This window comes from Cyanistes caeruleus, chromosome 3, assembly GCF_971803275.1.
Source record: "Cyanistes caeruleus chromosome 3, bCyaCae1.hap1.1, whole genome shotgun sequence".
NCBI lineage: Eukaryota > Metazoa > Chordata > Aves > Passeriformes > Paridae > Cyanistes > Cyanistes caeruleus.
The window spans coordinates 42,695,424-42,766,445 of record NC_141703.1 but is presented as its reverse complement, the minus strand read 5'-3'; the positions used below and the strand labels follow the sequence as shown (position 1 = coordinate 42,766,445).

Sequence of the window (71,022 nt, the reverse complement as noted above, 5' to 3'; positions counted from 1 at the left end):
CAGAGGTCACCCTAGTTTGCAGACAGGAGTTCACAGAATTTTGACCAGTTTATCAGGCACCAGCTGCCCAGAGGTGATGGCTTGGCAGGCAGCTTTAGCATCCTGTTGGGAATTAGTCTGAGCAGCAGTTCTGTGACAGGTATGCAGGCAGATGGATTTCAAGGTAAAAAGCTGTCCTGAAGTAAGCATTGCTAAGATTGGGAGTGACTCAGGTGGGTGAGTCGTTTTGCCATCACCATCTCATGAGTCAAGGAAATAAACCAATAATGACTCATTTTTGAAAACCCAGGCACTGGGCAGTGACTGCATAGCTTATGATTTCATCCCTGTCAATTATAGAGAAAATACAAAGCTTGAATTCAAAATTTCTTTTTAAATAGCGGTAGGTCAGTGAAGGTGAGTCAGTTAAATGATCAGTAATTCTGATACGTGAAAAGCAAAATCTGTTGGTTTGATGCCCAGATCCTTTACTCAAAATCTTATGATCCCCCATGCTTTCCCACTAATCTCCACTGCTTTTTCTGGCATTCCCTGTGACCTCTCTAACCTTTACTCATCATTTTGAAACGTGTGCATCCTTTATCCCTTCCACCCGTATCAGCTCTATATCAAGGCTTTTTCTACTTCCCCTCTTTATTCTCATGGGCTTTTAATTAATCTCCGTTCGAAAGCACAATTTGCCCTTTCCCGTACCACTCACACAAAGAGGACGTTCTGAAGTCATAAGCCCTGGAAGTTGCATGCGTTTATCAATAAATATTTCATGTGAATTCTTGTTCAGAACGGGAAAATAAAAGCGAGTGTTTCAGACGCCTCTCCGGGGCTGTCTCACCCGCAGCAGAACGCCCTGCAGTGGAGCGGTGCCTGGATTGATGCTGCCATCTAGCGCCGTCGGGAAAACTAAAATCCCTGACCTACTTTACAGCCTTTTAGCTCTTTCCTTGGCTCAATTACCTCAGAGCAGACACCCAGCGAAGTGTGTAAGGAGATAGCTCCGAAAACTGACATTTAACGTTATCTTCTAACCTTAAATTCATGTGTGAATTTAGGTTTTGTGCCAGATAGTGCACTTATTGGAAGTATTTGGGGGGTTTCTCCATAAATAGATATATAGTAACAAACCAAAAAATAACATAAAAATTAATCAACAGTTTGTTATTTAACAAGAATAAGAGCGTTTATTCAAATGCTTTGTAGATATTTCATTTCTCAAATACCTTTCCCAGCATCAGTTTATATGAAAAAGGATTTTTTCTTATATTCTAAAAAGAAATGGAATTATGGAGAAGTGCCATTGACTTCAGGGGATGAAGACCAGACATATCTCAAAAGCTATAAAATAATTTCAAAGATATAGTTTTATTTTAGAATAAATCTAAAGCATGAGTGTTCAAGCATTTTCAGGGTAAGAAATCTGTCCTAACAATTCATGAATCATATTCCTTTTCTCCCAGTATAACTTCATTTGTGTCTAGACTCAAAGCCAGAATACTGAGCAAATCTCTCTCAGGAGTTTTTCAATGGCGTCTGCTTTTCTCCATTAATTTTACAGATAGTTAAATGTTAGCTTTAAGAGGACTTGATCCTAAAACTTGAAATGCCTTCCTCCAAGAGAATCCCTGCTAGATTTTTTTCCATCAGTGAGAGACTGTGGCATAGATTAAGAGCATTTGTTCTACCAGCCAGTCTTGCACTGCCTGGAAGTGTTTTGTGTCAGTGCATGGATGGCAGGCAAATAGTTTGGGGGAAATAAGAGGGATTAGAAGTGCTAAACTTCTTGGGTGTGAACTGGGTCAAAGATAATAAAAAAAATTACAACTCTGAACAAATATGAAAGCCTGAGCAGAATCTATTCATTATCATTCTATATAAGTTATAATTTGTTCATTCCAAACCTACTCATCACTAAGAATAGTATTGTTCTTCCTCCTCTATTTCTGTGACAAATTCCCTAGAAATTCAGTCTTGACTTCAACAGTGGTATTAGTAAACAACATAGATAGTTCCAGTGCAGATACTTATAAAGTCATTTTCCTGAGTTCACAAACCTGGAATGGGAAGGGGATCTGTTTTATAAAAGCCTTGTTTTCATCCACTTCTGTAAAATAAATGGAATTGGTCTACAGAATTACACCATGCTTTAACTTAGCTATAAGCCTAACTATTCTAGATATTTTTATACCTAGTCACAATACTGTGAATCATTATCACTGTGCTAGGCACCTCCTACAAAATAACAAGGGTAAAATAGTTCAGTGCATTTAATAACTAAGCTTTCATTCAGATATAATGTTTTATTCCTTTCTTCTTGACAACCATCAAAATAAAACTCGCATTAGGAGAAGTTCACAGAAAAGGGGATGGTGAAACAGCTGTATCTATGCTTAACTCTACCATTTTCTTCACAGTGATGAGAGGCAGCTGCCAAATGAGAAAATTGTTGCAGATTCAAACAGAGAACTGGATGAAAGTGGTGAAAACTCAACTCTGTAAAATCTAGTAATTGATGCTATCCCCTACTGAAAAGCTTATATTTACACAAGAACACTGAGATTGGTAGATGAATTAGTAAATTAGTTGAGTTTAATAAATTACTTACTAAATGTGAAGAGGGCAACAGGTTATGCAGAAGGGGAAGTTTCAACATCCAGATTGAAAACAGGGCAAAAATACGTTATTCCAGATCATCAGTTTTATAATAAAATTTTAAAATAAAATGTAATATATCAATATTATATATTATATATTATATATTATATATTATATATTATATATTATATATTATATATTATATATTATATATTATATATTATATATTATATATTATATATTATATATTATATATTATATATAAAATGTTATATATTATATATAAAATGTTATATATTATATATTATATATTATATATAAAATGTTATATATTATATGTTATAATATATTATATGTATTATATATTATATATTATATATTATATAAAATATAATAGAAAATTTTGGTTGTAGGAGCATCACACTAAAAGCTGGGAGCTGTAGATGGATTTTGAATATGGAGTAATGGGGATGTTCAATACTGGAACCAGTATTAAAGACTGGATTAGTGAAATGGGAAGTACAGAAGTGAAAAAAAGGTAGATTGCATTCAAAGACCCATACAAGAAAGTTATACTCTGAACTGAAAATTTAGCAGCCTTAAAATGAAAGGGGACAAAACCCAGGTTTTTTTCTCACACGCTATGAGTTGCCACCATAGTAGAGCCAAAGCAAATCTAATCCTTTCCAGCTAACAAACTGTTAGTTCTGTTGTCCTGCTGAGAATTTGAGGAACTGTGAATAACTCTCTGATGAGCCTGTTGAAGAAAGGGGTTGTTCATAAAAATAAATTTCAAATAGACACAGAGGAGATCATGTGGTCTTAAGAAGAAAAGGAAAGAAGCCCAAAAGACCAGACTTGCATAGTTTATTGAAACCAAAATAAAAGGATATAATTAATGGTCCCTTATTTCTCCTACTGGGAAAAAAGTGAACAACTTTTTCTAAGTGTGAACTTAAGTTAGTGTAATTTCTTGATTAAAATTAGATATATACTGTTTATTCTGCTTTGCTATCTTCCAGTGAGGAGAGAATTCAAGGGGAGAAGAAGAAGAAGTAAAAGACAGGTGGTTTTGGTCCAATGGAATGATCCCTAAGTCATCATTCCACCCAGCATGACTTTAAAACCTACTTGAGGTTTCTATAAAGCTATTTTTCATACTGTACTACTAGGATCTTGGGGCTTTCACTCTCCAGCTATGCCTACCATGAGTTGAATCACAGTGTAAATGTCTAATTATATCAACTAATGTCACGCGTTCAGACTGCAGATCTCTCACTAGTCACCTAAGGCTCCCTTCGGAGCCAACAGGAGAAAAGTGGGACTTAGGGGCACACTTTATCTGCCTTATCATAACTTTGTGCTGCAACATCAGTTAAATAGCATCCCAGAAGCTCATACCAAATTATTAGCTGAGAAATGGAGTTCTAAAACACAGCAAGCAAGATTAATCTCTCTCTATCTTTCTAAAATACACATATTAAAGCACAGGCTGTGCATGGTATCCACACTCCTCAGATACCATGGGATCAGGAGAAAATGAAAGCCACTCTGTGACAGAGATAAAGACAGTACTCAGAACAGCTGTGGTCTGGGTTATTTATTTAATATATATTTTAGTCAGAGCTGCACATGCTAGAAGCAATTCTCACAGATTTTTTTTTTTTTGAAAAATGGCTCCAGAATGAATGCAAGGACTGAAATTATTTAGGGAGTCCTTTTATTATCGTACACTATCATCATGAGAATACAACTGGAATCAATTTCTGTGAGTCAGCAAATCCAAAGCAACAAATGTAGCTCTGCATGCACTTTGGGATCACATTATGCCTTTTACAGTTTTTGTTTACCATTTGGCATCCTGAAGCATCATCAAAAATCAACGGCCTTCACTATTCACTGTGTAGGGCTCTGAAATGCTGCTGAGCACTATGATGAGCAAGAATGAATACTACCCAATTAACTTCTTTTATAGAAACATTCTGTCCCCAAAAGTCCATTACCTACAGACTACAGGTTTAATATTTTCCTTCTTTTGCACAAAGATTGCAAAGGGATGAACATTTTTCTGTTTACACCTGTGATTACAAATTAATTTAACTTCCTTTTGTTAGTTGAATGTAAACAATGCTAAAGTCTGTGGGGTGACAGACAAGAATATAACTGACAACTTTCCTCTATTATTAACTGTTGTTTCATTGATTCTAAGGTGAATAATAAAATTACACTGGATAATAAAGTCAGTTAATATTATAAGAACTATGTATAACTAATAATTGTCACTTTTATTGCATATAGTATGTGGGTCACAGGAATCTCATTTCTTGTTGGGTTTCATTTTCTGAATTCAATACAAAACAAAATAATCACAATTATCACTGTGAAATCAGTGTATACAACTGCATACTCTTGCAGATAAAAGAGATTAAGTGCTTATATCTCCATTATCTATTTCAGGGTATTTTGTGTGCCAGCAAAGCCAGATTTTCTGGTACCTTGTTTTTATTTTGAGTAGCATATGAATTTGCTTTAGGCAATTTATTTTCCTAAGTTAATTTCTTGTAATGTCCAATGAAGCTCAGAAAGAGAAGACATGGTGACTACCCAAGTCACCTGTGATATATATATAATTGAATAAAATCCTGCAACTTAATAAATAAGGCATCTAGCCTTAAAATGATACTCCTTGGATTTAAAAAATCTTATTGCCTTTTATTAAATTAACTGGATTAAGATACAATACTTTACATAGACACAAAAGATGACATACATCTGAGTAGATTATAACAACTGAAACAAAAAAAATCTTAAGCATCAAGGTTTTTATTATTTTTGGAAACACGATTTTTTGATACAGTGACAGTGCACCTAAGAGCTCAGCCATCAAAAAAAGCCATGTTCTTGTAAGATACCATAGTACTGTTGTAGAGCAGTATATCTCCATATGCTAAGTGATCCAGGCATGTAATTCCTCTGAGATCAGTAATAAAGTCCTTGTTTATGTCAGCTGAGGAGTTGATTTAATATATGAAAATAATAAATGAAAATATTTAATTATCATCTTTTAGTTGTCTAGTTAACAATGGCCTCATATTTATTTTTTTTTTAAACCCAGCAATTTTTTTTCCTTTCATTTCATGAGATGAATGCTGTGGGTTTTTTAAAAAGAACACTTGTGGAAGAGCAGAATGCGTCATACAGGACAATGCTCTTTTTAAATTTCCTAAAATCAGCAGCTCCTTTGTTCCAGCAAACCTAAAGACCAACTGTGCTTCTGATACCAACCCAAATGTATTTATATGAACATTTCTCCAGATTTCCTATTATTCTACTATGTTGCTTGTTTTTTTGAGATTTTTAAGAAAGATAACTTAGAAAAATTCTGAGTTTGGGCATTTTCTTCACCATAAAGTATTTGCTGATTAACCAGAAGAAATTCAGGGAAAACTCTCAACTTTTATCTTGAAATTAAATTATTAAAAAATAAATTATTTAAGATTTTTGTATACGTAAAATAAAAACCGTAGGAACTTAAATTTTTGTGCTCTGAACTGACTACTAAAGCTATTGATAATATCTTGGATCCTGTAAGTTTTCTCACATCTACTTTACATTTGGGTATTATGCTAATTAATAAAATTGTATTTGTTGTAAAATGTAATGTCTTATCTTACTTCCGTCATTATTCTGTTGCTTTTGCATGATTGTCCCAAATGGGAAAGGGAAAGGGAAAGGGAAAGGGAAAGGGAAAGGGAAAGGGAAAGGGAAAGGGAAAGGGAAAGGGAAAGGGGAAGGGGAAGGGGAAGGGGAAGGGGAAGGGGAAGGGGAAGGGGAAGGGGAAGGGGAAGGAGAAGGAGAAGGAAAAGGAAAAGGAAAAGGAAAAGGAAAAGGAAAAGGAAAAGGAAAAGGAAAAGGAAAAGGAAAAGGAAAAGGAAAAGGAAAAGGAAAGGAAAAGGAAAAGGAAAGGAAAAGGAAAAGGAAAAGGAAAAGGAAAAGGAAAAGGAAAAGGAAAAGGAAAAGGAAAAGGAAAAGGAAAAGGAAAGAACAAAATAAACTCTGGATCAAGCCAGTCAGTTACAGTCATATTTCATTAGAGATCTAAGCTAAATTCTAAGAATATTCTGTTTCAATCTCCTTTCTTGTCCATGTTACCCTGCCTAAAAACTTCATAGGTAGGAACAAATACAAGTTACGCCTGATCAAAAAATACAGGCCATGAGTTTACATGATTAGAAGCCACTTGGGTGGGCTTATTTGGCACTTGGTTGGGAAAAGAGTAAATACTTGCTTTTCTCAGCTTTTTTTCAATTATTTACAACTTGGAACAGATGGAAAGTATGTTTAACACAATCAACTACAACTCTCCAATTTAACACTTAAATTATAGTACCAGCTTCCACTTGTGAAAATGTGATTTTAAAGTCCTCTGAGATAAAACATGAAAATGAATCAGTAGATGGATACAATTAATATTTTAGGGCCCAATGCAAAAATACCTTTTTTTTATTTTAACTAGGATTTTTGTGAAATGAAGACTTAGGAACAAAATAAAATTCAGTTATCTCAGCACTGCTAATACAAAGTGTCAGCTTAGAGCAGACATGGCCAAATTCATAAAAACTTCACATTTTGTCTCATGTCATTTACTCCACAGAGGCCTGGACCATTGTTTCAGCAGCTCTTAATAGTGTAACTTCCCTGGTCTGCAGTTTAAAAAGGATAACTTAAAAAGAACATGTGTTTCTTTTAATTCTTCCAGCACTTTAAAACAACCGCAGGGACTTTGCTCTTGGTACAGAGACCAAGCACAGAACACTTCAGCTCCAAAGGGAGATGTGTCAGAAAGTTGTGAGAACACCAGGATATCATGGAAATTGTTCTGTGACCTTCACAACAGTGGAGACAAGTAACAGCTACTGCAATTAAGAAGTCCAGCGGAAGCAAAGTGACAGAAGTCAAACTGTGTATCCCTTTTGATCTCTGTAAAGTCCTGATGCAGAGATAGTAAGAATGTAGACCAAATTCTGTCACTGTGATGTTGAGTTTCAGGAGAAATTCACAATATACATACCTGCAAGGTAATAAAGACTTTGTGTCACAGTTCCAGCATCAGCTCTGACTTAAAGGTAACTATTTGTGTCTTCTTCTGTGTGATGCATTATGAAAATGATGTTTTCATGAAAAAGTATTTGAACATTGATAATTCTCTGCATCTCTGGGTTTTTTTTTAGTTGTACTCTAAATGAATATTAAGGGTATAATATTTCTTTTTAAAATAATATGCAAATTATGCTTTGTTAAAAATTGTGACTTAGAAAAACTCAGACAAGTCAGAAGAACATTAAAAAAAAAAATATGAAAGAGATGCAAATTCCAAGCAGCTATTTCAACATCTACCTAAGAAATGATTTTCACTTATTCTGATAATTAGGGGCTTCTTAATTGCTAAAAAGTTTAGCTGAAACTTTTCCTTCTTTTCCCAGTTCTATTTAAACTGAATCCTGGAATCACTTTCTCTCATGTATTTTTTTTTTCTTTAACCAAATTTTTGATGTTTTCTCTACTCCAAGTCTTGTAATTTTTTTTTATCACATGCAAATAATCAAATCTATCTAGAAGCATTAGTCCTATTTACTATCCACATGATGAATGGAAATTTAGGATCTCTCTAAACCACTCAGTTGTGACTATTACTCAGTTATGTATCAAATCTAATATCTCTACTACTATCTCAGCCTAAGCCTGAGATCCCACAGCTCAAGGTCTCTGCACATAGTGCCTGAATTGTAGTTGTAGACTGCCACGGATGATTTCAGATGTGCTGAATACATGTGCCTTCATGCACACACAACAACTCTAGAAAATGTGTTTGCACTGGAATTTGCAAATATTAAGAAAAAAAATTATTTGCAAAGAATTCTCAAATAACCTAGAGTCTTGTTCTGAAAAAACCAGATTTTTCACCAGTGCTGATCCAGAATTTAATGGCGGGGTGGGGTGGGGGGAGGGTGGTGCCGAGGGGTTTGGAAATCCACCGAAACTCTCTCTAAATGGCATAAATCCTGAAGTTGTGCCCTGGATTGCCCTGCTGGACCCTGTGTGTTTTCCCTCTGTCCCGGTAGGTGGCAGCCTCAAGAGGCTCTGGTTTGTAATGATCACCTTTCCAGGCTCAGTAGGGAGTTTCATTGTTACATAAAATATTGTTCAAATACCCAAACGTAAACGACTTTTGAAGACATCCACTTAAGCTGAACAAATTCATGAATACTCAGCTTCAGGTTACTGTTAATTATTTAACACAGTAACTTCCCAAGACAATTTTTTACATCTGGTGGATTTCTGGCATATGTCCACTTCACAAATCCTGTTCTAAAGACACAGTCTGTACTACATCTCACACAACATATTCAGTCTTACCCCTAAAATGACTAAATGTACTTTCAGCACTTCGTTAAGGGCTTTCAATCTCATGTGTAGACAGACAGGCCTTAAATGACACTGAAAGAATAAAACTACGGCTTCTCTCTTAGCTGGAAAAAAATGAATAGTAAAAAGAGGTTTTTTCCCTATTTCTAAATCAATTTTTCAAAGCTTATTCAGGATAAAAATTCCTGAAAAGAAGACACACTCTGAACTTAAAAAAAAGAATAAAAATGAAAAGGATTAATAAATTTGCTTCTTTCAAAGACTGTGTTCCTGAAAAAGTGATAATTCAGTGCTCCCATGCTCCCACTCCCAGCCTGCAAGGAGTATATGATAAAGAGTTTTTAAACTGAGGATTTTTTAAGTTGTGACTGTGCCCAAACTCCCATTACTGCTAATGGAAGCTACCTACACACTCTCTGGATATCTTTTGATGTTTTTTTTAATTTCCTTGAAAAGTACATTATCTAAAGCACTTAGCACTGTGGAAGCTAATAGCAAGCACAATTTAAACAGAGAAGCACTAGTAATGTGTAAAGCAGATCTCAGTTTGACACATGCTTGACATGATTCTATGTTTCCAACATCTTCTCTCATTTTTTTCTGTGATGTTAAACATTTTAATTTACACTGAATGTATAAATCCTGCAAAAAAGCAAAGTTACCACAAGAAATAGCTTATTTCTCAGTTTGGAGAAGTACTAAGATTTATGGCCATGGATGTTTCCTGATGCTGATTTTAAAATTGTTAAACTCCACCGACAGCAGAAATTTTTAACATTATCAGTAAAAGAAGAGCCTGACCCTGTTTGTTCAAGCAGAAAAGCCTCATCCTTCCAGCTTCAGCCAAGGAGCTCTATCCACATGGGGAATCTCCTCTTAGCTAAACAGGGCATTACATAAAAATCTTCACGCACCTTGTACTATACTTTCTTCAGCTAAGTTGCATGACTAGAAGTAGACCAAACCCCTGTGCTAGTAACAATCTGACAGGTTTTACTTGATCTTTTTATTTTATCCCATGGAGAACAGTTTTGCATGATCTCTATGTGCCTCTAGACATACAAGGAGAGGAGATGCACTACTACATCACCTACAAGCAGCTGTGCCTTCAAGACAACACGTTTTTACCAGATCTTTTAGGTTAATGCGCTTATTTAACATGTTTGTCCATGTCCCTTGTTCTAGTACACAATTGTACCTCTGATCTTCTCATTTTCTGCATGTAGGAGTCAGCAATGCCTCCTCCCAAGCCCTTGCATGGCTCAGCAAAGGTGGTAGTCTCTTATTACCCGTCTCTCTGGCCTCTTTCCATGTAATTCTTTAAAAAACCATCACACAAGCTGGGCGGACAGGGTTATTTTCCCCAAAAGAACAATGCATCTCTCTTTAAAGAAGCATGATGATGGATCTGTAAATGAGTGGAAAAAAAGAATCACAGGGAGAAAAGACTGTTAATTCAGAAGATTTGGACCCTTTTCCATAACATGCAATAACATGCTTTGGTTCAAAATGCAATAATTGAGCGTGTATTGTTTACTATAAATTATTTTCAAGTGATATTCTAGAAAAGTGTTCTTTTACATCTTAACCCAAATGTAAATAGATAATGTCAAGATATGCAAAGCTATTTACAAAGATAACTTCCCAGATGAGCTGTTGTTGCTGCTGGGAATGAACCAGTGTCAGATGGTTTTGTTTTGTTTTGTTGTTGTTGTTGTTTGGAACAAAGAAACTTATTTCAGGTATCTCTTAAATATTACTCTGCTTATTTTTAAAGGAAGCTTACAGATTCTCCTTTCCTCAAAGAGAATAAACAAGAGGAGGCTACCTCTTTATTCATAAATCCAAGTCCGGTTTTTGGTCAGCTTTGAGCCTCTCCTTATCTCTCTCTCGGCTTCCTCCTGAAGCAATGCTCCCACTGCTTCCCTCACTGTAGAGCTGTTTTCAGACCTGTGTAAATATGCTTGCTCATGTCTATGGATATGTGAGCACATGCATTGCTTTGTTCATTTTAACTCAAGTACAGTAGTGATCATCTCCATTTATGCAAAAAAAAATATCTTCAGTTACTTGGGCCAGCTAATGTTCAATGCTGACCTATGACTGGGCACAAGTCTCCTAACACCTCAGGCACAAATTAAAAAAGGTGCTTACCTGAACTTTGAAACAGCTTGAACAAGACAGAAATGAAAAAGTTATTATCTGCATGGTCCTGGCAGCAACACCATTTAAAATTATGATTTCAGGTCAGAAGGAGTTTGTTACATCATTTACCTCTCACTTAGTGTCTTCATCATCTAAGCAGAATTAGTCACTTTCTAAGGTGATGTGTTTGTTGTCTAAACCGGACACTATATGAGGGACACCTCACCTAGCCTGTTCTTGTTTTCCTCAGGTTTTTTTTTCATATCCTACTGGGATGGTTTTGTCTCCATCCTACTCTCAAGTCCATGTACCCACACAGCAGTCACTGGCCTTTAACTCTGGGAACATGAGCTGACGTCAGGACGCTTCTCTTAGAACAGCTGCGCTGGAGCCATCTTTACAATGCCTTTAAATGTTTATGTCTTCTGAGAAGGGATGATTCTCCACGGAATGGTGTCTTGAGCTGTAGATTGAAGTGGATTGAGACATGGATCATCAAGGTAGAAAAGGTCAATTACTGCTACTAGAGTTGAAACAACCAAATCAATATAATAATAATAATAATAATAATAATAATAATAATAATAATAATAATAATAATAACAATAACAATAACAATAACAATAACAATAATAATAAATAGTAGTAGTAGCAGTAGTAACTAGAGCATCGATTATTACTTTGATAGCTGACTATAGCATAAGGTCATTTACATTTCAGGGCCTATTATATTTTTCTATTGTTTTAGCAATGCTCAGTCTTGGTTTCAGAGTTAAACTATTTCCTTGACAATGTTCTAGGCCTAGCCCTCTAATTTGATATTGGTTTTGATTCAACATCAAAGGATCTGAAAATATTTCAGTCTTCAGGCAATCTTGTTGGTTGTTTAACTCAAATATAAGCTACCTACCTACCAAAAAAAATCTCCCTTCTAAATACTAAAGCTCCTGTAGTGGTGGGAGGTAGGGGAGATGACCAGAAAAATATTTACAACAAATAATTCTTTAGAAATCAATTGTTAAAATTAATATGAAAATTAGTCTGAGTTGTTCATTTAAGAATACGTAAGTTAGGAATGAGAGACCAGCAGATGTATTTATTTTTTTTATATTCAGATATCCTCTTTGGTATGTCCAGAAAAGCCGCTTTCAAGACCTTGTTTCAGACTTTAGCTCCTCTTGTTCTATTGCTCTACAGCTGAGAGCTGTGCGAAATGGATTAGAAGACATGGATGAGAATTTATTTGTGTTTAGAAGCAGCAGTTTGGCAGTGAAATAAAAAAGAAGCAGATTTTTAACAAGTAATGAAGACAGAGATGGTAATCATCAAGTTTTTTAGCCCTTGAGTTTTGCTGTGATGCATGTATCTTGCATGTGCTTCTGTATTGATTTTCCATTCTCACTTTTATAATCTACCCACAGGTAATACTGTATTTCCTGGGAGACCCTTGGCTTCAAAAGTTTTATAAAGAAAGTTCTCCATCCTGTCAGTGAAGGGACCATCCAAAATGTCTTTGCTATATCAAGTGACAAGAGCATTTCTTTACTGGAAGACAAATTCATAGCAATAGACACCTGTAGTTCTATGACCACAGCTGAAGTTTGTATATTATCTCTCACACTACTCTTTCAGGAAAATCTGAAGGAAGATGAGCACTTTTATCCTTCAAAGAAGCTTTGTCATTTAATTCTGAGAACTTAAAATAACTAATGGATTACAGTGAGGGTCAAGGAAACCCTTCACATAAAGGTATCAGCCTGTTTTTCAAATACCATTTTCCTGATGGGTTTCCTCTGAAATTCACATCTTTTTGACTGTTCTGATCTGCAAGTTCTCATAATTTTAATTTCTTTTTACTCCATATTGTTACTTACAATATATTTTCCCTCTCTTTCAGAACCTGGTACTATTATTGGAGGACAAGCAAGTTCACAGAAAATGGGACAAAGCCAGTCAGATTAAAAGATATAAATAGCTATTTAGCAGAATGTCTAGCAGTCAATACTGAATCTGTAATAAGCATAGTATTCAAGTCACTAAAGACTGTTGTATCAGTACAGAAAATTTTGGTGTGTAAACATACCATCATTTAATCCAACTGTCAATAATGAAATCCTTTCCTTATCTGGGAACTGGAATTGTCCTATGGATAAAATTGTGATTAAGACTATCCCAGTATGTCTCTTGCCATGTCAATTATTTTCCCTATTCTTGCATATACCATTATATGTATAGACAAAGAAAGGCTCATTTTTCATTCTGTAAAATGAGAGAATTTCTAATCCCATATGGTGATGCATGTATCACATAATCCCATATGGTACTTGGAATTAGGCCTACTTCTCTAACTTGAAAATCATGGATTCTAGTAGGAGTAAGGAAAATTACTTTTACATACAGTAAAAGTAGCCTATGTAAATGAAGACTTTAAGTTTGCTGACATCAGACTTCTACTGATGACATGTAGGTTTATATTTATGTATTTATGTATGTATTTATTTTTTTATGTGTATATATGTAATGTGTCTCTCCATAAGATATACAAAGATGCCACAAAGTAGTGAAAAAAAATCCAGCATCATATTGATTTCTCAGTCTTTTTACAACGTACTTGTTGAGTTTGTTTTTAATAAATTCAGCTACTTTTTGTGAGCTGAGACCTGTAATTTATAGTAGTTTCATGTGCTGTTGAAAAATACCATTAATTTAGTTACTGTAACTGTCAGATGCTATATTAATCTAGAATGCCCATTATCCAAGCTGTATTAGTTAATTTTATATAGATAAACTAAATATGCTGTTTCTTCCTTTCCTAATAGCTAAATATGCAGGATGTATGGGTTACTGACTATTTATAGAAATGAGCAGTGCTGGGCAGTTTTGTGCAGTCTTGCTTCATTTTACGAACACTTAATAAACCACACGTTTCTTAAAAGCTGCCAGCTAGTTAGTTGTGAAGAGTCCACTCTTGACACTCGTACAAGAAACTGTTCTCTTCATATATTGAGAATGCATTGCTCTATGTCCCATTGAGGACTTGTAAACAGAAGGGAAAAGAATTAAAAGAATTTCTAAATTTTACTTGTTAGACATTTTTTTTCTTTTGAAAAATAGTGAAATCCTTATTTTTTTAAGGTACTTTGAAAAGGAATTTTTTTTTTATATATAAATTGTGAGATTTACAGAAAAATATTTTAACTGAACAAAAAATCAAAGTTCTTGTTGAAAGAATGTCAATACACAACTTTTTTGTTTTCTTTAATAGGAGGAAGTTGTGATTTCTTTTTATCTAATATATATGTAGAAAATTCTTATTTATCCACCTTCGTCTGATTCTGAACATACAACACAGGATGCAACAGGAATGCAGAATTGGATACCATCCACAGTCCCTATGTCATCATTGTTAACTACCTTATTTATGAAAACAAACACCCCTCTTAAACTCCTTTCATCATTTTTTTAAAATAAATTAGATTTATGATATTCCCCCACCTTTCAAGACTTTGAAATATACTTTTGTTCATTTGTTTATAGGACATATATATTTAGATAACTGGTCTGTAACTGATATAATGTATTCATTTACTCCAGAGTAATTAAAGGTCTGCAAATATACACCAGCAGTGGTTTGGAGCATAACAATAGTAAACTAAAATCTTCATAAAACAGGAAAAGAGAATCATGATTCTTTAATATCCATGAAGCTTCTTTGAGAATGTCTCTGAAAAGTCCCTTCTGTGAGTTCAGGTAACTGCCCATGCCTCAATTCCTTCAGCATTAAAAATCAAACTATAGTTGCTGCCATGCTATGCTCAGCAGCAAGTTAAAAAGCCCAGATTCTCTTTTTCATCTTAACTACTGTATTGAATTTTTATTCAATGCCTAAATATCTATTCAGAGTTAGTAAGAGTTTTGCTTCTGATTCAAAGAGATGTTAGTTGTCTGTAATTTAGTTGAACTGAAACCCTCTGTTCTCCTGGAGACAACGGCCAGCAGTAATCAGATCCAGTGGTAAGTGATCTTCTGGCTGTGATTGACATGCCTCTCACCACATCCTTTAGTGTTTCCAGGTTATAAAATTGTTTGGTTTTGAGGGTTCAGTTATGAAATTAAAGCAACAGTCTTCATTTGTGTTACTTGGTTTAGTTGGAGGGGCTAGTTAAGCTAGTTAGATACACAGCTAACTAAGGCTGAGACTTGTTAATATCTTCAGAATTAAAATGGTCAAAAGGCTTATGAATATGTAAACATATGTAAATATATAAACATTTATGTTGATAGAGTTCAAAAGCAATCGAATGGTTATTGTAGTGCCAATGGAACCACACATGCTCCACAAGACCACTCAAGTGTACTTAATTTTTTAAGGAAAATAGAGAACCAATTATTGATTTTTTTCAACTAGTTCTACTTACAACAATTAGGCATGAGAACATGCAAGAGATAAAGGTCTTCAAGGACAGGGAGTACACCCTGATCTTACTGACAAGTAAACATGGTAGAAATTAAGAGTCAGCTGTAATAATAGAAAATCAGAAGCTCTAATTATTTAATGAATGGGAAATTTTCAGCTATTGAAAACTGATGAAAAAATACCAAATTGGAAATGAGCTGATTTATTCCATTGTAGTCCATAAACATAACAACTAAAGATTTCCATAGAGTCATTAACTCATAAATGTACAAGCTATTCAGCGAAGTACACACTACTCAGTGAACAGTTGCAAATGCTTCAGATACATAATACTGGCAAATTACTATTGCTATGGAAACCTTAATCTGCATTCTCCATTTATTTTTATTTTAGGTTTACAATGCAAATAGCCAACAATACCATTTTCTATTGCACTTTCTCTCCACCACCCCCCATTTAACTTAAAAGGAAAACAAAAACTGTACTTAAAGGTTTACCACAGCAAAGTATGCAAGTACTTTTTTTTGGTATCAGCTCACAGAATATTTGGGTTTTTCTTCTATGTTACTTCAAACCTGCCTCTTAAAATGCATGTATTTCTCCCACTTAAAACTAAAAATATTTAGAATAAATATTCTGAAAAATTGCAGATAATGGGCAGTAGCTCCACCAATACATGGCAAACTCAAATGTTCAAACTCTATATGTGCATTCACTGTAAATTGCAGTTAGACCCTGATGATCCCAAGAATTTCTTTTCTTTTTTTTTTTTTTTTTTTTTTTTTTGTGTAGTGCACAGGTTGCCTTGCCATGCACTGGAAGTTCAGCTTTTCCAATATGGATTTAACAGTCGTGAAGAGAAGCCTCTGTGTACTGCATTCACAGTACCATATACTGAACTAATGCCTTCTGTAACATCACAATTTCTTGGACATGATTTTATAAAGTGTTCAACACTATTTCCATCTGGGACTTCTCACAGGACACATTCTAGATTAGCTTATGCCAAGCACTGTTGCACACATATAAATCTAAATCTATCAAATTATGTCAATGCTGAGACAAACCTCAGGACCAATTCCTGACTCCCATTTCATTAATTAGGACACATCCCTTATGCCTGCTAAAATCTGAGCATAACTTAAGATGGTAAAACTTAACCACACAAATTGCTATATGTATCAGGAAAAAATCTGGAAAAGATCAGGAAATAAAATCAGTTGTCTCTGGTCCATGTTTCTAGCACTCTGGTTTTGGCCTCAGGATAAACAAAGGTTTATTGGGTGTCTCTGGCTTGGCCAGTGGTATCTTTTGCTTCACAGCACACTGGTTTCATTGCTTTCATGTTAACTAATCATTAATTAATGAAGAACAAGTAAATCTAAAACCATTAGAGAGTGCCAACATAAAATAATGAAATAAAACCTAGAAGTCTTATTACACTAGTAAGAAAAGGATTCTTTTTTCTCTTAAATCTGAAATACCTTAACTGTAAAACTCTCATTTTACTCTGACATTTTGTTTTCCAAGAACAAATAAATCTACAATTTTTGAAAGAGAAATGAGAGTATTTTTCAGCTCTTCTGCTTTTTTTATTCTCATTGAAATTCACAGAAAGAATTCAGTTCCACCTAACTGCCTTCTACTTCTTCTAATCATTTCACAAGTTTCCTTAACCTGGAATATCACAAACAGGAAATGCCTTGCCACTCTCTACTAAATGTGTTTTGGTATCTGGAGGCAATGATGTTGGCAGATAATACATCAGTGCAGATGGCAGTTGGTGTTCAATGTAAACCACAGGTCAATGTGCCACACTGTTAGTAGCCATAATAAATTATTAAGAGGAACTACCTATGACACTTTCAGGATGTGTGTTAGCCCTACATGGAATGTTTTCATCACAATTCATAAATATCTTCTTAATTGCATGCAAAGTGACACAATTGTGCAATAATCTATAGCTGTTCAGAATTTAACCAGAAATTATTGAAGGAACAATAAAAAAAAAAGAAGTCTTTCTGGTTTTTGCCACTTTAACCTTTCAGGCTGAAAAACTTGACTTAGGCAATTCATTTTAACTGCTAAAAGGAGTTTTTGACCGAAATGTGAAATGTACAACCTATCTCTTAATTTTTGCATGAAAACAAATTAAATGTAAATTGATAAAACAATTCTGGTATTTCATCTAAAAATTTTATTTTCCAAGGCTGCCATTCCATTTCTTTTTGAATCAAAATGTTTTTTTAGTACCAGGAAAAGACAGTCCTAGGTCTTATATTGTTATTATAAAATAATTGCTTTCTTTGAGCAATAGCAAACACTCAGTAGGTTCCTAGACTCTAAATAGCTCAATTTTACCAGTAATTCAATGCAAACCAGCTGCTGTTCACCTAAATGAAAAGGCTTTCCAGATACATATGCGTGTGCAGTCTATACAGCATTTGATCTCTATGATCCCATGTGTGTACTGTAATACAGTCTGGGTGGATTACTTTTGTTGTGAAGGACATCATTGATCTGATTGACTCAAGGGAATAACCCTGTAACCTCTTCAATAGATTTTAGCATCAGCTAAATATTGCCTAAATATTTTTTTGTAACCATTTGTAATGGATAGAGAAGTTTCAACAGTTTGGATTAGTTAAAAAATTTCTGTTGAACTACTTAAATGGTCGTTCATTATTACAGACATTCGTACTTCAGTACTTCAGTTGTATTCTGAGATATAGCCTTTCCTCATAGGGCAAGTAATCCACTCGCAACCAGCCTGGTGGCCATCCTTTAGGTTGCCCCAGCTTGATGATGTCTTTCTTGTTTTGGGAGAGGAACTGTATGCAGTAGTCTGTATGTGGCCTGAAAAATGGAAGACTAAGGGGGATATTCAGCCTCCTGGCTACAGTCACTTCAGGTCACTCTACTCATGTCTGTTTAGACATCTATCAGTATCAGATATCTCTGATTTTCCCAGAGACCAAAGGAAGGAAAGTCCTTTTGTCACAGGAGCACCTTCTAGCTTGCCAGATACCGTCCTTTTTTCTCCTTTAGAAGATAGATGCAACAGTTACCTTCTCCCTTCATCGGACAATGTTTCCAATCTTCACAACCTTCCAATTATCACTACTCCATGATATATGAATAGAAAATATCCCAGGAAATCATGTCTGGCTGGCAGATGGGTGCCTCCATATCCTGCAGGAGGGAATCTCTGATCTCTGTCACCCATCACTTCCTTCTGGAGTTCATGCTCACAGAGTACTTTGAAAACTAATCAGCACATCAGAATTTCTGAGTACATACACATATACATACACATATACATATACATATACATATACATATACATATACATATACACATACACATACACATACACATATACCTTTTTTTTTAAATATTTAAACTATGGCTTATATGTTTTGTTTTTGAAAATTATTTTCAAAATCATGTTGATTTACACTGATCATGAGAAAAGTTAGATCAAAACTATGAGCCCTTCTAAAATTCAGCTCTATGTGTGCAAGTCTCTTCTTATTTATTTGAGTAAAATAGATAGCAATTATTTCACAGAAATGACACTTATAATTTTTGTTGAAAAGCTGTAACTAGTTTTCACTTCAGCGATTTCACAGTAAAACATCTCATATCCCTGCTCCTTGGCAATGCCTATGTGCTCATGTTTCTCCACATGTTTCAGCAAGTCATATTGAACCCACAATGACTAGCTTTTCAGATTTCTCTCCTGTCATATTACTGATACCTTTCACTAAAAAAACCTGTCAGACTCATAACTTCAGTGTACCACAGTTTTACTTTCTATTGTCCCCAACTGGTGTTGAAAAGTTTGACTTCAAAGGTCTGTAGAATCACCTGGAATTCTTATTTGGTGAACATGGCATCAATCAAATACAAACACTTTATCTGCATAGATGAAGTAGATATTTGTCCTGATAAGATCTGTGGCACAATTCATCAAAGGAATTTATCTACAGATACTGATATTGAATGAAAGATATCTAATTGTGTGCATTGTACTAATTCACATTTTGCAAAAGTATAATTAAATGTAAATGTTGGATATTAACTATTTGGTTTTATTTAAACTTTTCCCTTCTTCCCTCTTTTTCCCTTATTGTTGTAGTATCTCTCCATAACCATAAAATCTCTTAATAAACACAAATTTGTTTTCCCTGCTTAATCAATATATATTCTCATGCTAAATAAAATTTTCTAAATTTCTAGGATTTTTCTTTATTTAAATTGTAGGGTTTTCAAAATATCAATTTAATTTATTGATCTGTCTCAAAAATAGTATGACATATATTTAAATTGGAATGAAAGTGACTGTTCCTAGAGAAACTAATCTTGGCTCCATAACAAAGCAATCCCACTAGTAAACAAAATAAGAAAAATAAAGGGGGAAAAAGCCAAACAAAACAAAATGTATGAAAAAACCCCTTTACTAATTTCAGAATATTGAAGATACAGCATATATTACATTTCGTCTTGGTGACTGCCTCAGAAATATTAAAACCACATATAACCAAAAAAGTTGACAGATTAAGAATTATTCTGTAAACAACCAACCCTCTGATACTTAAATTTTTCCTTCTTCTTAGCTTTCTCAAGACACCATCCCAGACTTATCATCTGGAACATCTTCTAATCAATATACAGTGAGTTAATTTTTTTTTTTTTTCCCAGATTTAAATTGTCATATCACTCCTGGAATTTCTACAGGCAGCCACAGTTCTAATATCATACTATAACTCAAAACTGCAGAGTTTATATGGTCTGGTTTCTTATTATGTTTTTTTATTTCATATTCTATTTAATGCTTGCCCATCAGGTTAAAAATATAGTCTTAAGCCTTATTACAGTTTTACAGATATCATTGTAAATATCATTGTAAATTACATCACAAAATAAGAGAAAGGTTCAAAGAGGAAATATATTTAAGTATTACCTAAAAGATTCTATATTCCATTAAACAGTTTATCATCTAGATGGGTAAATTTCACAAGCTAAGTAATGGACTTCCAATTTTAAAACTTTCCAATTCATCTTCATAACTGTCACAGCTACTGCTAGTTATTTGTTGCATGCACAAGTTTATCCAGATGCTTATATGGACTCTAAATTGATTCTGCATACAGCATAAACAGCATGCTTCTTGGGCATTTTCCTGGAAATCATTAGAACTTCTTTGCATCTCATGACTTTATTATGCTGGACCTATAAATGTGAGCAAAATTTGCCTTTAGTTTAATTTTATTCAGATCTGAAGTACAGATTTGAAAAGGATAATGACAGAGAAACTACAAATCTTCCAGAAATGTATGGAATAAGTCTGAGCCTTGCCTTCAGTGATTTCAGTCTTTTGTGGCTCACAGAGGCAAAAGACTCACACAATGACTACAGCTAGTGACTGATCAAAGTCCCAAACACTTTGTGCTCTCCAACAGACATAAACATATTCTGTGTTCCTACTTGTTCTAAGGATAATAAAGACAATAGGGACTGCCCGTGTAGGTTAATGTTAGAATTTGCAGTTTCTTAGCTCTCTTTCTCATTGCATTAACCCTAACATCATATTCTCTTTCTTTACAGGACTATTTTTCCTGTTTATTATTGTAGCATTCAGCTTGAAAATATGGTGTGTTTGGGTTTGTTTGCATACACTCTAAAACTCTAAATTCTGTCACTGGGCTTCGGATTGCATCATTTCTCCCAGTTCCAACTAAATTTGGTGTCATACACATTACCCTGATTTTCTAAAATATCCCTGTTTAATCAGTAAAAGAAAGATACAATGTCAGAAAAAGAGTGCATTTTTAGCTGAAGGGGTTTTGTTCCCTAGTCCACGAGATGGGCTTAAACAAATAAACAGAAAGAAGAACTTGTGCTGAAGAGCCTTTTCAATTTGCTTCAGTTTAACTAAAGTGGCAGATGGCAGCCATCTCTGTTCTTCTCCCAGTTCTGCTCTCTGCATGTCTTCTCTCTGCTGTTCAAAGGAACTCCACACTCTATACAAATTTCAGAAAAAGGAATATTAAGGTGGTAGCTGAAAGAAGTGCTTTCATGAAAAGCAGGAAGCTGCTTTGTGGAGAAAAAACAAGCTTGTTGTTGACAGAACAGGACGGGGCAAAGCAGTGTGGGTTTGAGTGGCAACAGAATGCACCAGGATTTGAGTATCACCCTAAAGCACTTACTAATATTGACTAAGCCTAAATTACAATAATACTGAAACAAAAATGGAGGCAAAGGTTTTTGAGTTTTTACTATATTAAGAACAATTTCTCATATCACATGGTATTTTGTTGAACAGGAAATTCAGTTTGTGCACTTTCCAGCACCAATTGTATATTAATATTTTGCAAATACTCATTTGTTTTTAAAAAATAATCATTTCCCTGTGATTGTTTGTTCACTTTAATTAGCATAATAATTCCAAATTAATGGCATACATTCTGGTATGAATATCTAGTGGTTTGGCATACAAATTTCTTAGAATTTAAGTAAAACCAGATAATTCTCTAGCTATAATTTTTTTTCAATTTTTAAAACACATTTTTCATCAGTAACTATATACATTTTCAAGAGGTAACTTCCACATTTTAATTTCTAACAAATTTATCCACTGTAAAATAATGAAGGATTCTATTTCCTACTGTCACTTCACTTACTAGCAGTTTGCTTCTGGCATATCTTAGGTTTGAATATCATTCAGATGCCACTTTGCTGGGTGCTGCGCATATGCAATAATAAGACATCCTGAACTATCAGACTTTCACTAAACACAGAAAATAGGAGAATGGTAAGTTATTGCTTTTAGATTAAAAAATAAAATTGCTAAATACCTATGCAAAATGAATTTGAAAAAGGTTATGATTTTTAATTACTTTGAGTTTTTATAATTTAGAAGGAATATTGCTTAAAAGGGAATTTTTCCTTTCCATGTTACCTTTCACTTAAAAAAATTTAAATTGAAGAACAGAATCAAAACACTTACTCTCTTCCTTTTTCCTCCCTGAAAATTAAAAGGAAAAGTTTAATGATAAAAGAGAAGTGAAAGACAGGATAAGAATGAGAAGTGGAAGGTAAAAGATGGATGCAAAGGGAATTTTTTTAATCAATTTTCCAGAAGATAGGAAAGTAAAAGCATGGAAAGAACATTTAAAATCTTCAGTTTGACACTAGTTGCTTTTAGCTTCCTCTCTAAGATAAACAATGATGAGAAGCAGGGAATCAGTAGAAAGACAAGCCCTGAAATCCTAAAAATAAGTTATGATTTTGAAAGTACGTACATATCTCTGTTTCAAAACCACTTTTTTTTTTTTTTTTTCACCATTTAAAGCAAAAATGAATTCAGGGTCAAAGTGTTGACTAGAATATTTTAGTGGGATTTAGCTTTCTCACTAAGTTTATGCAGCTACACTCCTCCAATACCATTTATCATTGCAGCTGATCAGGAGATACATACTTGAAGGAACACATAGAACTGCTTTACCACCCATCAATTGGAAGAGTTAGAGAAAAAAACAATACCAAAAAAAAAAATGTTTATTTGTCCCTTTATGTACTTTTCTCCACATGAAATGTCCTAATCACATTAAGAGAGGGATCAAATAAACAAATTCTAAAATATAAAATCTTTTTTTAAAAAAGTTTTTTAAGAAAGATAAGCATGTGTTTCAAATATTTTTGTCTAGTTTTATCCATAAGGAAAATTCCCCCTTTATTTTATCCAAGCAATCAGCTGAATCTTAAGTTTCATGAGGGTTGGTTTTTTTGGTTTTTTTTAGGTAAAGAAAATATTTTTGCGACTTTCTTACCTCTAAAAGTCAACAAATTAAAACAACCACTGTTACTTAGAATCTCAAATCTCATTTTACCTAGCACTCCAGTGTCTTGTGGCTAAAGCAGTGTGTTGCAAGACAATGGCTTATATTCACAGATTCACAGAATATTCTGAGTTGGAATGAATCCGCAAGGATCATTGAGTTCAACTCTCAAGGAAATACCTATGGAATGAACCCAAAACCTTGGTGTTATTAGTACCATGCTCTATTCTGTCTGTGGGTCTTTCTCAATGCCTTCCACAGGTAGGTAGTTTTCTTAGTTTGTAATGCATTTAGCTCCAGCAAATACTGGCACAGTGCTCCATCTGAATTTCTGTCTTAGGGAAACTCCTTCTAACAACAAAATTTACTTCCACATTTGGAAGCTGTCCTGTGTTTTGAATGCTGGCTCCTATTTTTCAATTTTCTATTCCACGAAGTAATGTATTTCTCACATCTATCTGTACCTCTCACATCTATCCTGGATATATGGCAAAAGTTATGTCCATAAGCTTCAGAAACATTTCCATTGTCTCTGAGAGCAAACATCAAGTTGCTCATAGGCTTGCAGGGCTGGCTTCTGAAATATATCAAGGATTGAAAGCTTTTTCCTTCTCAAAGGGAAACTTCTGCTTTTCATTTCCATCTGCACTAGCCCACACTCCTACAGCTTACTTAAAACAAGTGCTGGTGATAATTTGTTCACAAGATAAACTGATTTACCTCATTAAAATGGCAAAAAAACCCTTAAGTTTGCAGAAGATTAGAAAGTAAAACAACAACCAAAAGCCAAGAAGGATTGCAGGGAGGGCTAAGTAAGGTTAAAGATACAGAATGTTAAAGCCAGTACCAGAAAGGAGTAAACAATTCAGCTGATAGCAGGAATAAGTACAGGAAGGAAGCAAAGAAAAGATTACTCAAATGAGCTTATAAAAAGGTAATTTTTTTCATTTCTTTTTCCTTTTTCTGTTACTGATAGCCAGTAATTTGGCACAAATGTAAAGAGAAATCAAAAAAAAATTAAACTGAGCAGGCATTGTCAACTCATATTTAACTTTGAAGTCTGTTGCTTCTACAACAGACTTAAGAAGGGATTGTATGTTTTTTTCCAACTATACAGGCTATTCTAAGAAAAGATATTGCATCTACATACGTATCACATCTTTTCACAGTACAACAGACTGCTTGATTTGTCGATTATGATCCTAAGGCTGCCTGTAATATGCCAATATATAGATACCAATCAATGTATAGATAAGACATTAAAAATTGTTAAGTTTTGTTGATGGTGCCAGTTTCAGTTGAAGGTAGTAAGACAATAGCAACTATGCTCTCTTTAGCAGAGACAAAGCCTCTGTCAGAGACAGGTCCTCTGTCAGAGAATTAGGATCTGTGACAGTTTGCAGAGGACAACAAGCACTGCTTAGATCTTCTATGAAAAATTGCATCTTGTGCCACCAGTGTGTTAGAAAGCTCCATGCTGGTTGCCAGTTGCTAAAGCTTTTGTACAGAAACTTCAATCCTATCTGAAGTATAAGAGAGATCTGGAGATGACTAATAAAAAACGTATGTAAAAAGGTTGAAGATGCAACTGAGGTAATGGGGTACTTTATAAATGGGGAATTAGCTGGGAATCTACAATTTAAACAAGTGCCTCAAATAATTGCAGAAGTCCTGGCTAACTGACAAGACCTGAAAATTCAGCTCCTTAGAAGGAAACTGTTAATACTTTTCTATGGTAATGTATGACAAAAACTGGGACTTGGTGTCAGGCAAAAGAAACTGATGGCTCTAATCTCTTTGTCAGGAAGCCTCACCGAAGAGAAATAGTGACAGCCTCAATCACCCCTGAAATGAACTGTTTTAACCAACTATTCCACTTACCTCTATTGCCAAATTCATTTGACATATTGTCTGTTCAAGAAAGGTCACAGAGTAGACTGTGCCAGTGATGAATCCCCCTGCTTTCCCACTACGTCATAAGGCCAAAAATGTTCCTAGGTCTCAACTATGGATATGCCAAAGGTCATTCTTTGGAAAATCATATTGGAGAATCACTGAATTGTTAGGGTTGGAAGGGACATCTAGAGATCATCTATATGTTTTATAAATGATTTCCCAAATCACGAATTCAGAAGAAAAGAAGGAAGTCTGTTGATCTAGGAAAACACACAAAACGTCTTCTATGGCCCAGAGAGAGTGAAAGAAACAGTTTTCAGCATGCTTTTTTGCAAAAAAGGCAAGAAGCACCACTCCATTTGATTTGGTCCATTTTATCCATGCTGCTTCAAAACTGAAAAATTCATTGGTATAATCTCAAAACTGCATTACAGAGCAATTGATCAGTTGAGCAAACGATACATGCTGGGGCCAGTGTTAAACAGAAACTAAACCCATCATGGTTATAAAATAGTTTGGGTGACAGCTGTAGTCTTTCTTTTTGCCAAATTAATTGTTTGTTCTTGTACATCTACTTCGCATCTGCCAAACCTATTTTAAAAATACCAAATATTTGAATTTTCAGTGCTTTCCCTTAGAGACCATTCCACAGCCTAATAAATTTAGCTTTCAAGATGTAAAAGACTAATTTTGAGTATTTTCACTCTCTTATGTACAGTTCTGCCTACATTCACTCTCAAGCCTAAATTAGCTATTTTCTTATCCTGAAAATTTGTTTCAGAGTTTTGCTATTCTAGCATTGCAAGTTTTAAATGATACATGAATAACCTACATCAGGGACCAACTGGAAGTACTAAAGTTGGAACTACTGACTGTTTCTAAATATTGAATAATCTTGAGAGAATGAGAGGAAACACATTTTCCTTCAAAGGCCTCTGCGGAGAGAGCCCTCTTAGCATGTGTCAGATTACATCTCTGACATCCCTCTGGGTGAGCCTCAACACTGTTTAACTTCCTTCCAGAACAGTACATAGCTTGATGTAAATGTTTACCTTTTTTATTTTTAATCAAATTGCATGCATTTTTCCCATGAATTTCACTACAATGTTTTTTTCCTAGTGCATTATATTTAATATATGCTGAGAGTGCTTTGGAGATGAAGTCTAGTCAACTGAATGTATTGTTATTTCATATTTTATTTCTCTCAATCTGAAAATAATAGCCAAAAATTATACATATATTCAATATGATCTTCTGTAAATCAATCTTCCAGTCATCCTTTAGTCTTAACAATACCCAGAACAATTTTTCTTTTTTGTGTTTGCTGTATTCTAAATAATTTTGATCATTCACTTTGTGATTGACTGCTTTGCCTTTTATTATTTGGCACCATTACTGCCTACTCATAATCCGGCATTATGACTTCAGACTTAGCTGGCTGAATGGATTTTTTTTTTAGTACACATATTGGAAAAGTAAACAAATTATTCTGTCATATGATACATTCAACAAGTCAGAAAAAAGATCATCAGGAAGTAAAAGTATTGATTTATGCTAATTTCTCTTTTGCCTTAATGGTTACAATCAGATTACAATCTGAATTAATAATAAAAATAGAAGGCTACCTGAAGCATGGTACAGATATAGTGCTGTGTCACTTCCAGCTCTTTGAAGCTTCAGGAGTATGAGAAGGTTCAAATTTCTGAATTGATAGCAGCTAATAAATTAATATACTTCAGCTGGTCATCTTGATCCATTTTTAGAAATTAGAGTCTGTTATGAAGTCCAGTTTTGGGTTATCCAGTAGGAACTGATTCAAGTTCAGAGGATACAAGGAGGTTCTATTAGAGGCAGCAGCTGCCTCTGATAATTGTTGGTTCACCATCAAACTTCTCCTTGCTTAAAAGCAATAATATCCTTTCTGTGGGTAGTGAGATATCTGTTCTCATACTTTAGTTCAGCAAATTAAAGTTAGTAAATGCATTTTTAACTACGCAAAATATTCCTATTACATTAATTCTTTCAAGTATTTCTGTCTTGTTCTAAATGCAGAGAATGTTGTCTTACCACTCTGCTGTTCCTGAATTTGTATCTTCACAAATCTGTGAGTATTTAAATCTAAATCAGTATTTAGTTTAACTAGAGGTAACCAAATATGTTCCTGTAAAATAGGATGTCCCAGTACCCTGTTAAAAATAGTAATTTAAACTCTTGCCAGTAACTGATATTAAGGTTAACCACCTCCTCAGGAATTGCATTAAGCTTGAGGATGATTGATATAACCAAACCCAATTTGAGTAAAGTAATTTAACATGCAGCAGATGATATTCACAGATGGGATTTCCCACTTGTGTCACTTTGGGGAAAGAGTTAGTGTTATTAAAAAAAATCAATCATACCGTTTTTTACATACTTACTATAGGAAGTCCCCTAAAGAACACTGAAACTGCCAAGATTTTTGTTTCAACACATTTAATCAATGCTTCTTGAGACAGAGACAACCTTTCTGAAGAAATCAGAATTTAATCCAACTTAATTTATACCTTTTTTTTTTTTTGGATAGTAATTTTTCCAAACTAGAGACAAGCATTGAAAACATATTGATTTAGTTGCCTTCTTTGATTACTTTTTTCAACCAACCTGTTCACCCTTGTCACACGCTAACGAGCAACTGTTCCACTTAAACTCTTATCAGATCATCTATAAGTAAAATTACAACTAAAATTACATAGTTAAGAGAAAATGTATTCAAAACACAAACTCACATTTTATTCTAGGTGTATAAGTTAGTATAAGGAAAAGGATAAAACTCATGGACTTTCAGTGTTCGTATGTTAAGGGTGTGACTGGAAATATGAACCAGGAATTTGTATGATGAAACCCAAAATACAAAAGCAATAAATTTTTATTGTTCTTATTTAAATAAATACAACCGTTTATGTAAGTAGCAACAGATCAGAATCCCAGTGTTCACAGTATTCAATAAATACAGGAGAAAATACATAGCCCCATTTCCCAGAAGCCAGAATAAGAGCACGCCTCATAATTTTGAGTATTTACAGTTTTATCAAGAATACTGTTTGTTTGGGGGTTTTTGTTTTTAAAACCACATATGTAAGACAAGGACATTGAATATAACATTATAATATATCCTAACAAAAAGAAGCACATACATCCCTTCTTGCCTGACAGCAGAAACCTACATGTTTCCAAAAACTTACAATCTAGGACTTGTTCACACTGTAGGTTATGCATCCCCCAGGCTTCCCATAAAAATGTTCCAGAGAAAATGGTTAAGATTTACCTTTAAAATAATCTACATTTTTTTCAGCAACAGTTGGTTTGGTTTTGTTCTTTAAATCATTAGCACACCCCAATTTTCAATTGTAATAGTGAAACAAGGTACCAAACAGGTGAAAACTACGACAGAAGCAGATCATTCATTAATTCTTGGCAACCACTCTTTTGTTCATATTCCAGATAAGGTTACACTACTACACCTCATTTGACTTTAAAATCCTGCTGCAGAGTTGTATTTTCCTTCTATCTGAAGTAGACTGAAATACTGAGACTGCTTTACATTATAAGTTATGCAATCGCTCTTTAAGCATCTGAAGAACTTTATTATACCACCCTATGAACTCTAGAGTTTTCTTTTCCATGCCTTTCACTGCTTTGTACAGAAGGACAAGTCTTTGAATATTTCAGTGACAGAATATATGGAGTTTGATTTGCAACTGAATTTCCCAGTTTTGTGACAAATGAGGTTTCACTGAAATCAATGAGATCAAAATAGCTCTTTGCTGGCACAGTGCCATTTGGAACAAGGACGTACAGACAATAGTTGACCTGTTTTTAGCTACGCTCACCTCTGAGGGGAAGCAAGGAGGGTGAATTGAGTACCCCCAGCACACATAATTCAGAACTTAAACTGAAAATGGGGTGTGTTATATTTTACACAATTGATTCTAAACTGCACCCTCTCAGGTACAAGTGCAATTCTTCTTAGCACAGAAGGTAGGCTTTTGGGGAGGAAAAATTTGGGTTAGACCCAACTCAGATAAATCCATGCACATATTTGAGCAACTATCCTAGCTGTTATAACTAACTCTAGAACACAAATTAAATCTCTCCCAGTCTGATTCTCTTGCAAAAAGCCAAGAGACCTCTTTTATAAAACCATAATATACAAATTATCCTTCTTTTCAATGACCAAAGCAGAAATCTATCAAGTTAAAATTTGGTGTGTGGAGTGTGTAATTGGAAGATAATGTCTATAAATATTAATTATATCTCATTGAACATTACTGTGTTTCAGGTAAAAAATGGAGGGAAAATAAAAAAGACTTAAGTACAAAAGAAAAAAGAATTAAAGTTATAATTAAACACAACAGAATGAGAACGAATTAGCAAATGCTCTCAGTGTACTGTCTTCATAGCAAGAAGAGAAGACATGTTCATCTGAGCGAGGAGTTCATTTCGCAGCCCAAAGGGTGTTAGGCATATTCAGTAACCTTTCTGCGCAATGGTGTTGAAACTGGCACCAGTAATAGACAGTAAAGCACTGTGCCATTGCAGCTGGGTAGGAATCCAAGTGCTAGCTTTTTGAAAACCTAACAAAGATTCTTTTGGAGTCTTTACATTTCAATGTAACTGAATTAAAGTACTGACACATTCCAGTTTATCTGTCACCCTTTCTGCCAGTGTAAAAGCTTTAACAGTAATGGATATTGCATTTTCCCTGGGTATTTACTTAGAAAACATTAACATTTTCACTAATTTTGGGTTTTAATAACTACTATATCAACAAAATACATTACAATAAAGAACTTTAAAAAAAATCAAAATCCACTATGAAATTCTGTGTGTACTATGCCTATAAGGAACCAATAATATTAGAAAATTTCCCCTCTCTTTAGCTATGTCATAAAGAATTTATTGTAAACAATTGAAAAATTGTTATTCTGATAATTTTTCCCAAGATAGGGAAAAAGGATCATAAAAGATTGTTTTATAAATAAACTGGGGAAAAGATGAACATTAAGGACAAGATTGCAACACCCTTACTCACTCTGAATAATAATGTTGATCATAACTGGTTCCACTGTTGTCAAAGGGATTGCCTACAAAAAGAGCCCAGTTTTTATATGAGGAAGAAAAATCTAGATCTAGGAAAGGAATAAGATTATGTGTTTGAAAAACAGACACAGATAAATATCATGGTGACATTTACTGTTTTCTACAAGCTGAATCATGAAAAGCTCCTTCTGCAGGCAATCAAGAAATACTGTGAACAAAAAAGATATTTAGAGAAAAGAATATGTGTCATATATTCACCAAAGACAAAACACACCCTCAATTTTGTTTTGTTGCATCACAAAAAGAGCATGCAAGTATAACTACTGGGGGGCTGGAACCCAAAACATAGACACATGCTCTCAATATTTTAGGCACAGCAACAATACCTAGAGGCTTTTTCCCATTTTGTATTTCCCCAGGCATTTTTCCTGAATCACTAATTCACTTTGGTCCAGCAGAACTTGCTTCAATTTTGTTAAAACCACTCCCATCAGTGACAATTTTGCTATCCCTTCTGTGAGCTAAATAGCCATAAACAAATCACAAAACATAAACTGTTTCCATTCAGAAAAGAAACTGATGAGTCACTTATTTGATGTAACTTTATTTTTTGCTTGTAAGGTGTGTATATAGTAATCATACCTAGAGCTGCAAAGTCGGAACAATTTGCATTTCACATAAATGCTCAAATTTCTTCAGCTTTTACTGAGTGACAGATACATAATCACAGAGTTTATGTCATGCTTTTTTACTTCCTTCTTTTTGCTCTTAGATATTTTCTCTTTCTGAAGGTGTAGTTCAGTGACAGATATCAGCCACCTGTTGCTACAGGAGGTGGCTATGGACACCAAGCCCATCTCCTCATTTTCTGCCTCCATACCCAGCTGTGTAGGTCACATTCCTCTTCTACTATGTCTCTGGCTCTTCCTGGAAATGCCCTTTGCATTAATTTCAACCTCTGAAAGACCTGAAAACTAAGCTTTTCTTTATCATGTTGATTTTCTGTTAATTTATCAAACAATCTGTTCAGCATGTCTGAAAAGTGCTAGAGTGGATGTTGAGGGGACCACTGGGATGGGCATGGGAGGAGCAGAACCACCTCAGTATTTAGGTGGCAGTTGGATATTGCATTAGCCATTTTGTTGATCTGTACCTACACATGCAGCATTTCACTAGAACAAGATTCACATTCTCTGCAACAGCTTTATTTACATTTCTGTCAGATAACCTCACATTTGTGTCCATTTAGGGTACTGACATGCAGGTATGTTTAAGCTGTGGACTCCTTTGTTTTATTATTGGGAGGTAATTATAAGGGATTCTAAAAGGCCCTTAAAATTAAAATTAGCCTTTTAAATGAAGAATAAAGGCTTCATTCGCATGCCTCATTCAGTGCCTATTAATATATTCAAAATTTGCTGTGTTCTGACTGATGAGACCAATATGTAGGCATATGCTACATATTTTTGTCGATAACAGCCCAACACCAACACAAAAGGGATTAAAATAATTTAAATAGTAAACCCTAAAAAGCATGGAAAGAAATATGCAATGCCAAAAATTGGATAACAGCAGAGACACAAAATGGTATTTGGTGGCAGTACAAAGGATGATTTGCAGGATTCCCTACTTGACCACAATAGGAGTTATAGTGCCTCTCCCACTTACTTCCACTGGGAATATTTTATCTCTGACCATGTTTTACAACCTATTCTGGATTTGGATGTAGTCCCTTGTCTTTTATTCATTTTTGGACCATATTATTCCCTCCTTGCTGTTGTTATATTCTTTGAATGCTATTGTTTTTCTTCTTCTGCCAGCTTTAGCTCTTGCTTGATGTTAAAATTTCACTGTTTGTTTCTTTCTATTTAGCAATGAAATACAGCATTTAGTTACTGTATTTGTGCCAGGCATAGGTGGAGAAAGCTAGCTGCAGGCTGCTTTTTTGTTCCCTGAACTCCTGACAAACTGAGGGTTCATCTGCATGCCTTTGAGCTGTCTGCTGTTATGCCATTATGTATGAAACACAAATAGAATTTGGCACATTAATCCATTGCTTATACTGTGTCTGGTTCTTTTAGTGTTTTTACTGATTTACCTTGTCATGAACAGGGTAACACTATAAGAATAAAGTAGATCTCAATAACCAGAAAGCCAGCATTTTTCTTGGGGTTTGTTGTTGTTTTTGTTTAACATTCTGCATTTTGTTTTCCTTCTTTTCTACCTATTTAAAGCAGAAAGAATAGCTGGACTTGCTACTAGCACTGCTCACTTCTCATTTAATAGGTAATATCTTTCGTCACATAAATTTAGCAATGGGGGCACCATATTAAGGCTACACAACATGTTGACTACAGTCACAGTTTCCCTATTCACAAAATAACACAGGGTTTAACTTAAAATTACTCCTGCCCTGAGAGATTTATACTTCTCTTAAGTGGATATTCAAGCAGATTTGAACTGTATTTTTAACTGGGCAATTCCCTCAGAGTTAGCTGTGGCACTCTGTATTTACCACTGCTGAAGACAAAATGTGTCTTTGCCTGTTCCTTTGTTAATCAAAGTAAAACCTTTTTTTTACAATTATGTGTCCAGATCTCTGTAAAGAAAAACTCATTCTTGACATATGGAAGATGAAGTTTGCTTCAAAATAATCACATCAGGTAGTTTCTGTTCTATACCAAGAGCAAAACATTCCATTTTCTGTTAATTTAATTAGTTTCCATGATGCACTGAGTTTTAGCAATTCTGAATTTGTTTTTGTTCTTACAGATTGATTGATACTTACATATTTGGCAGAATAATTTGGCAGAATGTTATCCAAGTAACATACACAGATCTCTGTAATACACTTCATGTAGAACTAACTTTTATAAAGTTCAGTCTGTGGATTTCAAAGTATTTCCTAAATATTAGTTAATTGTGTCTCTTTAAATCTCTGAGAAAAATTAATCCCATTTTACAGATGAAGAAACTCGGGCCCAGGTTACAAAAAATTTACAGAAACATATTTAAGTATTCTGACAATTAAAATAGGGGACTTAGAGTCATCATATTTTTCTTCCCTCCAGCAAGCAATAAAGCAGCAACTGATAGTGACACAATGAAAAGAAACGGAACTATTCCAATAAGTTTTATTTACTGTCTCTCTCTTATGTCAGAATAATTTGTAAGTTATTATCTGGCTCTTACTACAGGAAACAGAATCCCTCAGCAAAATCTGTCTTAAAAAATATCAGAAGTTATAACATTTTCCATCACTCCTTCTAGCCAATCCTAATGATTTGTCATATATAATTATCCTAGAAAAGTAAGAGTTGATTATTAATCAACATCAGTAGACAAAAGCCCAAATAGCAAAGCAGAGGAAAAGCTTGCTGTCTGACTCAATGAGTTTGGAGTTTTTTTCTTTAAAGTAGAAATACACCATCAGAATGTTTGACTGATTTATCTTCCTTTTAAATGTGCAAAAGGACATTATTCTGAAAGTTTTAACTTTTTTTTTCCCCCCCCACAGGGAGTTTTAATAATATGATGAAATGAACACACTGGCTGTGTGAAACTTTGAACTATGCTAGTACAGACTAAGGACACAGCTGAATCTAAAGTAAATTGCCTCTGCTGATGACAAGGTCATCCTTCCCTTACTCCAACTGTCCTCCTTGTGAGTACACAAGGACTCAGGCATTGAGACAGCTCTGGGGCCAACACAGGCTCATTCTGTGTAGTGAGAGGTCCCTGCAAGAATAGCTCCCTGATTTGGCAATGGTCTTGCAAACACTCATAACCACTGAAAGCAAGGCGGTGGAAATTGGTGCAGACTGGGGAGGGCAGCACCACTTCTAGAGGAGCAAGGCATCATTTTCTCATGAAATATATTAGAGGAAAACATTTACAATTCAATTTGATACTTGCACAAAGCAAACTTTGATTTAAGTATCCAGGGTAGAAACAGTTAGTGGGATTTGAGCCATCCTGTACCCTATCTGTTTTTCTGGGTAGGGATAACTGTATACAAACCTCTGGCTCAACTGTGACCACTATTACCCTAGACCTGAGATTTCATAAAGGCTCCTGGCAAAAGTCAAAGGCAAGGCAGTTGCCTTACAGGCTCAGTGACTGGGTCAAGTGAACATGAATGGAAAGTGAAGGAAGGACCCTTTCTGAACTGGTATTGCAGAAAGCTGTCCAGAATTTTTAGGATTGGTAAGAATCCATGGATTAAATCCATAGTACAGGTCACACTCCTAACAGCAGCCACCTTTCAAAGCATCTGCTCCTCAAAAGCTTTGTGGAATTTTGCTAATTCCTGTGATTTTATCCACCTGCTGGTATTGTGCATAATGCTGCAGCACCCCTCCTACATAATTCTTAAATTAATTGAAAATGTTCTATATCTATAAAATGGAAAAAATCCCTAATTAAATATAGATACTACATGAGATCTTTAAAATACATATAAGGAAATATGTATTTCAAGAATGATACATTCCCTGTTATGTCAGAGGTGACACAAGAAGAACCAGTTCTTCAAAGGGAATGTACAGGATGAAACTATCAAAAAGAATTTTTTCAAGGGGAAAAAAGATGTTTCTTAATGTATAACTGTATCATAACTATTCTAGCACTAATATAAACAACCATATTTCTTAAGGAATAATTTTACAGAAGTTATTTCTCCTCTGAATATGGAGAAAAATAATCAATTCTTTATAAATCAATTCAATTTTCTTCCACCCCTCCGCAGCAAAGTTATATCACTGTTATCTTCCTTGCCTTTTTCATATTTACTATCCCTCTCTAAAACAAGTAATAAGTGAGCTGACAATGCTGGTTTATAGCATTTTACATTCAAAGTTAGCACAGGTGGAAACAAGTTTAGAAGATTCAAGACAGCACAGTATTATTTTCACATTACAGAAACTTGCATATGGAAGTAACTAACAAATTTAGTTGTCTTAGTGCAAATCCCAGTTTAGAATAGGTTAGCAAACATATATCATGTACCAGTACCATTCTAAGTAAAATAAGGTGACTTCATTTAATGTGGTAGACATTAAAACAATATTGCAGGGCAGATCTTTCTCAACTGAAACTGCTGTAACTCTATTGCAGCGTCATTACAGGCATAAAAAATCCTTATATGTAGAGATCTTATAGGTTTTGTTTGTTGGTTCGTTTTTTTTTTGAGATCACATACTAAGTCAGGCCAGGACTGTTCAGGACAGATATTGGGTGAGATTCAATTTAACATAAATTTTTAAATTTACCTAAAACCAGTCAATAGAGAGAAAGGGATGCTGTCTGGCCAAACCTGTCATAAATTTTTAATCTAGGATGAAATTAATTACTTTTTGGATATGCCTGTTTTTTTACAGTAAAGGATCAAAGAACTCTGAAGTGACAGTTTCAACAAAGGATGACTACCTCTTAGAAATCTAGTTTAACCAGATGAATTCTAAACATTACTACTATGCAGCCACCTCTGATCTATAGTTACTTTTTATATAATACATATTTTTATACTTCTCAATTAACAGTTTTTGGCATAACTCCCTGATCTAAGAATATAAATGACAAAGATGGTGGTAAAGACAGTTTGATGATTTTGTTACACATCTCACTAATTCCAGAGACAAAGGTGGCATGGTCTCAGTACTGATGGGAGAGGCATGAGACTGGTAAATTATCCTAGAGGGCTCATCTAGCAGCTGGAGATCACCAAAGTGCTCTACCTTAAATGTGCATCCTTTCCTCAGTGTCAAGGGAAAGATTTTATTAAGGAGTATGGCGATGTTTACTTCCTTACCAACAGGAACAACAGCTGGTTGACTGACTCTTAAAGGGAAATATGGTATTTCTAATGTATTACAGTAAACATTTAAGGAGTTTAATAAAGAAGTATTGCATGAAGCATATTTGGACTGCTGACCAAACACCAATACCCTCTGCAGAAGATGCAACAATGTCACACTCTGCCTCTTTCCATAACACATCCAGGATTTTACCATATAGCTCAGCTCCGGCATTGCCTGAACTTCAAGTACTTTGTGGCTGGACACTACAAAGCTCCAGAAGTCTGAGTCCACCACTGTAGTGTGATATTCTGAATTCCAGAAATTGCCACCATTCAAACTGCAAATTTTGCATTCCAAGTAGCTAAGAGCTACTGTAAACTTGAGCTTACAGCTCAGCCCCTCCACTAGTCTTTCAACCTTCAAGGTTTTATCTCAAAGAAACTAGCTAGCAAACTCCTCTACTGCACTCTTAACTCTTACATATCGGCAGCTTTTTTCTGTTTGGAAGAGTAAAATCAAGTAGCTTTTTTTCCACTGTCTTATTTGCTTGAGTCATCTTAAAATCTGTAGTACAACAGTGAGCTCATTTTCATCCTTTAGCCATCTCAAAGGAAATGCCCACAGTTTTTCTACTATCAGTGTTCACCAAAGCCCAGATGTCTTGATCTGTGCCTTCCCTTTCCGTATTTATTAGCATCAGCTACCTCCGCATTTCTCCTAATCAGATCCAGAAGGTCAAAAATACCAGTTCAACACTTCCTTTTTAAGAGGGTAAGTACAGAGTGCTAAGAAATCTATCCCTAAACCCACAGAGTTACCCTGAGATGAACTGTATGACTAACTGACAAACATTTGCAGACGTGTTGCCATAAAATTGCCATTTCTGCCCCTCTCATTTTTTCTTACGGCCACATTTCACAGCTGTTTTAGCTACCCAGCTGCAGAGCTTATCTTCAGTATACTCAAGATCATATCACCAGATCATCTCTTCATTTAACTAAAGTTAAGGGAAAAATACTTCTTTTGTGCAATTCCTCAGGAATCCACACTGGAATTTTCAGGGGAACATACCATGAGTAAACCTTCTGGGCTGGTTTACTGATCTGTCAGACTCTGATGAAATGAAAGGTTATAGTCTTCCAATAAAGTACAAGTATTTATTTTTATAGAGAAAAAAGTCAAACTCATGTATAGAAACAAGGATATCTCAAGTGTGTTATACAGTTGAAATAGTGTCTCAATTCATCTATTTTTTCAGTAGGCACACACAGTATTTTCTAAAAGGGTATATAAAAATATATGAACTCCAGATGTGCATGACACCCCTGAGTTTCTGTTCAATGTTTTCAAGAAAATACAGTCTATCTTTTTATTATGGTATACTAGAACAGAAAAATATTAAGCTAGGTTTAAAATGTATGAACAAGGGCAAAACCATTGACTGAGATGCCTGGAAAAATGTCTATTTTAACACTCTGCTTTTATCAGCTGGTGTATGAAAGATACTACCTGTCCTGACTGATTAGTTCTCCCGATATTTTTTAATCATTACTTCTACAACAGCATCTTTACCTCTAATATATTATTCATATTTTTCCATATAAGTACTGCTCATTGTTTCATAAAATTATTTTTGCAATACTGTATTTTAATTTACGATGAAATAAAAAAAATTAATGAGTCAATATGCAACTTCAAAGTCTTGATATGGAAAAGTAAAAGTCACATTTCCTACAGTAATTTATGTGAAAAATACTAATATATTTGGGAAATCCTTTTACAGATTATCTTGATGTAAAAGACCATGTGACCATTAGTTATAGGCAAGTATTTATGCACTGAATATAGCATAATTGATTATTTTTTGTTCAACTCATTTACTTCTTCCAATTGTATAGGATTTTCTTAATTATATATCATGTTACACTTAAAAACCCTCAAAAAAATTCAAGTGAAAACAGTGAGTAATTTCACTTTAAATACCTTCTGGAGACTGCCAAATTCAATGTTTAAACCTTCTGCAAACAGATTGACAATATTTCTTGCAATATATTGCCATCTAGAGGAAAAAATGTATGTTGCTACAAAATAAATATGAGGGTTTAGGTGCTATTTATAATTTCAACATTTTAGTATGGAAAACACACACTGTGTTTTTTAGGCAAAGTAATGTGTCATATTCACAAAATCAGCTGGATATAAACACATAAGTACAAAACATGCAAGAAGACATAAGTATGCAGCTGTTAAATACTGTATGTGATCCAATCACACACATATACATGTATAAGTATGTATAATGCATATATGAATATGTGTGTACGTATATAAGCCAAACAAATATTATTGGAAATTTCAGCCTGTCACAACAAATAAAACAGTTTCTAAATAAAATTCACTTTGTGCATCCCAAACCTGTAACTGAATTTCTAATTAAGGCTAAGTAGCACTCTTTTCAGCTAGTGGCACCAAAAATATTAAATTTACTGATTAGACGAATAGAAATAATTGAGATGCACTGCAGGGTAGCTCTGTAGCTACGAAGTTGATTGTACCTAGAAATAAATGGGATATATGAGTATAATACAAATAACTGAAGGTATTAGGTCTGAGTTCTCTCATGTAATAAATAATAAAAAATATACTGTATACATTACTGAAGCAGTTTAGACATTGAATACATTTGGACTGTCAAGGTCTCAAAACTAAATTAGGCACTAAATACTGCTGAATCAAGACCTCTATTTTCAACTGTCATTCTTATCTTAAATATGACTACGGATATTTTAAATATGAACTAATGTTAAAAATATTTTGTTACACATACAAATCCTTTTTATTAAAGGTTTCTAGCTATGTTTCAAATATTGAAATAGTAAAAAAGAAATACACTCAAGTACACAAGTGAGGGAAATAGAAAATGGAGATTAAAACTGTTTAACCCAGCATGAGGTCAATTAGTGTAACCAAATTCACATATAACAAACTCCATTGCGGGTAATCCTTATCTCAGACTCCTCAAGCGCAGTTAAATATGGACTGACCTGTACATGCAAGGCAGTGACCTTAGTTTTTCCAAAATGTGGCAAAACATATGAATATTAACTACCTCAAAGAAGCAAAAACGTGAATTCCTCCTTTAGAAGAAAAAGAAAAATGCAGACATTGCCATTTGAGGTTCCACAAGGCGAAGTGCAAAGTCCTACACCTGAGAAGAAACAACCCGAGGTACCAAGGAAAGGCTGGAGGCCACCTGGATGGAAAAGACCTGAGTGTCCTGCTGGACACCAAATTGAACATGAGGCAGAGATGTGCCACTGTGGCAAAGAAGGTTATGTGTGTGCAGGGGTGCATTAAGGGTAGGAAGGTGCTTCTTCTCCTCCACACAGCACTGGTGAGGACACACATGGAGTGCCACATCCAGCCCTGGGCTCCTCACTACGAGAGATACATTGACATGCTGGAGTGAGTCCAACAAACAGCCACAAAATTGATGATGGACTGGAGAATCTTATTAGGAAAAGCTGAGAGAGCTGGGACTGTTTGGTGTGGAGAAGTCTCAGGGGATAACTCACCAGTGTGTACAAATACATGAAGGAAGGGTGCGAAGAAAACAGAGCCAGGCTCTTTTCAGTCCTTCCCAGTGACAGGACCAGAGGTGACGTGCACAAATTGAAATGTTGTTCCCTCAGAACAACAGGAAACACTTTTTCACTGAGATTATGACCAAGGACTGGCACAGATTGCTCAGAGAGGTGGTAGAGTCTCCATCCTTAGACATATTTTAAGAAGCCCATCTGGACATGCCTGATAAACCTGCCATAGGTGGCACTGTTTGAACAAACAGGTTGGACCAGCTGGCCTCCAGGGGCTCTGTCCAACTTCAGCCATTCTGTGATTCTGTGATGTGAATACATATTGCTGGTATTCAGACACTCCAAGATGGGAAAAATATATACTGATAAGCAGTTCAGATAGTGGGGGGAACTCCATCCTCCACTCCTATTTTATTATTGTTTTTGTATGTCCCTCAGAGGAGTTGGAAGGGCAGAATTCACTAATTTTCACTTCTGGTTTCTTTCTGAGACGTATTCCATACTTATATACTCTATATTTACTAAATTCTTTTTCACTGAAGCAAAGCAATGCAAGCATATAACTTTATATTTTGTCAGGAAATAAAGGAAATCATGCATTCATGGCAAGAAGTTCATTGGAGGTCATTTTTCTCACAGAACTGATGTCTTATAGACTGCTTCCTTGCATTTGAAACTGACTTGAAAATAAAAAATAAGGCCACAAAGAAGTGTGGGTCTGGTTATTTTAGCAGGAGACTAAGCGAACAAAATTTTAATTAAAACACTTAGACACTTTCAAAATAAAGGGAAAGAAAAACTTGCCTTTGTTGGCATGAGTGCTGCATTTGGAATTTGGATGGCCTCTGGAAATCAAATTACTTCAGTTGTGTTTTGTTTGCTTTTCTTAAAGCTGTTATTTTTGCAACATAATCAGTAGCAATTTAGGTAATAATATGACAATAGTACCTGTAACAAAGACTTAATTAAATCTGTCAGTGTCTGTATTATACAATAATGTTAGCAAAATTTAAAAGAATTATATTAATACTCAAATTTTACTGTTTTCACTTTTACTTGGGAGTCAGATAAATCAAATCTCATGTTTAGTTATCTAAGAATATATTAAACGTGACATTTAGTGGGAGTTTCACTGAAAAAAAACTTGAAGCTAATAAAAAATATACTGCAAGAAAATGTCTTAAAGAAAATGACAAATGAAACTGGAAAACTGGTTTTTTAAACACTATGCACAGACTTCCTGGCTGGTGATTAATATTGTATTTTAATACAAGCCAGCAGTCTATGACACAAAAGACACAATTTCTCTGAAATCAATTGCTCTAATTATCAAATTTTGTATATATTTATATATATTAGATATAGCTTCATTACAATTCTATGGACACGAATAACCACAGCACCTACCTAAACTAGAAGACAAGAAAGTGAACTTTCATAAATGCTTGATAATAGTTTGTTATCTTGCTTACATATGCTTTGGCATTGCTGGGAGCCAGCTTAAACATGCCATGATAGATTTGAAAATACTGGAATTGCCAGGGTTTTTGGTTTTTTTTCCAGAATTTTGTCACCCTGTTTAGCAATTAGGGTGATTTACAGTCAATTCCTACTGCACCTACCATCAATACATTGACATTTGTTAAAAGCAACATAGAATTTGTTTTGATTGCTATAATTTGTACAATTGAAGAGAAACATGAAAAAATAACTGGTTTACACTCTAATACTGAGTGAATCTAATATCAAAGACTGGCTAATCCATTACTTTAATACCACCGTTTTTTCATAAAAAACAAACCACAGCCATTAAAAGCATCACTTTGCCAAGTTTAAATAATCATTCCTTACAAAACACATTCTGACAGTCAGACCCTAGGCTTTCAGAAGTTACTTTTGGCTGCAGTGATGTGGCTGTTCAGTCCTGAAACTGAGATGCTGTAACAGGATCCAACTAAAACAGATAAGGAATGAATTCTGAAAATCAGGGTCCTGTCTACAGGCAAGCAATCACTTATATGGAAAAGATGACAAAAAGCAAAAATCTTGAAAAACTAGTATGTAGACGACATGTACATTCCTGAAAGCAAAGATGCATATAGGTGTGCAGCCTGTTACAGAAGCACATGGAGAGTAAGTGCAAATTCAAACCTCATCTCTAAACCTGCATCACCTTACAAAGTCTCCTAAGGTACTTCTTACTTCCCCATCAGTTATTTTAGTGATTTGGAAAAATTAAGAGAACTAACATGTTTTATATGTATTTTTAAAAAGCAAACTCATTATATTACATATATTTCTTATTTTGTCCTGCCAAATCTAGGATAGGATAGAGGCAATGTGTTTTGTTTTTAAATTAATGCCAACTATTATAATAATTAGTCATCTGATAATGAATAACTAGCTATAATAGAGGGTGCTAGTAAAAGAAGTGTCAGCCAAGAACATCGAATATTTTTCTAAGAAAAACTTACTTTCCAAGAGTCCAAATAACTCATGATGTGTTATTCTCTCATAGGCTTGTATTTCACTACATGCAATTTTCCCCTTGCAGCTGCTCCTGCACAGTCTTCCTTCTAGTGCTTCATGGCAACCTATATTTTGTTTCTTGGCTTCTTTTCTGCATCATTTCTATACTGCCACCTTCCTTTGTGCTGGCACTCTTCCTCTGGTACTATATTTGATGTAAAATTCTATCTGCACTGCAGCCATCACCATGCATCAGCAATTAGGGATTGTCTGTTTCAAACTTACTGGAGTCAATTGACCATAGTAGTCACTTTTCCTAGTAGAAAAACAATTTCCTACTCCTTTGAATTCAGAAAAAAAAAAAAAAAAAGTGTAAGTTTAATCTGAAACCTTGTTTTAGTTCAATTGAAGACACTGCAGAAGTATCTGCTCTAGTAAAGGCACACAGGAGAGATACTGACACTTCCCCTGATATTACAATCATGTTTCAAACAAACCCAAACCTCAAAGCCATGTTATTCACTGGAGGTAACACTGAAGCCCATATTCCAGCTGCATTTTAGTATTTTGCCACCACCTGTCATTACAAGCATGAGCATGGATCTCTTAAAAAAAAATATCTGAATTTCTTATTCAACATGGAAGGGCAAAAGAGCACTATCTTCTAGAGAGACAAATTATTAAAAATTGCTGGGGTTTTTTGGTATTTTATTTAATACTATATTATTTTACTTGCAATATTTAAATTAATAAAGAAAAGCTGTTTTCAATACTAGAACTGAGTTCATTCTTATTGTTACTTCCAAGTTAATTGGCATTTCTATGCACCATGAGAACTGCAGGTGACTGAGATCATCTTGAGAGAAAGAAAACATAGGACTAAATTATCTCTCTTTAATTGTCACATATAAAAAATATCTGATTAAAGGAGACTATATCAGAAATATCAGCTAATATTTTAAATTAAGTTTGAACACTTCATGGAAGCTCTTTATTCCTTAAAGAAAATTTAAATTGTCAGTTTTAACAGTTAAATCTAATCATGTCTTCTTTGGCCATTGCCAGAGTATCTGAGTATTTCCATGGAAAAATCAGTAAATAGTATGATAAAATAAATAATTAATATTTCTTTTAGTGTTAAGGTAGCCAAAACCAGTGAAAAATATTATCCTGTAAATTTTATAAACTAAAGCCACCACAGACTGCTATCCAGTTTCCCTTTGCTGGGCAAGTGTTGGTGAGCACATTTCAGTAGCTTTTGTCCTTACTCCTTTTTGGTCAAGGCTGAAGTCAGGACATGCCAGAATGAGCTCATGTTTTCACACTGCAGGTGTGAAGAGACACAGTCCTTCATTATTGTGGTTCTGTGTGTCTGTGTAATTTATACAAATTCATGGAAGGAAATAAAGAAGTGTTCTGGTATCTGGGGTTTAGGTTTTTTCAAGTAGATTCCAAATTGTCAGAATTCTGGAGTTTTAGTAGTATTAATATTTTATACATTTGTACATACTGCATAGCATACACAGCTTAAAAAGAACATGCAATCTAAAGAACTTTGTATGTACCAGTAATAGAGTATATAGATCTTTCTTGTTTGATACACTTCCTGCATGTTCTTCAAAAAACCCTTTTTTATTTTTTTTTCCTGAGAGAAATGAGCAAAACCAAAGTCAACTTTTGAACTTAGGAAGTTCTAGAGTTTGGAGGTAGCTGCTATCCTATAAGATTGCTGTTGCAACAGTTACACTTCCAAATAGAATTGGAAAGTTTCAGAGAAATTACAAAGATCCCAATTTGTAACAGAATATTTCCACTTCGCCTAATAATCTACCTTTCTAACACTTATTATTATTATTAATATTATTATTATTATTATTCCTAAGAGCAGTAACACAAACTTTTACAAAATTTAAGTTTAATAAAAATCTAGGACAGAAGAAACAGAAGGGGAGCTGTTTCCCCAATGAAACACTACTGCACATGGTTCCTGGGCATTCTTCCTTCCCGAGTCAAACTTGAAAGTCCTTTTACTCAGGCTCTCAAATCATTCCAGGTCTACCTGAAAAAAGAAGAATCTACTTCCAAAATTACCAAAGAGATGAAGATGCCAGATTCTCACTGCTATATACCTGGTGTGTGTCTCTCTGTATGTGTAGGATGTTCTAAATGGCAGGACACACATTATGCAACTACTTACCAAAGCATTAGCACTTACTATTATCTTGAGCATGTTCAGATCAAGAGTCAGAACCCACCCCCTTTTTTCTTCTGGTTTCCTGTTATTGTTGCTGCAGCTGTATATTTCTTCTTCCATTTTACTTTTTGCCTTCAATAAAGAGCTAAGCTGTGACTCTCACCTTAAAATTGTGTAAAAATTGTGAATGTCGGTATTGAATCACTTTGCTACCTGAAGATTGTTGTCAAAGTGACTGCTTCTTCTTAGGAAAAGAGGTAAGAATATATCTGTTCTACCTACATCATGTTTAGATTCCTGAAGTTCCAGGCATCTCTCTTGGATTTGACAAATAGAATTTGAAGTGACTGATGAAAAAATAAGGTGATGATAAAATATTTGATCCTTCTTAAAGAATTTAAAACATCTTTCCTCAAAGTTTTTAACCACAACAGGTTAATGCTTCCTTCTCCTTTGGATATTTTTTCACCTTACTGTAGCACTATAGACATGTGGGGAAGTTGCTAATACTCACAGGAGATTGCTCCCATTTCCACTGTATTTACTGACAATTTTTCTGGAAGATAAAAATTGTTAGTTTTAAAACAAACAAAACATGCGTTTGCAATCTTTTGCTTGCTACACAGTTTTTCAAGCAAGATGGTTACATTTCCTTCTAGACTGTTCTGTTCTAACAATCTTGAAAATTCCACATTCTTCAGTTTATAATACAGATGCGTAAAATGGTCAACAACTGAAAAATCAGTATTTTTTTCTTTCCCAGAATAATTGGAAATACATGTCTCATTTTTCACGGCTAAAGCATCCATTTGCAAGCACACACCCATGCACAAATACACACATATATTATTCAAATGAGAACATATTTAACATTTAAACTTTAATCACTGTACAAAAAGATTTCTGTGTTACACTTTTCCTTGCCTTTTTTTGGTGTGGGAGGGAAGGAGAGGCATTGGTTGGTTGGTTTGATTTGGTTCAGTTCTTTCGGTTTGGTCCTGGTTAGTTCTTTGTTGGTGGTTTTTTTTTTCTTTAATACCTTCTTTAAATATTTTCTTATATAGAGCTTTTTACTAATCTCAGATTAAGTAATTTGCTGTGGAATAAAATACTCAAGTTTCATGACTGCTTGAAAATAATTTCAAAAGGAGTTGAGTAGTACTTTTTTGGGAAAAAGCATTACTATGTATTTCCTAAGTGATCAGGAACGTGGGATTTAGAAATGCAGTAACATTTGGAGTCTAAAGTAAAAAACACACCACCTCCTGTTTGGTTACAGCTGAGCACTCAAAATCATTTTTTTATCATTCTTTAAACAGCTATGATTTTCTTCACTTCCAGATTATTCATCCAAGGGGAAAAATACAACCCTTTTTACACTTGGTCTCCTACTTCAAATGCTACCTCCCTTTAAAGCAGACAAAACCATTGCAATCACAATCCCTCTTCTCATTTTACATTAGCCTGGGTCACATTAACAAGCACAATGTGAGAAGGAATCTTTTATTTTTTTGTAAGACTTATTACAATATTCCGAAATTCATATTCCATGAATGTGAACATCAAGTCCAGTTCATGGTACGAGGCTGTTATGTATACTACCTGTGCAGCTGATACTTTGTTAGGTGTGTAACAGGTGGTTCTTATAGCTGATATGGGAAAAGCTGACTGAGTTAAGAATACTGAGCCAGGAGAGGACCTGAGCAGGTTGTACTCTGGCAGGCAGCTGCCTCTGGATCATGTTCAAACTGCCCAGAGTAGGCTCTGAATTTTCACTTTTGCAGGATAAGAAGGGCAGTCAGCTAAACCTAGCAACCTGATTCTTAGCACATGAATTAGAAGCCTGTATTCTGAATATAACTGGTAGTAAAAAACTAACACAACTGGTTCTTAAAGATGCTTTGGTTGAAATTTATCACCCACTATAACAAAATGCGTGTGGATTGCTAACATCAGAAACTGGGATGACTGAGACATCTTTCTCCTTTCCTCACAAGCCATTTTTCCTAAATGTTTTTCTTCTACCTGCTGCTATATGAAATACTCATCAGAGTTAAAAACATTAATCCTAACTCTTTAGTAGTCTATCAATGAAGAAAACTCTACAGCTTCCTCCTAAGACATCTCTGTTATCCTACAAGGACAAATTTGGTGTTTTCATTCTCTCTGCTTACTGTAAGCCTCAATGTCTCTGCAGAAGGATGGAGTCACTGTACAGTGAGTTTCCTGAAGAAGGTCAGCAGGTGATGTTGGGAGAGAAGTGTGACTGAAATAGGTCCTGACCCCCGGGCTTCACAGCACTTCTCTTTGTTCAGGAGGCAAAATCATCTTCCCAAGGTGCAGTGTGGGAAAAGCAGGAGCACTGGTGTAGAGGATGCTCTTTATTACAGGACTTATCTGGGAAGTGAAGGGCCTGAGATGCTGGCAGTACCCTTCATAGGGGATTGCAAGCAGTAACTTTGTTTTCCTGGAAGGTGCCTTAAGAGCAAGTATGGCAAGGCTGCTGGGTCACCCCACAAGAAACAGTACCATGAACTCAAAAGAGAAAGCCAGAGAAGAGGAGCTTTGTTCTCCTGTCTCTGTGGGAAAGCAGAAGTCCTGGGGTCTGCTCACTCTAACTGAAAGGAGCAAGTAGGTTGTGACTGGCAGCAAAGACAGGATAAGTGGCAGCAGTGGTAGGTGGCTGAGAATGTGAGCCAGGGGGCTCAGGAAGCATAGAGCAGATTGTGGTGGTTATTACACAGCTCCAGGGGCTGGAGTGAGAGGGTGAGTTTTGGCTTCCCTGAGTTCCCAGGTTGTGATGGAGTATCGCTTCCCACAGCAAAAGGGTGATAAGAGAAGCTGTGCCCCCACAGACAGTTAAAGCTTTTCCTTCCCCATCCTGAAGGTTGAGAAAGATCTATAAGCTCTTTCACACCACATCAGCAGCTTGCATAGGAATTAAACAAGTCATGAAGATCCTTTACTCCAGTTGTTCTCAAGGGTTTATCAAAACAAGGGGGAACCATAACCCTAATCAGAAAGTACACACAAACTAGATTCCAACCAAAGTTATAAATCTTGTTTACTTTTTTGAAAACTACCTTTTCCCCTAAATTGCATACATAGATTTCTGGATTAAAAAAAGATTTAAATAACTTTATGTAGTAGGGCAAATCTGTGACTTCCCTATTACAGAGGAATAAGATATCATAAAACACCTCCTACTCGCCGGCTGGAAGAAGAAGAATACGTGAGGCAATTTTCCCCTTTCCCATGCATGTGGGCAGAGGGTGGGCTGGCAAGGGGAAAAAATAGGAGAAAGACTGATTGATACACTACCGAAAAGGCAAAATAGACTAAACAGGACTGAAAAAAACACTATTAGCCCAGTGGTAAAGACAGACCAGTTTGCCTAGTGAATAACAGCAAGAACAGAAGTGGTCTAGTGGATATTTCTTATCAGACAGCTATCAGAAGATTTACTTAAAACTTGAGTTTCTTAAATAAAATTTTAAAAATCTTCTATTTATCAAAGAATTATAAATTAGTTTAAAATTGTTTATCCAGCCACTCCAAAAAGAAAAAATTTAAGAACTGAAGTAATATACCACAAGAACAAAATTACTCCAACACACTTCCTTAAAAATCATTTTGGTTTCCAAAATTAATGTTCATTTGAGTAGAGTACTATACTGTAACACCGACGTTAGGCAGGATTTGTGCTGACTGATTGATGCCATCTGTTCGCGACTCAGATGTTACTTTCTCTAGCTTTCAAAAAGGGAAAACAAAAAGAAAAACTAGCTCTTCCCATTCTCAGTTAAGGTATTTAGTGAATTAATTGAATTTTCAACATTTACTGCACCGTTTGTTTTTTTTAAAAAAAAAGAAATAAAGAAAAAGGGGGGAAAAAAATAGCACTGGTACTATAACATTCAGTCACGGTTTAGGAAAAAGGACTCTGCAAGTTATCCGGGCTTTAAAGAGAAAGGAAGCATTGTAATTAGCAAGTGTTTTGCTAACAGCTAGAAATGTACATCCACTCTGTAGATTTGTTGGAACATAAACTGCTTTTTTCTGCCGACATCTGGTATCCATCAGGAGAAAAAGGGGACCTAGCAACCAAACTTTACATGTAGCATCTTAAAGAGGCAGCACAATGGATCACTCCCTTCCTTAAGTAACGGGGAACCCTTTTCCTGAAACAAACGGAATGAGCAGAGCTGGGTGTATGGGGAGTGCCAACCAATTCAGATACCAACCCGCGACGGGTTACCAATCCGCTGGCAGCAGTGTGAGCCTGGGATTATTGACACTCACAATATGCAGGCAAAATTCCTTCCCGGCTTAATTCCTTTGATTTCATCTGATTCCCCCGACTTCCTCAGAACCCGTTCTCCTGCGGAAAGCCCGGTGCCCTCGCAGCCTGTCCCTCAGCGGGATCGGGAGCCGCTCCTCCCCGCACCCAGGCAGGGCAGGGCAGGGCAGGGCCGAGCCGGGCAGGGCAGGGCAGGTGGGTCCCGCCGGCTGCCCCTCACGGCCCCGGGGAGGAGCCGGCCGGGCGTCCCGGCCCTCTCCCGCTGCCGGGGCCGCGCGGGCCCGTCCCGCGGCCGCTGGGGGGCAGCCGGGCGCGCGGCGGCGGCGGGAGGCGCTCGCTCGGTGCCGGCGGCTCCGTCAGGGCCGAGGGCGGGGGTGTCCCGGGACAAGGCGAGCCATGGGGAGCTGCGTGGAGCCGGAACCGGGCGGCGACTCCCGGCTCCCGTTCTTCGGCAAGTGGCAGCCGGGGGAGGCCGAGAGCGAGAACACCGCCTGCCTGTGCCGGTGCCGGTGCCTGTGCCTGTGCCTGTGCCTGTGCCTGTGCCTGTGCCGGTGCCTGTGCCTGTGCCTGTGCCTGTGCCTGTGCCTGTGCCTGTGCCTGTGCCGGTGCCTGTGCCTGTGCCTGTGCCTGTGCCGGTGCCTGTGCCTGTGCCTGTGCCGCTGTGCGGGCGACAAAGAGCCCCTTACCTGCACTCGGAGGTGACCTGGCCGCTACTGCGGCCGCAGAAACGCCTTGTCCCGGTTGGGTCACGGGCAGAAAGCTCCCAGGAGTGGCGGAGCTGGCGGTGACTTGCTGCGGGGAAGGACCAAGGTCTGCAGCCGCTATGACATCAAACTGCTCCCGGCAGTGGGCCCGGGGCTGGCCTCAAGGAAGCACCAGGCAGAGGCCGTGGCGCGGGCCCAGAGCATCCTGGCACCGGCCGATCGCGTACAAGGGTGCCCAAGAGGAAAATTACAGTGCCCCTCTTCTGGACACTGGGAGCTGGCAAATTCCAGGGAGTGTTGAGGCCCCCCACTTACAGGAAAAACTGGTCCGGTAATGGGTGTCTAAGAAAGTCTGTGCCCAAAACATACCCTAGAAGAACGATGGGGTGGGGGAACGGAGCTTTGGTGGTCCTGGGAAGAGAAGGCTAATGAAGGGCTTAGTGATTGCTTCTAACTACTTGAAGGGCTACTATGAAGGTGACAGTAGTGCCAGATGATGTAGCAGAAGTGCCACATGTGTAGTCTTGGGAGGTTCAGGAGGGTTGTTCAAGACGGAATTATCAGGACTGTTCTTGGAGCACTTCAGACATCACCCCTGACCTAAGAGTGGGGTAACACTCCTTCATGTAGGAGACTGAACTGTCCAGAAACCTTCCAACCATTCTTTAGTGACTAAGTGATTTTTATGCTTGTCAACTTTGACATCTCTGTGTCTCTACAGAAATTAATATCCAGAAAAGGAGAAAAATGTAGTGTAACTTACCAATAAAGTTTTGTGTTTATGTTGTAAAAATGTTATACTGCTACACATGGTTTATTATTTTTGCACATTATTTCTGTATGTCCCAGCATCTGTAACTGCCTTTATAGTTAGGTGAATGAGATCAAGAATTCATTTGTTTCTATTATGGAGGAAAATTCATTAGGGACAAACCTTATGTCCTGGTTTAAACCACTTGGTTAAACTATGATACCTTAATATAGGAATTTTCAGCTTACAGACATCCCTATCCTGCAAGTACTTATGAAATAAATTAGTTGACCCATTTTGAATCTCTTGGCTCACTAGGTGTGGGTAGTTTGAAAGCACTTTATATATTACTAATAGAGAAAAACTGCCTCAGACATAAGGTGCTGCTGTTAGGAGATAATAATTCTGTGAAGCAGGTGTTGTGTTGTGCCTCGTCGTTGTGTGTAGATCTCTGGCTAGATACTGGGAGTAATCAAATGATATATCTGAATCTAAACAACAGTGATTTTTTTCCCTCAGTACCTCAAAGCAGCAGCATTACCAATGAGAACTGTATCTATTAATTCCTGACTACAGAGTCTAATTTATCAAGATACCATAAAAACAAAATTAATTTAATTTGTGATAATACACTTGACTATATTCAAGTGGCTTCCTCCAGAAGCAGACATGAGTCTTAAACAACAAAAATTTAATCTAGAAAATTCCAGTGTAATCCCAACATGTGTGGGTTTTCACACTTTTCCATTTATTTTTTTTTTTTTGAACCAAAATTGACTTTTATTTTCCTCAAAAACTGTAACTTTAGTTAAAAGTAGAAATTTGAAGCCTACAATGAGAAATACCTAACTGTAGTATTTAACAAGGAGGGCAAGACTAAGCAGCTGAAATCTCCTGACATTTTTGCAAACAGTATTTAACAGTGATAGCTAAGGAATTAGGGGTTTTTAATAATTTTCTTGATTTATAAATAATCAGTATATTTCAATACATTAAAAGAGTATTCCAGGTTTCCTGCTTTTTATCCAAGAAAAAAGATGCTGTTTTGTAGGATCCAGAAGTATGACATCTGATCTGAAAAAGTTATCTCTTTATGGTTCAGGAGTCATGGACTAAATGTACATTTCAACGTATTAAAAAAAAAAAATCTTATAATTAAATTTTCAACTCTGTATATTTTTCTCATTCTTCAAGCATCTCATTTATATAAGTGACCTAACATAGTTCACAATATTTGTTTCTTCAACAAAATATCTGCTGAAATTTTTTTGGGGGTTAATCTCTCTATGTCAGTTGGGATGACCGGAATTAAAAATGAACTCATCTTACACTGGATATCATAGTAAACAATATTTACCATTGCATTCTACATAATTTCTGTGCTCTCAGCCCTCAGCTGGCCTCTGTAAGGAGTGCTGTGGCTCTGGTGGTTAACTTCATCTGCAGAAAACCATGAATGTCAAGGTTTCCTTAGGAAGTAGATGCTATCTGCACAAGCCCCTTTTTCAAAATGTAAGATAACTAAGCAAGAAACAAGTACTAACACTAAGTACTTCTAAGAGATGAAGAATGGCCTCAGGGAATTCCTTTCCCATGGACATTCTCAATCCTCTCAGAAGGCAAAGTGGTCATAGGAAAAAAGAGGTAAGTTTGAATGATGTTTTTCTTCACCCTTATGACCTTAATACTGTTCTACAGCCTGTACTGAAGCACAAAAAAATGCACTAAGGTCTTCACATACTCACAGAATGGTTGAGGTTGGATGGGACCACTGGAGGTCATTGAGCTCAACCTCCCTGCTAAAGAATTTTAGTCAAGATTGCATTCAGATTTCTTCTGAGTGTCTCTGGGTAAGGAGACTCCACAACATCTCTGAGCAGCCTGTTCTTGCACTCAGTCTACTGCACAGTAGAGAAGTTCTTCCTCATATTCAGGTGGATTCTCTGCATCAGACTCTGCCTGTTGCCTCTTGTCCTATTGTTTGGCAGCATCAAGCTAAACATGAGAAAGGGAATGTAGGAAAATGTTATCAAATACTTTACAAGATAAAGGCCAAATTTTATGTTTTCTGACATAATAAAAGATGAAAGTTTTCAAGTTTTTTTAGTGTTGTGATAATACATAGTGATAATAGATGGAATAACTAGTACTGTTTGTGCATGGATTTGTTTTATCAGACCTCTGGTGTGCATATGCATTTGCATGCAGGCACAAGTAGACTTACAAAGGTTTCTGCTAACAGCTATATAGTGTTACACCTAAAAAATATGAGAAGTGCCAGTAGAGTGAACTGTCCCCAAAGATGTTGGATTTGTTGCAGAAGAAGCTGGGATTGTTTGTTTGGAATTTTTTGTCCAGAAAAAAGACCATAAATGAGTTAACACTTATATAGAGGGAATGATAAGGAGATGAGGGCTCAGAAGTAAATTGGGGAGGTATGCCATTTTATACAGAAGCAGATGTATCTTTTGAAATCTAATTAAATTTGAGATTTACACTATCATCCAAAACCTAATTTAAATAATATTTAATGGTTTATATTAATTTGTTTTGGTTTTGGTTTTTTTCTAGCTTCTCAAAATGGTAAGGAAACAGGAATGATAAAATCTACACATAATTTTTATAATGGAATTATAATGGAGTTGGGCTCTTCTGGAATTAGTCTTAAACTGGTGCTTTTAATGACATTTGGACACTGAGAACACTTTCTCAATTACACCAAATGGCAATTATTGCTATTAATAATGTTGGATTCTACATTTTTTCTATGAGGGTGTGTTTTTGAGGAAAGGCCATAAACAGAGGGGCTTTGTTTTATAAATGCCTCAATGGTTACTTAAAAATTGCAAGATCCAATAACACCTTAAACTTTGAACAGCCTCATGATAATCAAAGGGTTATTCTTCATATTTAAGAAGGTGCCAAAGGCCTTATGTTTAAAGGTTAACAAATTAGTTAAACGAATACCTTAGTAAACTGTATTGGTTTACTAAAAGACTATATAAACAATACACACATAAAAATGGAAAGAAATAGCTTTAATACAAGTATAATGTTAGATCTCTTCAGAATATAAAAAAAAAATAATTTTTAAATAGTAGAAATAATTTGAAAGACTGTGAAAGGTATGAAAATGGTGTTTGAAAATGACCCAAACAGTCCTTATTCATCATGTGGACAAAATTTTAATTAAGGAGGGGATTTCAGAAAAAGACATATTTGGACAAATTATTTCAGATAAATTTAAAAATATATTGGTAACTGTGTAAATAAACAGAGTTAATACTCCCACTTCATCTCAGCTGCATAGAGAACATGGTTATACTTCATATATTCTAATGCATTACTTTGGAAACAGCTGGAAATAGTACCAGCTCCCATTGCTTTTTAAAATTAAAACTGGAAGGCAAACTATTCTTTCTATGAATAGGTTACATTCCATGTGAGATTAATATCTACATTAAAAAATTCAGGTTTCATTTGAAACCTTCCTATACGTGTCTATTTTTTTACACTTAAAACTTTCAGGTATAGAAAATCAAAGAACCTTCATTCCACAGGGATTTTTAGGGTAAATTCCTCTCAGCAGATTGTGGACATTATGTCACATCATGTAAACAATTGTTCCTGAACCAGTTATCTTAGACTCTCCTTGGAGAGAACTTTTAGGATACAATTAATCTGACCAGCTTAAGGTTTCTTTAGCAGCTTTTGTTAAATTACACCGAAGAATCACCTGCTTCTTTCCACCGACTGTGTGAGAAAGGACTGGGACACATCCTACCCTTTGCCACTGAGCTGTCCTTTAGAGCTATGCCTTGCATTTAAATATAATCAGCAGACTAGATTCTATCTGCATTCCTAAAAAAACTAGATTTATTGGATTATAGATTTTTGACATGTAACTGTTTCAACATAAGTTGATCACTCGGAACCTGAATAACTGTGAAAGTACACCAGAATCAGTTTTCTCTACAGTACCTTGGATTACTGAATATTAGCCTTTCTTTTTCTACTTGGCTTTTTTGGATTTTTCTTTCCCTGATTTTCACAAGTTGTTTTGACATATTTACAGATATGGTAAAGTTGTTTCTGTGGGTGTCTCAAACTGAAATTTTCATCACTCTGAAAGAACCAATATATACATAAAACCCAAAATTTATACAAAAGTTGCTGAACAGTAAAATCCATGTATGTAGATAAAACTGTTCTATATAAACAAGCATTTGAAACTGTGTTGTACTAAATATTGAGTTTGGGAAGGACTTAGTATAACAAGAGCATGTTCCAAAGCTGCATTTAGCTGGGGCTCTTCTGCATGGAAGATGCCTTCACTGCCTCAGAAAACATACATAAAAATCCAGTACAACACTCACAGTCTGTAATGTTAAGATTTATCTCATCTGTATCACTCACAGATATATCAGTTTACAGAATTTTACCTCATATTTTGTTGTCAAAGCTAAAAAATATGAGCAAAATTATCTCAGACTGGTGAAGTAAAAACGAGTTACATATATTTATAAAAGCTGATGTGAACAGTCAGCATCAACTTGTACATATCAGGGAAATACAATTCCTTATAGAAGCCTGAAAAATTAAAAAGAAAAAAAAAAAAACCCACCAAAAAACCTGAGAATTTAAAATACAACAGAAGATTTTATTTTGTGTAAATGTGAAGTTGTATTATGGCATTTAGGTCACCAAAACCTAAAACCCTCAAAACCCATAGTAAAGCACTCATTGCCTTAATAACAGAAAAAAGCAGTGCTTAATGTAATCTGACTTTCTAATGCAACTAATTTTAAACAGATTGTTTAGACCTACTTCCATGCTTTTACAGTAGTATGGAGGGTATAGAGAAATCTTCAAGAAAGTAAATCTAACTTTGCAAATTAAACATTCATCTCTGATGGATAAGGAAAATAGGGGAATTTGGATAAATGATCATTATAGGTCCCTTCCAATTGGACTACTCTCTTTTCTGTTCTAACATTATTCCCCTTTCTACTTCCCCTCACAACAATTTCTACATCTGATGTTCTAAATACATTGTCTTGGTCTGCTCTTCTGTTTTATCCATTTTATATCAGAATTATTTCAACAAAATCTGAAGCCCAAGCTTCAGCTTCCACACACAGGTAAGCCTTCATCTTTTAAAGGATTTTCTCTGGTCCTTCAAATTTTTAGGAGACTTGCTAATCATGTTCAGCTGTCCCCTGAACAGAATGAGAAGCTGTTTCAGTCTTTCATGCTGTTAATATTTTCCCTGGTGGAAAATCCTGCAATATTGGGTGACTATAGACTGGAATATACTATAGAGCTAGTTACAGCAGATGTGGAGTGATTAATCAGATGTAAACCTGAAACAATTATTATTACATAACTAATTATTCTATTCTATTCTATTCTATTCTATTCTATTCTATTCTATTCTATTCTATTCTATAGTATTATATTAATTTATTAATATATATCTCTTCTCTGGGCTGAACCTTTAATCTCCCACCATTTCAGCTCCAAAATTTTCAGTAGCACTGTGACCTTCAAGTGACATCTTTATCAAAATATTGCTAAGGGAAATTTCCAAAAAAACTATTATTTAACTTACTAGCTTTCTTCTTTTTAAAAAGTAAAAGTATAGAACTGACAAAGTATGTGCAGTAACTGTTTCTGTGTCTGTTTGGAAAAGTAATTTCATTTTGGCTGACTTTGCACCCACTTACTTTACTTACCCTAAAATTTCTGTCTGTCTTAAACAAATGGTTCTCCAGAAACCAAAAACTGCATGGCTCAGTTTTACTCCACTTCAGACTCCTTGAAATTTGCACAGTGGCACTAGTAAATAGTTTTGGATTAGGAATTGACAGCCTAATATCATATTTATCTGTGAAGGACGCTTGAACTCATTAGAGAAAATATTGTGTGTAGTACATTAGAGACAAAACTTTGCCAACTGAAACTGAATTTTGGTTGATTTATTTGTTAGCTATTCTTTTCCTATGAGTAAAAGAATGATCCCAGATACTATAGATTGAAAAATCTATTGAATTCTTATATAGATGTTGAGAAAGATAAAATAATGTTTTGTGAGTTAGAATCTCAGCCTTCAAATAGCACTGACAGTGGCAGGTCCTCTGAACCAGATTCTTTAGAAATCCGTGATGAGCTAAATCTCTTCATTCTTGGTTTCCACACAAAACTGGAAAACTGCACTATTGAAAAAATTGTGCTAAAAAATATAGATCCACTCTCCAGCATGTCTGTACTTCTATGTGTTTCACTACTCTCCTGAAGTACAGAAATTGATGAATGCAGCCACTTGTGAATACTTAATACATTCTAGGTATTCTGTAACATACAATAGCTAAGGCTAGTGATATGTTGTATGCCACTAACCAAAGTGATTAATTATTCTGAATATGTTAAGAACATAGCTTTCTATAATGCAGTGTATTTATTATGTAGGGCTTTTCCTTAATACCACTACTTAACAGAGGAGGTCTTTTTTTTATACGTTTTAAGTAGGACTTTCTACATAACTGCACTTCTGTTCTTTTTTTGGAGGTTGGTTTTGGTTTTATAATGGAAATAGTGACTCTATATTAAAGGTTGCTGTTTCCCTCTATTTTCTTCTAGCAAGCCTTTGGAGGAAGGAGATGGAGGAAAAAAACAGGCTTGGAAGGAAGCCTAAAATATACAGGGGGGAAGTGAACGGTATTGATATTTTTCTTTCTTTTTTAGCACAACTTCCCAGCTCCTAGTATGGACAACTTCTATTATATGACAGATACAAATTCTTTAAAAACCTAAGAGAATTAAGGAACCAGAATTTAAAAAAATGCTGTCCCCTCAGTCATGCCTGGATCCTGCTGTTATATTTCTAGTACTAATAACAGGATGAGGGCATATATATTCAAGCACCACCAGCAAATGGTCTCCTGTAAAAGGTGATTTGCTAGCACACAAGCTTCTCTGCTTTCAGTCCTTCAAGAGGCTCTGGCAGACAGTGTTTAGATGCTGTCTAGGAAATACCACTGGACAGAGACTTTGCTGGACAGTAAGCAAGAGGCCATTTTATGTGGGAATGAGAAATTATTTTACCTTTGTGGGTGTGTTTGCTGCTGACATCAGGACCGGTAGGCCAGCCTTTATCTTTTCCATTTACTCATATAGCTGTAACCTCAGGGTTTGCCCTAGATGATTGGCAGAAGATAACCAAATAAAAAATCATTTATTTAATGGGAGTGCCATTGGTTTAATGGGCCTATGACCTGTTTGTTATTCTGCTGAAGTTTGCAGAAAAGCTTAAAAGAGGAAACAAGGTTGTCCTAGCAAAGTAGGATAAACTGCCCAGTGAAATAATTGGAAAAAATAATTAGAAAGTTATAAAAGGCAAAAATAAGTCAGAGAGGAATTTAAAATATGCGTTTAAATAACTCCTTGAAGTCTGTTCATGGTTAATCATAAGGATTTCCTAGTGTATGTTAGCCACAGAGACTGAGGAAACAATTCAGCTGCAGCCCATCCCTGAGTACTGCCTTTTTGGAATCAGTTCCAAGCTTTCCCAGGAACAGGAAAACACTACCATTTCTCCCAAGCCTCCACAGTGCTGCATCCTTGAGCAATTTTATTTCCATCTGGTACAAATGCATCCTCTCTTTCTTCTTTATTTTTCCTTTGTCTTCTGCTGTTACTCTCAGTTTGACGTATCTGCTGTTCAGAACAAATCCATCAAGCAGACCTCATTGTTCTTTCAGGTAGCTTGTTTGATTCCTAGTGTATTATTTATTTGCATGTTTCTTCTACCTTAAATGATTTTCTAGTTAAACTGTTTGCAAAACTCATATAATGTTTAATGTTCTTAAAGAAGTATTTTTATATATGTGTGCATGTAGGTATGTGCATATACATATCCCCCCCTCAAAAAAAATTGCCATTCCTAAAATTCCGTTTAAATCTTCACAGCATAAGGTATGATGATGGTGTACCAAGCAAAGGGTCTTACTGAATACACCAAAGCTTCTTCTCTACTCATCCAAACAGCTATAATTGCTGTCATCCAACTAGAAAGCAGCTGGATCGTACACCTGGATCCACCAGCTGGAAAACATTCCTAGGTTCCTCAATTCAGACAAGTTTTTAACAATACAAATTATATTAACAGTATAGGTGAAAAATCAGACATGTTAGAATTGGACATGTTTTGCCTTCTCTTGTATATCTTTTGTAATTTTTCTGTAATCTTCTGCTATTGCAGTAACAGATGATAAAAAAATACAGTATAAACAATTAATTTTAATAATACTAAAACTTAACAACTCTAGGGTTGTTAAGGTTCTTCAACAAGCACAAGAACTAATGAAATCTGAAAAAAGAAATCTGCTCATCTTTATTAGACACCTAAATGCCTAGAGTTTGTTGAAGCTATATTTCTAAAGCAAGTAGTTAAGTTTCCTGGATACTCAATAATTAGACTGTTTCTCAAGAGGGTGATTTTGCCTCATTCAGTTTAATAAGCAAAGTTAAGCTAATTGGATTTCCTTACGGTACCTTAAAAAAAACCTAGTCTTCATCATCGACTGTATAAGGAACTCAGGTATTGTGAGAACAGTTCAGCTTCCAGGATGGGATTAATCATACCTGATTTGAACTGTTTAAAATCAGATTGTCTAGTCTAACCTTTTTGCATACATTTCAACTGCCATCAGTAGCAAAGGCCTTTTCTAGCACAATTCATCTTATCCTCTGGAGATGTCTCCACTGATCATGGATACCCTATTGTGAAATAAAAAAATCATCAGGGAATGAGCTCAAACACTGGATAAATACTTAAGATACTTAATTCTTTGCTGTCTGGAAGTGCCTCAGATTTACAATTTATTTTCCCCTAGCCAAAGCCACCATATAATATGTGGATGCAACTATAGGTATTAAAATTGTTAAGTGAGCACCAGAACCAATGAAAATCTGAAGCTGCACTCTGTCCATCTTTATCAGACACCTTACACCAAGGTTTTGTATGTTTGTAGAAGCAGACCTTCTCAAAAAATACCTGAGTTTCCTGGAGAATGAACAGTGCTATTAGCACTAGTCCTTAGCCATGTTTCACTCAGCACTATAGACACAGCCAATACAACTAGCCTGGGTAACTCTCAGATGGCAGTGTTGGTGAGGTAACTCTTACCTAAGCTATAGGAGGGAACAAGATATCCAAGTCAGGTAAATTGAATTCTTGTACTGACAAGTTTGTAGCAGGCAGTGCATTGCTAGCCCTACTAAAGCTGCTAATTTGGTTTGCTTTGTTTTCACAGCTCTTTCCCCTCTGCAGTCCCTGGCCTTTATGATGGACTGAATTCATTCTGAAGATTTTCTTTTATGTATATTAATAGAGCCTTCTCTTCCCAAGTACCAATTTTTATGAAAACTTCAAGACCTTACATATCTTTGGCACTCTCAGCTCTCTGTCAGAAGTAACTGATCAAGCAGAAAGTGACTGAAATTAAGTTAACAGCATATACATACCATACCCACTCAGCCAGTGTTACCATAGGAGTCTTGTTTCCATAGGGGATCATCTGAAGATGTTTTACTAATGATCAATAAAGGCAAATACAATGTAATGTACTGCCCCTGGTTTGGGGGCAAGAATTTGAGATATTTGTTAAAAAATAAGTGGCCTTTCCATATGCCTTCAACTTTTATGAGAATGAATGCACAGTCAGCCTGAAAATAATTTATCACTGTGTGTCGTGCTAGCTTACTTACTTATAGCAATATTTTTATAAACCAGGTTTATTAGTAAATAATAAGAAAAAATATTTGAATAAGAAAGCATTTTAAGCATACAGAAAGGCATCACACATTATGTAATAAATTTTTCCAAAAACTATCATCATCCACTTCCATCCTTAAAGTGACAGGACTGGTCAGTCTGAAGGTTTTCTACATATATTCTCTTAGGCTGACTGTTTGCAAACAAATACAAGTCAGAGCCCAACAGGATGATAATAGACTCAAATAGCAGTGTATTTTTCCCAAGAGTTGCAGGAAATGAAAGCTTGGTAAGTATAGTTGTTTCATGTATCAAAAACCACACAAAAGCTCTGAAATTTGCTTTTCTTCTAGCTTACCATGCTGTGAGATTACTGACTCAATCTTTGAGACCTTTTAACTTCAGCTAGTGTCATTTATACCACTTCATAAGACCAAAGGCCAAAAGTGTTGAAACCAGCTGGAAGCAGCAATACCCTAACATAAACAGAAAGGAAAAGAATATTTTTGTTTTCGCTCCTTCCCATAAAACTTCTGTCTAAACCAATTCATTTTAAATTCTCTTACCTTCAATTTCACGGTTTCTTCTATGTTGTCCTTTAAGTCTTGAAGAAAATAATATATATCACTAAAATACTTCTGTAAAACAGCCTTTTATTCCTTTTGGCAGAAATACATATTATAATCAAATTTAAAATAAGATGCACACCAATTTTAAATTTGGTCTTTAAACTGGACAGCTGGGAAATTTTCTGTTTGGACTGCATTATCTGTCTAATTGAACTCCTTTCTGAGCAATGCAGATTGTGGTGAAAGGTGCCCTCTAGCAAGATGGCATTTCTAATTGATTCATTTGAACTGTAACATTATTGCTGCCTTTCATTTGATTGTGTCATTGTGAGTACATTATGATGTCTGCGATCTTTAGGGAAGGTGGATCACCTCCCTAAATTTAGAATGTTATGAATTATGGGCTAAAAAACTGTTGTTTGCATACAACCAACCAACTGAATTTCTTCCTGACATGGTCTGTTACTACAAAGACATTAGAGATGCTATTTTAAGTCACATGTGCAAGCTGCCTGGAGACTATAATCAGATTGACTAATCAGGTGGCATGGCAAATTTGGCCTGTCATATGGTACATTGAATCCACTGTCTTTGTATTCAACTCTAATATATTTTACTTACTGAGAAAATAAAATCTCCTTTCTCTTCACTTCTGTTTAAACTCAACTCATCCAGAAAAGTGGGTATACAGTTGCACTAGACTAGTCAGTTATGTATAAGCATCAGATATAGAGTAAAACCTCAGGGTTTTAATCAGTATAATAACTAGGGGCTCTTACAAGAATTATTATATTGCATCTGCTCTTGTTTCAGAGCCTTGATTAAAGACAGAATGAAGTCTGTGTTGCTAATGCTTTGTCAGTTTGTGGCTCATTTGGTGGTTCTTCCTTTCCAAAATATTGCTTGCATATTTTGTAGTCCGTGATTATGCAGAAACAAAACCACAGATGTTTGTATTACTGAGGTTTCCCTCTTCTAACTGCATACTCTCTTAAGCACATCCCGTGAAAAATCCATGTCTTACTCATTCATTTCATAATCACATTAGAGATGTTCTAGAAGGATCATTTTATGGGTTTTTTTGTGATTCTCCTCAATCTCTTTGACTTCCATTCTTCATTTTTTTCTTTCTTGCATGTCTCCTATCTCATTGGCATGCCTGACTTCTGGCAACACTATCAAGACATCCATCCGCTTCTGTTGTTGTGCTTCATATTCATTAAACAATCACTGGAGAGATTTTCCCGTGGCCAAACCTCGGCTGGATGTTCTTCACAAGGTCAAACTAGTTCCCAGTGGCACAGTCATACCAATGGTAGAAACTTCGGAACAAAAAAAATATTTGTTGTCTTTCTCCCAAAATACAATACCAAGACATGTGAAATTTGGTTTGCCTTACATCTAATCAAAATATTTCTGTAGAGAAAGGGGGTTAGGAAGGATAACCAACAGGAGGATTTGATTAAGACATCTGACTGTAGGTGTTTAAATCATAGCTGGCCTATATTATTCATCTAGGCTTCTTACTGTAAAAAAATAGAAAATAGAAAAATAGAAATTTAAGGATGATGCATGCCAGTTGTTCTTAGCAGACAGGAGTCAATCTTTTGAAAGACCATGCATCATTGTCCATAAAGGGAGCTAACTTTTAATTCCAATGCATCTGCTTCAAGATCCAGTGGAGAAAGGCTAGCTATTCAAGACAACTTCTATACAAACCCTGGAAAAAAAAGTAACGGGAAGGGATTTCAAGTTACAATGATGATACAAAGGAAGCTTGTTTTATCAATTTCAGAACTCATGTATCTCTTACTGAGTTAGGAAAGCATATTTCATTATTTCTAGAAACTGGCTGAAGTGGGAGCAATGATAGAGCAACTGCTATGCTGACAAGAGGCTGTTGCATTATTCAAGGAGCTTTAGATAATACTGGGTGTGTTTAATCGCACTTTTTTCATTATTTTTTGTTTGCTAAAGACATAGATGTAAACTCTTAAAAATTGACATAAATACTGTTGCTCCATATAAATATTGCTGTTGTCTCCATTAAGGCAGTGCTTTCTCTTCAGTTTCAAAATAATATTAAAATACATTTTGCTTTCCCTAGCCATGAGAGCATAGCTGAAAACAGGAATTGAAAGGAAGTAGAACTGTGAGTGAAAGGACAATCTTGTTGGTACCACAACTACCCTCATCTGATATTAAGACTGCAGGTTGGTAACAATGATAATTATAAAGAAAATATCTTCTTTTTATGAAAGTCAGGTACAGAAACCACTATATTTTTTTAAAAACAATTAGCAAGTTATGTCTAATCATATCATCATGATCATTCAAGTTACAAAGCTGCATATTTCCTTGCTTTAAGTGGACTTTCTTGCTCACATCAAAGTTCTCCACAACTGATCAAAAAATGAACAATGGTAAGGCACCAGAAAGTAATTATTTCTTGCCTCTGCTCTGTTTCTAGGAACATACCTTGAACCTCTTTATATTCTTTCTAGAGAAACATCCTTTCTGAGTAGTCCCAGACTGAAACTGCAGGTATACTTTGACACAATTCAAGATTCTTCTTTGAACTTCTAAAGTTATATCATTTTCTCACTTCTGTTTGAAGCTCTTCAAAATTCTGTTTGCAGACAAAAATACACCAACATAGCAGTAATATCCCTTTTGTTTCAAACTAATAATGGTGTTGTTCCAAACTCTAGAGCCAGAAAACCTGAAGAAAGATTCAGTGAGATGGGAATGTAGACACTAAGGAACTTGGAAGTTAGATCATGTTTATACAAAGTTTAGATCAAGAATAGTGTGTGTATGTGAAAACATAGAAGACTGTTGTTCAACATATGTCTGGGAGGAGCTTGATGATCCATCAGTTATTGTGAATATCACATGCAATGTTAGCCTTTGGGGTAACAAAGGGTGATCAAAGGTATTTGTGGGTTGCAAGGCTGAAAGCTATTTTTTTGAATTAGATCTTGGAGGCTGATCTGCAGATATATGCTATTTTGAGTGGAAAATGAAACAAAACATTTGATAGCACATAGGAAATACAACTCAGGTAGTTTTAGGAAATTGCAATACCTAAGCTTGAGCTAGTCAGAGTAGACTTCATTTATATGTAGAAGAAAGAAAAGGGCACTTTTTTTGAATTTATTATGGACTTGAGTATGTAAAAAGTCCATTCTAGAAGGAGCTGTTTCCTACAGTGTAAAAAAGGAAGGCCAGATGACTACATCAAGTGCAAAGTCCTGCAGTTTACAGATGTGTATTTACTAAGCAACTATTTGCATTTGCTAGCAACATTGTTGGACATGACTTCATCTATGGCCAAAAAAGGTCTTGACTTATATTGGCTGACCACCCCTCAATAACTAAACACTGAAATTATTTCTCAGTTAGTGACTGATAAAGAAATCAGCTGGAATTCACATTAACTCATTGGCTGTTTTTTGGTTCAGGAGTCATGTAATAGAATTTTTGTTTTGCTTTAGCTTTTTTTTTTTTTTTAAATCTAGTTTGTGGTATGAACATGCGTAGAGATTCCATATTAAAAAACCAACATATTCAGCATGTTTACATAAAAGAAATTCATAAGAATATTAGAAGGTAGACATAAACCAAACAGATTTTAGAGAAAACTTAAGGTAAGTTCTAAATAGGGTAGAAAAACATCAGGAGAAAATATACTGAAATTTATAATAAAGGAAACAACCAAAGGAACCATTCTGTGCAAAACTACAGACTACACTGTTTCCCACTTTGTGCAGGAGCATTAAAAATAGGAGTCATTGAGTATTCAAGATCCACATCATAACTTTATGGGGCAAAACTTAATGTCTTCCTCTTTATTAAATGTGTGAAACAATTTTGAATATACTAAGCCAGGCTCCTTTGATGTTGACCAGTTTGACCTAGAGTCCTGTGAATGAGTTACACGATCTTCTACACTGAGGGGACATTTTGACAACAGAGGTGGAGGTGTGTCATACCAGCACCATTCAGTTATGTAATAGTTTTCTCCTTTTCCCTTCCTTTTTTATTTTTTTTTCTCTCCAGAAAGCTGAGAATTAGATTCTTACTAAACGTCAGAACACAAGTCTCTCACTCTGTCTAGTCTCTCACCACTGACTAGTTGTGTAGTAACTTTGCACTAGCAAAAGACAGGACACAGCACCCACCCAGAATACAGAAGTCATGCTCACAATTACTACTGTTAAATATAATGTCATCTATCCATGCATGTGTTCTTCTGGCAGGTAGCTGTGGAGACACTTTGAATTTCAGATGGCAATACACAAGATGGGTGACTGAAGATTTCAGTATTTTCAGGTTTCAGAACTTCAGCAACAAAAATACATCTGGCAGCAAAAAATGAAGATGCATTTTTACATTTCACTTTTATCTTTGATGGTGCTTGCAACAACTATATTTTATTATGTCTTGTTCCAAGCCGATAAAGACAGGATATCCTTTCTGTGGAGCTTGGCCCTGAGAGGCCCCACATTGTCTTTTGTACCAAACTAAAACGTAAAATGCCAAAAGCTAACAATAACATAGTACATGATACACATAACCAACTGGACACTAACCATGTTAACACTGCAGGAAAGTGGTCATTATTAAGAGCCCTCTAGAATCAGACTGTAACTTAGAGAGGTTAAGCCCTGATGTACTGAGGCTGTGCAGTCTCACATGCTCTGAAGTTTTAAGTTCTAATTTATTTAATTCTTCCACTTACTCATCCACAGGTAGTGACTCTCCCACTTTTCCTTTTAGTTTCTCTTGAACAAATATCAAGACAAGACAAAACATGCTTTCTAAGTGCTATTTGAGAAACTGAATGCTAAATATGGACAAGAATTTGGTTTGCCATCATTTTTTACTAAGTACTTTAATAATGATCACATTGTATTATATAAGGTAAATGTAGACCCCTTGTTTGTATATCTAAACTTATATTTAAAATCAAAGAAAATTCATTAAATCACAATCAAACAGTGTCAGGCAACGATAAAAACAGACCAGAAACGCAATCACCTATTTAGTTTCTACTTGTGCTTTTGAAAATGAGAAAGTCTAGAATAAGCAAAATAGACTTTTATTATATTTTAAGAAACATGGAAACACTTAGGCTTTGAGAGCATTTTTCTCCTGTCATCTGTATAGACTCTTTCACTTCATTTCACTTTTATGTGGCCTTTACATTCTATATTTATAAATATGAATAAATAAACTCCATATTCTCAGGATATAGCAAAGCATTTTCTAGATCTTCTTCACCAATGTTAGCATTGTTTTCTGATTAATGACAGTTAATAGCACATTCCCCTCCATAAATAAACAGAAGCAGTTATAGGCATGACATAGAAACTAAATTTTCTTCCTATTTGCGCTTGCTGATGCTTAGGTGTTGTAATATTGATACATAAACTGTGTGTTCTATTTCATCCATACAAAAATGAAACAATTTCTAAACATTCCTGGAGTCATCCAACAGCAACTTAGAGAACTGCATACATTTTCATATCGTTTCAGTATTTAGGCATCTAAGTTATGCCTTCAATTTCTCAGGTTTTCCTAGCTGAATATGTGAATCTTGCTGTTTGCCTTTGATTTTCACTGGATATCTTTACACGGTCACAGTGTCTGGGTGCCAGTCAGGATACCTATATTGCTGGAACTAATTTTGCAGCAGAGGTTAGCACTGCAAGGATTTATATGTAACACCCAGTATCTAATGGAATACAATAAATGAGACATTTTTTCAGTTTCTATCCATTTCCAGCTAGGTATGTAGGTATAAACACAGAGTATTCAAGCAGGATGTCCAGCATATCTGGGAAACTCGGTCCTGAATGGCAGTTTGCCTTATCATAAGCAGCAGCCATCTATTTTTTTCCATTTTCTGGATTTAAAAGTTTTGAACTATTGTCAAATTGGATATGCACATCTGTCTATTAAATAATCATTTGTAAGAAATGAGATATCAATAGTAAAGAAAAGAGAAAAACTCACAAAGATGAAACATCAGTAAAAACCTAAAATTGTACTGAAACCAAATTTTTTAAAAAAAAAAATCAAAACACAAAATCAAAATACAGTCCCACTGAACCAAACCAAAACACTCAAACCGTTTAAAGTATATAAGAAATAATGCAGTTTTCTTATTTACAATCACTTTTACAGTATCCAGGGCTTCATGTTTTACTCTGCATTCAGGAAGATGAAAACTTTTTTTTAAAGCAAGTTGAACTATCATGTGATTGAAGAGGCACCTAAAAATATCTCACAAAATTTGTTTATATTTGATCAGACATGGAATCACATAATGAGATAGAACAATATACAAGGTTGAAATTCAACTCTACTTAGCAAAAAATTCATAACTGGTGAACAGTTAATTTTCAAAATTATGAATTGAGAATACAGTAAATTCGGAGAAAAGCCCTGAGTAAGCTCATACAGCAACCTGCATACATTTCAAGGAAGTAGATAAATTAGAGATTATTTTATGAAAGAATATGTAGGAACAAGCAAATCTTACGTGTGGGAAATTAAAACAGATATATTTTAAAATTTAGCATTGAAAATCTTGAGAAGTGCAGATTTCTTTACAATAAAGTATTTAAGGATTTCAATAAACAAAATCAAGATACCAGGAAAAGTAGTGGCATCAACAAGAAAGGCTAAATAATGGAGATAATGGATACATTTTATTAATGTAATGAAAAATGACAAAAGTAAAAGGACTATAATATATAAATCTGTTTACTGACTTTTAAGGTCAGGAACTTGTTTTTAACCTCCATGTTTGCAATTAATTTTATCACTTATTTGTTTTGCAGAAGACTTCTTGTAAAACAATGGGGAAACAGATGCTGGCTTTGAACTCAAGCAGAGTATCAAGCCAGAAAGTGAAAAAAAAAAAGGCTGTGTCTAAAAGTCAAAACATTTGAATAACAAGACAAAAATACATTTAATTATTTGAATATTTACTTCATTACAAAAATTTTTATATGTGAAAAGAAAAAATCATTAACACTTTTTAGGCTACAATGATACTCAGTAGAACACTATCATAACATGATGCCTGATGTCTTTAAATCTAAGCATATATGTGCATACTCACACACAGAATTTCCCAAATATACTGTACTTTGGTATTTTTTTTTTCCATAAAGCTACAGCATGGTCATTTGAAAAATATCCAGCATGTTTCTTTTTTTTCAGACAAGAGTAGTAAAGCTTAATATCCTAGTGGATGCAAAAGTCTATGTTCATTGTTAATTTTCATTCTATCTATTTGTGTTAAGAGACCCATAAATGCTGTCATTTGGGATCATTTGATGCATCTAGCTCAGTCTATTTGCCTGGTTAGTTAACGACAGATGTTATTACATCTTGTAACAGATGTTGTATTTACTGTAAAGTACAAGTGGTACTGAAGAAATCTTAAAACCAGAAAGAGAAGGTAGAATCCACCTTTCCCAAAGATTACTTCTTGAGATCGACAGGTCTGAACAACAGCACATGGCAATAAGGACATTTAGCTCTCTGTTGTGGATGTCTTGTGTCTGTTGCTCAATTCTGACCTGACATTCTAATCTTGGTTTCATATTTGGTCACCTCTGCTGTTTAAATCATGTTGTCCTGTAGTGGGGGATTTTTGACAGGATCATCTAATCTCATTGTTGTACTACCTTCTTACCAGAATCAGGGACTTCAAAATGTAATGAAACTCGCTGCAAAGTCCAGTTAATTAAGTTTAGGTCTGGGTTTTCTGGTGTTTGGGGGTTTTTGTTGCTATTTTCTTTGTTACTTTCATATGTATAAACATAAATAATTAAATGCTGCTTTAAAAAAAATATGGGAAAAAAGCCCTGTAATTAAGTGGGAAATTTCTGGAAGGCAGATTTCAACAGTTTTCCAAAGAGCTGTCTCCTCTTTTCTCCTCTCCCCTCAAATCAGCAAGTATACATTTGTACTGTAGTAATGAGGAGTTAATTTACAGCTTCTTCATTCCTTATTTGGAGAAATCCATATGAAGAGGGGAAACTATTTTTGTTCTAGGAACATATGGAAAGAAACAGGGGAATTCACATCTTACATTATCCATAATCTTCAAAATCAGAATAAAGACAAAGATATTAAAGATGGACTAACTGAACACCTTTGTGTATTTTAAAAGTATGATTAAATATCATCACATTTCTCCCTCTGTTCTATTTCTCATTATTATTACCTCTACAACATTCTTATTCTCTTCTGTTGTCTATGAAAGTTGATTCCTCAATTTGATAGAGCATAAGGTCTTGGGTTGTAATTCACTTTATATTGTCAGTACCAGTTTGACTACACCCTCTTCTATTCTGCAAGGAATTTGTTTTTATCTTCAGTCTTGCATTTGTTGGATCAAGTTGCTAGCTACCATAAGGTGTCAAAGTCTACTAAAATTATGATACTGATAAATCTGTCTCATGTTTACTGGCCAGAAAAAGCTATTGAGAAGAGTCAATGTTACGTTAAATATTTTCCTTAGATACTGGGCTGCGGAAAAAGACAGAGTAGAGCAAAGTAGTGCACCTTCTTTTTTTTCCCCTTTTAGTAAAGCACTATCTTAAAATGGTTTAGATTACAAATTTAAAAAAAATAATAATTTGTACATATTGTACAAGCTAATTATTTCATATTGTTTATGCATATTCACAAGAATTTGAGCCTGAGGTTCTCATTTTAGAGGTCCTAGAAAACTTCTTCCCCATTGTGATAAAAAGTAAACCTTTTTGTAGGCACCACAATGGCATATGTATTGCAACCCCCCAAAATATCAAATTCATCCAATATAAAATGTTAGAGTTTAAGTTCAGATTACTTTTAAGCTATTAATATTGCTTGTCTGCTGACCAGATAATCAGGGAAGCTGACTGGTGCAAATGCCCAAAGCTGAAATTGTTTTGTAAAAATAAAAGGTATGGATAATCCCCTGTGCTGCATTCATCAGAGAAAAATGATATAATATTTAAGGAAATATTAATCTGTCTAACACAAGCATCATTGCAGATTTTTTGTCACGAATACCAGTTGACCAATAACATATGCATATGTGCATTATGAAAATAAATTTGTATGTTTCTTTTTGTTTTGACATTACAGCAAAACTTCATTTTCAGTCTTAGAAACTGAAAGACACAATAAAGCATCTGCTAAAATCAGTTTGAAAATATAGCTATACAATAAATATTCTAAGTACATTTCTGAAATTCGTAATAACAAAGTAAAATGTCATGGTCAAAATGTTGCACTCATATTTCTGATTTGTTCTTATTTAAGCACATAGGGAGGCAATGAGTGTATTAAAACCCCAGCAGGAGCAATCAGGGCATTTTGCATTTTGCAAGTTACTGGTGCTCAGCAGTTTTAGGGGAAACAAGAAAAGTACTTTGCAAGTGCATCCACAGGGTACTACAGTGCAGCGTGGTGCTGTGGTACCTAAAGTAGCTTCGTTTGTGTACCAGAAACGTGCTCATTATGCTTGGGCTAATTATAGCCTGAGAAGTCTTCTAGAGGGAAGAACCTAGAGAGTGATGCAGATGGAAAAAGAGATGATGGAATAAAACAAAATGATAAAATATTTTGAAGATAAGTAGAGAAAGTATACATGTGAGGCTTTTCTTAAAAATGTTTTCATTAAAACACTTTTTATCTTACAAGGTGGAACAAGATTTGCTTGTTTTGATTAATTTTCTTTTTTTTTTCTTAAAAAAAAAGAAAATAGAAAGAAGGCTAAGATATTGTTTGGACAATCAGCATTTCATCAGAGCTAAAAATAGAGATTATAATATTGTTTGCTCATGTGGGGAAATGGTGCAGCTGAGGTCAAAAATAGCTTTATCATTGCTCCAAAAGGAAAGTGACTAAGCTTAATTAATGTGTAATTCTACAAAACATTTTTAAACATATATCTAACAGTCATAACTGCTATGTCTCTTAATGATTACAACAAATTGTTACAGAGGAATGAGATATTTTTATTTGTTTCTTTTAATAAAATTTCTATTTTACCTCTTCATTTGTCTTGTATTTGTTCCATTCCAATCATAATGTTAGGTCAAAGTATTACAAATTATTTGACATATCAACCAACTTATTTAGTGTATTTTTAATTTTTAGTGTATCATTCCACGACAAAAAAATTTGATTTCTTCACTGTTCAATGTTTATGTTGTTTTTTTTTTTATTTCAATAAATCTGAGGCCATGTTCCATTGATTGAACTTAACATTACTGTCAGGTTTGTTTTCACTGTAAAAATGACCAATCAACTAACTGAAACTGCAACAGCTTGTTTATTTTCAAAACTATTAGATGTTTATTTTTACACACACACCTGTACAACACTTACAATTCAACACTATTGGCTTCAATTTTTAACTTGTCAGTTAAGATTAAGAGTTATAATATGTTG

At 35.2% G+C, this 71,022-nt stretch overlaps 1 long non-coding RNA gene across 1 annotated transcript; it reads right to left on the bottom strand.

The window, feature by feature from the left end:
* Positions 1–20,387: 20,387 nt before the first annotated feature.
* On the bottom strand, positions 20,388–25,273 carry LOC147654115 (uncharacterized). Its single transcript, XR_015284486.1, has 2 exons — positions 22,264–25,273; positions 20,388–21,603 (listed from the first exon to the last, which is right to left on the bottom strand). It is a non-coding gene; the product is annotated as an uncharacterized LOC147654115 (long non-coding RNA).
* Positions 25,274–71,022: the final 45,749 nt, after the last annotated feature.